The 60948-nt window shown below is 35.9% G+C and overlaps 3 protein-coding genes across 9 annotated transcripts; 2 read left to right on the forward strand and 1 right to left on the reverse strand.

Moving 5' to 3' along the window:
• Positions 1-26989: 26989 nt before the first annotated feature.
• Positions 26990-44603, forward strand: LOC128859627 (cytochrome b5). Of its 4 annotated transcripts, none has more exons than XM_054096581.1 (4): positions 38224-39299; positions 39379-39541; positions 41414-41545; positions 44286-44603. In XM_054096581.1, exons 2-4 carry the CDS (start codon positions 39470-39472, stop codon positions 44403-44405), a joined length of 324 nt encoding a protein of 107 aa, XP_053952556.1. In that variant the 5' UTR covers positions 38224-39299; positions 39379-39469; the 3' UTR covers positions 44406-44603. The 4 variants fall into 4 exon arrangements, with proteins under 4 accessions (XP_053952557.1, XP_053952554.1, XP_053952556.1 ...); XM_054096580.1 differs by having other exon boundaries at positions 39422-39541; XM_054096582.1 differs by lacking the exons at positions 38224-39299; positions 39379-39541 and adding an exon at positions 26990-27216.
• On the reverse strand, positions 44586-54786 carry LOC128859626 (enhanced level of genomic instability 1). Of its 4 annotated transcripts, none has more exons than XM_054096577.1 (5): positions 54550-54786; positions 53471-54141; positions 51695-53414; positions 48913-50204; positions 44586-45215 (listed from the first exon to the last, which is right to left on the reverse strand). In XM_054096577.1, the coding sequence occupies exons 2-5, from the start codon at positions 54043-54045 to the stop codon at positions 44954-44956; spliced, it is 3849 nt and encodes a 1282-aa protein (XP_053952552.1). In that variant the 5' UTR covers positions 54046-54141; positions 54550-54786; the 3' UTR covers positions 44586-44953. The 4 variants fall into 4 exon arrangements, with proteins under 4 accessions (XP_053952552.1, XP_053952550.1, XP_053952553.1 ...); XM_054096575.1 differs by having other exon boundaries at positions 53471-54133; positions 54515-54786; XM_054096578.1 differs by having other exon boundaries at positions 54515-54786.
• A 2328-nt stretch (positions 54787-57114) lies between these two features.
• LOC128859628 (signal recognition particle subunit SRP54) lies at positions 57115-60496 on the forward strand. The gene is made up of 2 exons (XM_054096583.1): positions 57115-58193; positions 59376-60496. Exons 1-2 carry the CDS (start codon positions 57276-57278, stop codon positions 59982-59984), a joined length of 1527 nt encoding a protein of 508 aa, XP_053952558.1. The 5' UTR covers positions 57115-57275; the 3' UTR covers positions 59985-60496.
• The last annotated feature ends 452 nt before the right edge of the window (positions 60497-60948 follow it).

Below are 60948 nucleotides of genomic sequence, written 5' to 3' on the forward strand. Positions count from 1 at the left end.
TTTTTTTTTAATATGAAACCCTCAACAGCGATTTTGCTTTGCTATTGCAACTCCTGCAACTCCAAATTCTTTTTAAAAAGGCAACGGGGGCATTGTTGTTGTATCAGCATAAACATTCCCCATATATGTATATGTGGGGAAATGCTGCTGAAGTGACAGTCCTTGGCCGGATATAAATCCGGGTCGTTCCGGTAACGTAGAACCGATTGTCGTGGCAACGGGGTCTCACCCTTTGGTCGGATACGAACCGTATTGTTTCCTTAGCTCAGTACCGACAGTCGTACGAACATCGCTTGTTACGTATTTTCAATTCGATTAACTTGAAATATACATAACCTTGTATTTTAAGATCTTTAGTTTAAGTAGTTAAGCGTAATTTGTGTACAATAATTTAATTAGTAAAAGACATAATACGAGAAAACTCTTTCTTCCACATGTCCCATTAATTGACTTTAAATAAATATCTATGGGCGTTAAATGTGCATATTTAAATATTTGCATTCACACGCACATGAACGGAAAATGTATGCGCATTAATATTTAATTTAAACATTTTTATAAAAATGCTTAGCAGTGTTAAAACGTATAACGAATATGAGAAAGATTTTATACAAAATTTGTTAATATCAAAAACAAAAAAGAAAAAAAAACGTTAAATTAAAGAAGTAATGGGGCTGAATGAACTCCTCAAAAAATAAACTTTTGTCAGAAAAAAATTGCACGCTAATAAATGTAAAGTAATTTCATTGTTGTACAGGTTTTTCACATACATCTATTCCATTAACTTTCACTATCGTGTCTATTTACAGCTCTAACGGCTGCTTTTTTATATAGAGAAAAACATAAAAAGAAAAAGAAAAATTTCATAACATAAATTAGGAATATGCGGATAAGTAAGCATAAACAAAATTAATAAATTAATAAATAGTTAATATACATATGTACATATATATATATATATCTACATACATATAGAAAAAAGTGTTTCACAGTTTGAAATTTGAATGCCCCTTCTTTTTATACAATAGTATTAAGGACCTCGAACCTGTAAGCGCATTTAAAGTGCCACCAGAAAAACAAAAACCAATACAGAGCAGATAAAACTACGGAACAAAATATGTATAAAGAAGATATTGCAAATGGAATTTAGCAATGGGCGTCTGAGCTAAATAGATAATACCGTGAAAAATAAATAACACGAACTGTTTATAATTAATTAAGCTGACTTCTTTTTCCTATTGCATAAAAATTATAATCATACGTATGCATGCATGTAATATATAATATAATATAATATATATGTACTAAGTATACCATATGTGTATATACCCGCATACATACATACATGCATATATCTGCCACGAATTAGTATACATAGGCAGTCTTACACATTCGACTCTTATTATTAAATATTGATGTATGTATAAATAAAATCTTTGTAATATTCAAACGAACGAGAAATATGTGAAATATGCGAGAAAAAAGCTCCATTCGAAAATCACTTCCTCAACGTTAATAACAATCAAAAAACTAAAATCGTTCATAATATCCACAAATGTCTATTGTAATATAATGCATATTTACTACATACACATGCATACATTCATACATAAGTATATATTTAAAACAAAAAACAAATCAGCATTTGTAAAAAGTACACCATTTCTTTCCTTTTTTTGTTTTTTGTAATTTCTTGTTCTAGCGTTTAGTGAAATCATATATATTAATGTATGTGTGTATATTTTATATTTAAAAGTGATTGCAAGACGTAAAAACATAAATATGTATTTGATATTTGCTAAGCCTTTTATATACGCGTGTACCTATGTACAAGAGTGTATTATATACATAACATACCTAAACTTTGCCTACATACATATATGATATATGAAATATATGAAATGCCAATAATACATACTACATACATACATAAATACATAAAAATTTACCCACGATCCTACGAATTGAATATTTGAACGTAAAAAGCTGCTTATAAAATAAAACGAAACGTTTTTTGTGTTATTTTAATTCAGCGAAATGCGAAATAAAATTAATCCTTAAAAACAAAAAAACCGAACACTATTATTTTTATTTGTTTTATTTCTCTTCATTTAAGAAACTTTTGCAAGTAAAAGTATCAACTTGAACTAGAAAATGTTACAAAATTATTTGTTGTAAATTCCAACTACGTTTAGAAATTCCTTTTGATTTGCGCATTTCAATGATTTCGTTAAATATTTAAGTTTGCCACAAATCCAAAAAAAAACCTGAATTTTTATTTACACCATAACTCCGCCTAGAAAGTGCCCTGGAATGCCAAGGAACTAGTAGCTGAAGTAGTAAAAAAAACATGCAAAGCATACGCTGCTCAACACTTCCATCTGGCACCTACATGCATGATGCTCGCAACATCGGTCGTCTTCCTCTGCAGAGGAAATGTAAAAATGTACCTCAACACTTGCATCTAACACCTACGCCCATGTTGCACAACATTGTTGCTGTCATCTGCTGGCTACTCTTGTGCGCCTGGTAAAATCGGGCAGGTGGACTGTTTGTAATTTTCGTGCCGCCGCACAGGGTGTCGCAGAATCTAAAATGGGAAACTATTACTGCTTGCCTGCTTTTAGGCGCACAATGTGATAAATGCCTTGATAAAGCTGTCGGTGCTGAGTTAATTGAGTCGTTTTCTTTGAAAGTGATGTGTAAGTGTATTTTATTTTATAGAGAGACATTTAAGGTTTTGCATTTGAATAAGTCAGCGAAAAGTAAAAATCTTACACTTACAAAATTTTAACTATGGGATCTCAATTGAAACAAACCAATTTTTTGTATGAATTTGTTTTAAGTACTTCACCAACAAAAAAAAAAAATTAAAAAAAAAACAATATAAAACGGCTTTATTTCAACATTTACTATTCAACCACAATTATTCATATTCCTTCTATTAATATAGCAGGTGGCGCAAAAGTAACCTTGCGATGTTCTTTGGCTGTAATTTAAAAAAAAAAAAAGAAAACCTTTGATTCTTCTTGTGGACTATTTTTATTTGGTATTTTAATTCTTTTTACATCAAGTCGAGAATATGATGTCATGTAAATGTCATGTCATGTTTTCCAATCCCAATTCATCAAGTTGCGGCAAAAAGAACTCGTTGATCATTCCTCTGTAGCGCTCACCATTCACAGTAACCGTTTGGCCCGCGACGTCTTCGAAGAAAAAAGGTCCGATGACTCCTCCAGCGAAAACAGCACACCATACAGTGACTTTGAGCGGGTGTAATGACTCTTCGTGGGTTACACGCGGATTTTCAGTGCCCCGGAAGCGTAAATTTTGCTAATTTACGTATCTGCTAAGATGGAAATGGGCCTCATCACTCATGATTATTTTTGATGAAAAATTGGTGGTGATTAAGAATGGCTTGGTCAGCAGCTAACAGCTGATACACCGTCTGGACTTTGTGCGGAAGCATCTTCAAATCTTGTCCCAAAATTCGCTGTAAAGACCGTCTATTGGTACCCATTTGCGTGGCACGTCGTCTAGTCGATGTCGACGGCGCTTCCATGACATCCTCGGCTACAGCAGCAATATTCTCTGCAGAACGGCTACTCTGGGGTCTGCCACGCCTGGCAGCATCTCGTGTTGTGCCAGTCTCTTCGAGGCGAGCGGCTAAACGTCGCAGTGTTTCACCAGTAGGCGTTGGGCGGCGAGGAAATCTGCGACGAAATTCACGTTGTGCCAAAGTCACCGACCGATTATTGGTCAAATAAATAGTCAGCAATATTCCGCGTTCTGGAGCAGTGTAGCGTAACAATGTTTATTAACGTGTATTTCCCATGTGTTTACTAAACAAATGTCAAAACTGCCATTGGGGGCCAATCGCAAAATTTATAGCATTTTCTGATAGGAGGATTATTTTAGCACCACCTGTTATTTTAACTTGTTGAAAATAGTCATGAGGTATTGGAGGGATGTATGGTAATAAATCAATCATATCTGTTAGTTTTTCGAATGTGATGGGTCTGGAAAGATGAAATAAACATGCTATATTATATTTCCAAAGTTTTGTGGACTTCCGCGTGAAAGCAATAAGTTTAGGGATTTAAAATCCCTATTCTCACGAAATGAAGTTCTATAGAACATCGTATATGGTTTGCCTTTTTAAAGCAAAAATATAGTAGTGCAGCAACCTCACAACATTCATATTCATTTTTCTATATGTTAAACATTACAAATTAATCGGGTTTTTATATATTTCTAAGAATAGCGTACAAAGAAGAGAATAGTGAAAAGATACCGTTAGTTTTCCATTGCTTTATGTAGTTTTTTGACGACTTTTGCGAAGTGCACCGAAAAGTGGGTGTTCATAATTAAAGTAGTGGTTACATTAAAGGAAAAACAAAACTGAATAACATTATTCAAAAAAGGATTTTTGAGTTCTTCATACTCACTACAGTCTAATATTTAGTTGCATAGCCTTAATTTTTAATGACGGCTTCGCATCGGCGGAGCATGGAAACGATAAGGTCTCGCTTCCTGACCCACTTGCCAAAGCTAAGCTTTGTTTGAAGCATTTGCAGTTGCCACAACCCGCTTAACATCTCCCCATAAGTTTTCGATCGGATTAAGATCTGTGGACTGAGGTGGCCATAGCATACGATCGATCTTTTCGGATGTAAACCAATCTTTTACAAGCTTGCTCGTATGTTTCGGATCATTGTCCTGTTAAAATGTCCATTTTATAGGCATTTCCCAACTGGCATGTAGCATTATATTTTGTAATATGTCTAAATAAACATGTCTATCCATAATGCCATTTATCATATGGATAGAGCGAACGCCATTGTAAGAAAAGCAAGCCTATATCATTATACTTAGGCCACTATGCTTACCTTTGTGTAGCTAGGATTATATTCGGTGTATGGTGGACGTCGTACATACCACCTAGAGCCTGTTCCACCAAATAAAACAATTTTGCTTTCATCTGTCCACAATATGTTTCGCCACTTTTCTGCAGGCCAGACCAGATGAGCATTTGCAAATCTGAGTCGTCCTTCAACGTGCTTCCCAGTCAAAAGGGGTACTTTTCTAGGACTTCTGGCATTTAGATTTTTCCCAATTAGACGATGACAGACTGTAAACGTCACTGACCGAGAGATTCTATTCATTTTTGATAACTTTAGATGATGCTGACTTCCTTATCTTGCTAAAGCACACAATACATCTATCTTCGACAGCGGTTGTTTGGTGTTTTCTACCCCGATTTTCTGGCTTTTTTGATAATGAATCGCATTAAATATCATTGTAGGTGTGCAGTCAACAATATTTTCAATTTCCTTTTGATCTTAAGCTAACTATCAAATCTCTTTTCTCAGCCGTGCAATTCTTTCCCCTGCCCACTAGAATAAAAATTGTTATATACCCAATGAAAATCATTCACCAAAACATTAACTACTACATTACACTTACTATTGAAGTTTTTTGTTGCACTAATAAATTATTATAATTGATTTGCAACCACTCACACCAAGCACTACTATAATTATGAACAGCCACTTTTCGGTGCATTACGCATAAGTCATCAAAAGCTTACACAAACCAATGCAAAACTAACGGGACTTAATCACTATTCTCTTCTTTGCATCCTATTCTTAGAACACAAATGAACACGTGTTCATTTAACACTGTTTAACATGTCGAAAAATGAATATGAATGTTGTGAGGCGCTGCACTACTATATTTTTGAACACAACTGTACATATCTTCAACCAATTAACTTCTTCACCATTGAAAATTTTTCGCCTTCTTAGCATCGCACCTCCTAAGGGTTTTTTAGAAACAAAGAAACAAGCTGATTTCATTTCAAGTAAAATAAATTTTTTATATTTTCGGCATTGTTTCATGATGGTATAATAATATTTAAGGACATGCAATAAATCTTTTTTCCTCATAATACTCTCGATAGTTAGTTCCAAGATCGGTATCATTTGGCAGATAAGAGTGTCCAGAATATAAGAATATATGGTGTAAACTTTCTACGCCGTTCTTGCGGGACTGATCAACTTTAAGCCACATTAAAGCCAATTTCAAATTCATATTTTTTCAGAGCACAAATCGCTGTAGGCTATTCCATGTTGTAGCGAGGTTACATTTTCTAAATACTTCAAGCAACAACAATCAATTTCTTGGGCGCCCCCGGATGCCTTTATATTCTATAATAAACGGGGAAAACCCGAAAGTCCGGGAAGCTATACAAGTTTTTATGTCATTTACAATGACACAATTTACTTAAAAAATGAACTGAAATGTCTTTGAGGAGAGCGGACTTACACCATTTTCAAAGTAACTATATTTGTAACTACGAAAATTTGAAATGATAAAAACAATGAACATTTTAACATATTTTTTTGGAAAAGTTTATAAATACAGCGCACGCTCGATAACGTGAACTAATTCAAACCAAGGCAGTTCACGTTAACAAAAGTGTTCACGTATTGGAATGCCCAAAAAGGCTAAGTAAATATATTTTTTCACATTAATACTCACAGTTTATTCTTGTTTTCGTTACATATTAATTGAAAATTAAGTCATACGATGGCTTTATTTAAAAAAATCAGTCATATTTTTTTGTATGTATCTTCTCTTTTTCTAAAATTTGAAGCACAGCTTTCTCCCTTAACCGCCTTAGCATACTCATACCATTTTGATCGACGTCTTCATGACCAGCCCATATTCACGCCTTGTCGAAAATTTCAACAGCTTCAGTCGGCTTAATTTTCTCCAGTTGCTCTGATACGCTGTCATCATCGGATTCGTCCTCTTGTTGATGATCGTCATCTGCATTGCCCTTTTCGATATCTTCGTTCCATTCATGAATAGCTGGTAACGTGAATTCAATCTGAAATTTTTAATAAAAAAAAAAGGTTTTTTCAATAACCCACATAAATATTTTTGAGCATGTCTGCGAATACGAACGAACCTCAGGGTTTAAACTAGTGATATACGGAAAAACCCAACACAACCTACGCTCATGTTGCTTCGGTGCCATCTAAACAACGATTGATTGGACGAATGAAATTATCATGCAGAATTCGACTGCCAAATCTTCCAAGTAACGTGACAGCCGAAGTTCCCCTAACAGTTTTCTTTTGCACCGAACATTGTAAATCTATCACGCTTGAATAAATGCACGACGGTGTTGCTCATCAAGGTGCGAAGTTCAGCTTCCCATTTTTCTTTTAAAACCGCCAACGGAACATTAACTTCAGGATCATCATTGTTTACCGCAAAACTTAAAATACTGTTCTAGCACTTAGCTAATGTCGCTTCACCAACACGAAACCAAGGCGCATCCAAAAGATTTATAGCTGTCTTTAAGTAAATTTTTTTCAACGACTCGAGCAAATCAGACTTTGTCGCTGCTATTGAAGCTAGAAGGCTGTTTCTGTAATGCAACTTAGTGATTTTTATTGCATTCTGATCCATTGGTTGAATTAGGGGAGTAACGTTTGGTGGCATAAACATTGCCGAAATTTGCCCAATCTCCGTTGTCAGTTCAGCTTCATTTGGGTGAGAAGGAGCGTTGACGATTAGGAGGAGAGCTTTAATTGGTAAGGCTTTCTCCTTTAAAAACGATGTAACCTTAAAAAAGAACCAGTTAACCTTAAAAATCGTACAAAACTTAAAAGGAATATTCACCTGTGGAACAAATGACTTATGATGACAATGATTTGCTTGAAAATAGCCGACGTCATCCAGGCGGATTTCGAGCTCTTATAGTCGGTGGGGCACTGAAAGTTTTTAAAGCAGCGTGGATTCTTCGCCTATCCAAAGCTTAAACTTGTGGGATCCAGTGGCGTTTGAGCAGCATAAAAACGTGATTCCCTGCTTCTCGGACTTTACCCTTGGGGCTCTCTTCTCCAAACTTGACGCGTACGTTTTATTTGGCAAAAGTCTCCAGAATAACCCCGACTCATCAGCATTATATGTATAACTGATAATTGCACAACTCCAATTCGGCCATTTTAGCTTTAAGTTTTTCTTTAAACGGATCCACTAGCTGAGGTTGCGAAGGTAGTTTTTCGCCTGATATTTTAAAAAGACGAATACCGTACCTCTTCTTGAATCCTTGGAGCCATCCATCACTAGCGAAGAAGTTTGCTTCATTTTCTTTAAATTTTGCATGCATTGTTTTTGCCTTTTCTTTCAACATTAGAGAACTTACTGGCCAGTTTTTATCTCGCATTCGGATAAGCCAACGATAAAGAGCGCTCTCCATTTTGGGCAACTCTAAAGAACGCAGTGTTTTCTACTTCCAGGACCACAATACGTGTTGTTTACGCATTTACGTAAATCACTTGCTTTTTCGCTTTAATGTTACAAATTGTTGATTTAGCAACATTATTTCCTTTGCTAAAATCGACACAGAAGAGCCTTTTTTTAAAAAGCCAAGAATTTTAGCCTTTTGTTTTTATGTCAAGCACACGGGTTTTTTAGAACTCATTTTCACCAGAAAACATAAGACGAAACACTCTTTGCAAAACCAAAACGGCGACTGAAATATTTTACTCCTTACATGCAATTACGAATAAAATGCCTATTTTATAATTAGGGGATTCCCCAATTTCAGAATTACTTGAGATCGATGTAAATTACATACATTAAAATAATTGTAACGTTTATTGTTCATGTTATAGAGCTTTTTTGGGTTTGTTCACGTTTTAGAGTAGTCAATGCACAAAAATGTCTGTTCACGTTGCGTGCGCTGTATAAAATTTATAGTAAATTGTACAATATTCATTTTTATCGTTAGCTAATTTTTTGTGAAAATGGGCATACACCACTTCAAAGAAAACGGCTCAATTAAAGAATAACACGAGTGAACTCGACTGTTTTTATTAATGCGAAATGTTTATGAACAGCATACAATAATTTGATTTATAAATTTTTATTAATCCAACAAGCAATCTGTAACGGTTAAATTTTTTCACATACATCAGCATAATTTACTTTGCCCAATATGTTCAATGAGTATTTCAATTCAAACTCACCTTAAAACCTGGAAGATCGATAACTATACGCAAGCAATTTGATGATAAGGCAGCAATGTTGTGCTTTTCAATAAAAACTTTAGTACATTGAACAAAAACCATAAAATTCCATAATTGCTTCAAACCTCGAGTGGTTGTGGTCGTGTTGAAAATACTTTTGAAATTTTAATCAGGTGTCTGCCGAAAGAAACAAACTGTTTGTATAAATATTGCTTTATTTTGTTAAATCTTTATTATCCACTTCAAATTAATTGCTTGAAAAGTATCATAAATATGGTTTAATGATGCAAAGAGTGCTAGACATCAACTAGACATCAAATGATTTTTTAAGAGCTATAGGAAAGTTTTTCAAAAAACCACTCGTAAAATTCAGAAAAATGCATGAAATTTTTATTTAAATCGATAGTACAGTCCATATAATTTTGTGTTTGAAGATTATATCATGCAAATGTTGGCCGCGACTGCGCTTCAAATGGTCCATCCGCTTAGTCCAATTTTGGCATACTCTTTCCAATGTTTCGGCCGGTATCTCACATATAAATGCTTTAATAAATTATCGAAAGGCGTTATATCGCACGATCTGGGTGGCCACTTAACAGGCCCGAACGTGAAATAAAATGTTCACCGAACTCGCCTCACAACAAGTCCATTGTTACGCGTGCTGTGTGGCATATGGCACCGTCTTGCTGAAACCACATGTCATGCAAGTCAAGCTATTGCATTTTGGGCAAAAAAAGTTGGATATCATTCATCTTTGAAGAAGTACGGTCCAATGATACCTCCAGCCCATAAACCGCACCAAACTGTGACCTTTTCTGGACACATTGATAGCTCTTGCAATTCTTCTGGCTGATCTTCACTCCAAAATCGTCAATTCTGCTTATTTACGTACCCATTGATCCAAAAATGAGCTTCGTCGCTGAACACAATTTTTCGATAAAAAGTGGGTCTTAAACTTTCTTAACAGAACACGCATTTTTATAATAAAATTCAATGATTTGCAAGCGTTGTTCGTTTGTAAGACAATTCATGGTTAAATTATAGACCAAACTGACGACGTTTGACAGTGAAAACAAAACACGAAACGTGCGTCAGCTGTTTAAACCAACTATTTAAAAAGATAATAGTTAAAAAATCACCCATTAGTTCGATGTATGCACGTTTGAAGTTTGCTTATTTTCAGTTTTTCTAGAAAATGTTTGCCGTGCCAAAATATTCAAGTTATTAGCACTTCTTTAGCTAAAACCATAGCTTCATATCGAATTTGGAGATCGTTTCAAAATTATTTCATTAACTGATCACCACCAAACCATACCAATATTTCGTAAAGGTAAAATTTTTAAATCCATCAAAGCAAGAAAAAGCAAATATACAAAAACAAAATGAATATTTCTCTCAGCTGTCAAGAAAGAGTTTTTACATACATACATATCTATAATATTTTCGGCATTATTTGCTAAGCAAATTTGATATACCGATATCTCACTGAGTTGTTACATACGCGTTGGCTATCAATCAGTCATAAATTTATAGTAAAAGTGATTTGTTGATCAAAATATCAAATCGTACGTAAATTATAAAGGAAGCAAAAATGTCTGGAAAACAGATATCGTTTGAGGTGACTCAGTCAATCTGTTATAATTATACGAGTACAATAGGAAAAAGTGTGCGACAGTTATCAGCAATGTTTTATTCAACCCGGCAAGGTATTTATGGTATAACATTATAAATCGTGCAAAAAATGAAAAAAGGTTGCAAGTGCTAGACCCCGAAAAATTCTGACAGCGCCGAGCCTATTTTGGTGAGAAAAGTAGCCGCAAGCACTCAGATTTCAACGAGAAATCTTGCTAGTGAGCTTAGAGATGAGTGTGGGGTCGAAGTTTCCCATCAAACAGTCCGCCAAGTTTTGCAAAATCACAATTACACTTCACTAGCTGCTCAATAGAAGCCTTTGCTCTCTGCACAGTATACTGCAAAGCGGTTATATTTTGCTAGAATGTACCTAACTCAAACAAGTAGCTTCTGGGATGATGTGATATTCTGCGATGAGACTAAAACCGTGCCGTTCTACAACGATGGACACAATAGCGCGTGGAGGCAACCATTAAAAGCACAGGAAAGGCGAAATATTATGCCCACAGTAAATTACGACAAACTTTCAGTCATGGTGTGGAGATGCAAATCCAAAAAGAGAATGAGTGGCTTGTGTTTAGAAGGTAAAATCGATGCACGACAATATGTGAATATTCTGCAATGCCATTTGACAAATAGTGCAACAAAAATTTGGCTTCATTGTAGACAACAAACCTCAGTTTAAATTCTACCAGAACAGATGGTCAGAATGTGACCTATTTTTAATTGCAAGTATAGCGAACACCAGCGCAAAACGCGAATATTAATTCAGTAGAATATTTTGGGCATATTTAATGAATAAAAGTTGCAAAAACAAAATACTCAAGAGATCAGTCAGAGCTCAAAAACGCTATTTTCGAGGAATGGCAAAAGTACCCGAGGACTATTCCCTCTTTCACAATTCTATAATTCGGGTTATCTTGCTAATAACGCGACGAATAGTGACTTTCGAGGCGTCAATTGGAACTGATTTATCAGCATAAGCTTTAAGTCCCACCACAAAAACGACATCGGCTTCATTGGAAAAATCTAAGTAAGGCGGCCGCCATAGCCGAATGGGTTGGTGATTGACTACCATTCGGAATTCACAGAGAGAACGTATGTTCGAGTCTCGGTGAAAAACCAAAATTGAGAAAAACATTGTTATAATAGTGGTCGCCCCTCGGCAGGCAATGGCAAACCTCCGATTGCATTTCTACCATGAGAAAGCTCCTCATAAAAAAATCTGCCGCTCGGAGTCGGCTTGAAACTGTAGGTCCCTCCATTTGTGGAACAACTTCAAGATGCACGCTCGGCTAAACACCCAAAAACTGTGTACGCGTCAATTATATATACATATGTATATAGATATATAATCACCCCTACCCGCTCCTTATTTCTAATCGATTCTGATTTTTTAATTATTTTAAAATTACTAAATGAAAATTGCATTTCTCATCTGGTCATTTAGAGTTCCTTTTGATTTTTTAAATTTTTAATTGAATTTATTTTAACACCACTGCAGTATGCAGCCGCAATAGTGTGAGAAAATATTAAAGGTAAAATAAAAGTAACAACTTGGCACAAAAATACATATGTATGTACATATACATAAGTAAACTGAAAGATACAAATGATGGCATTTGAAAGTGTTGCGCACTTAATAAAAGCAAAAGTAAATCAAATACTAAATCGAAAAATTTGTGGTTGTGTAAATACAAAGTGTTGGCGCCTACTGTTGCTCGGCAGCGCGGGTTAAATATGAAATATACTTATACATATGCATACAGATATGTGTATATTTATGTCCAAAAGTGTGTTGAAAGCTGTAAACGTGTGTATGTAAATGAAATTAATAAATAATTGTTACTGCAAGTGGTGCATGGAGTGGGGTTGGCATTTTCGATGAAACAAATGCAATACTAGTTAAAAAATAAAATGGAAATTAAAAAAGTGGAAATTTTGCACTTGAAGGGAATTAAATCACATAAATGAATAAATGTTTTAAGTACTTGTCCGCTCTAGGCTTCAATACCAATATGAAGAGGTTGATTAATAAACACAAAATGTAAAAAGAAAAAACAACAATAAAATAACGCTGTCCAATCGCATTCGGGAACATATTTATAATTTCGACTATAGACCACAGACTGTATGTGTCAGAAAAAAGGAGCCGCTATTATTCCTGCAGTATAAAAGATATATATGTATTTAAAATTTGTCTTACATGAAAGTACATATGTACAAAACTACGAGTCGCAATTACTCAATAAGCCGTGTAGTCGCCATCGTTCTCGAGTATGGCCTGGTATCTTCTTTATGATTTGAACCAGCTTACGCTTTCTGCGTAACTTGTCGACAAACAGGACAAGATTTTGCGAACTTGACGCACGAGTTGCTTTAAATCATGGACTGGCCTTCCGGCAAGATGCGTTTTCATAGTTCCCAACACATTTTCAATGCGGTTAGCGTCTGGGGACTAGGAAGGCCAGCCCATTGCCGTGACGCCATTTTCTTGTTTTGTTGCTTCCCAATGTGTTTTTCTGAGAGCAGTGGTTTTGACTATGTGGGACGGTAGGATATGTTCGGCGCCTTCAGTCGACGTGCGATGGTGTTGATACTCACATCTATTCCCTTTTTAGCAAGAATTGTGTGTGCTTGGCGTGGTCGCAAAGAAGGGTCCCGCTTAAAAAGTTGGACGATCACTTTATCCTGCTTTTTTGTCATCACTCGCTTCAAGCCGCGCTCGGAAAAGTCATCAAAAATTTTGTACAATTTATACCGCTGATTTCACATCACAACAAACTTTTGGGATTTTTTAATAACTTTTGCAGCTGCGGCGTAAGATAATTTCGGCCCTTTCGAATGCGTGCATAGTAATACCGCCTCAAAACGCCGCGCGTACTTCTCACTCATTTTTGTTTGGTTACGTTTACGGGAAAGTTTCAAACGACAATAACCTTGAGTGGGCCCATTACGCAGCAAAAAGCAGAACGAAATATATCTTGAAGGTGCAAGAAAAACACCGGTTCTTTTCTTCTGACATAGACTGTAACTCTGAAAGCGATGATACAATTCTGAGAGTACAGCAATTCATGTGGACCATTTTTGTGAAACAAAATTAAAGCGTAGTCCAGCACGTCTTAGTTTGTTTATTTCAGTTTTACCAGTTTGTGAAAATTTCTAAATTTTGATTACAGTATTTTTTTTTATTACGTGTGATAAGTATATTTCTAATACAAGTGGCGCAAAATTAATCACCCAGTTTTATTTTCGAATAACTTTTTTATTAAGTAAAACAAAAAGATTTTGGTAGAAGGAATCTTTGTTTTGACCTTTACGCGCTCCATTGCTTGGCTGTTTGTAAAATACTGCAGCTGTCTAGTTCACAGTTATCAAATATGACTGACGCACGACGCCATTTGTAAACATTATAAATCTCCAATGAGGTGATTAATTTTGCGCCACCTTGTACTTTCAAGAATATATGGTGGCTTTTTTGTAGCAAAAATTAAATTTCACTAAATGGTCCGGACCTCATTCAGATCTTCCCTATTTACTATAACAGCTACTTACTTATACATCTACTTTTATGGCAGTTAAAAAAATTACTTGATTGAAAAAAAGTAAAAAATTTCTAGACCTACATATTTGTTTTACGGTTTTTCTTAATTGATTAGTCAATTCATCATTTATACTGGTTTCCTGCTTCTACTTCGTGTAACAAAAAAAGTTCAATCGTGAAATATTCACGTGATCAAGATAAGTAAATGGATTTTTCAAGTGCCAAAATTTACCTACGATTACGGAACGACAATTATAAAAATTATATGACCATAATTCAAATACATATAGTACATACATACATACAATAGAAACAATTTTTAGCATACTCAAAAACCATACGCATGCATTGATTAATCGATCTAGAAGCAACAAAATTTCAACCAAAATTACACACCTACATACATATACGAGTACATACTATGATAATACCCTTTGAAAATTACGCATTTTATAAATAAATATCAAAATATTTGCTTACTTCCTTCGTATCTACTCGTCAAACTAAATCATTACATCACCTCCTCCTATCACTCATCCATATGACTAACTAGCAACTACATACATACATACATACAAACGTACCATAAATGATTTAAACATTAACTATTCATCATCAACTAAAATAACAACAACGGAGAACAAAGAAAATAACATCAAAATCGATATGGTAAAATAAAAAAAACCAAGATTTTTTGACATTTTATACGATTTATAGTAATTAAAAGCGAAGAGCAACTTTTTTTGTCCTAGATAAGTCAAAATAATTTAAAAATGTATGCATATTAACTATGGCAATACGATTTGGTTTATATAATATAATAATAATTAAATAGCGTAAATGTATTTAACTGAGTGCACATACATATGCACATTCATATGTATATATGAATGCCTGAAATGAACACCAGGACGCTTCACACGGATTAGTTTATAGTTGTTTGTGGCGATTTTCTTACAAAGGCACACCGACTTTTTTCACAGATAGTGAAGCATCCTGATGTAGGCGTTGCATTAATACATATACAAACGTACATAAATCCATACATGCGTCTAAGGTCCAGTTTTTCAGTGCGCGCTCAACTCTGAAGAATTTTTAAACTGAGTCTGCAAAGAATGACGATTTTACGAGCCATTTTCTCGACGACGCGTTGGCAAACAGCTATAAAGCTTTGTTGTAAACATCTTTTCCTGAGATTCGTGAAAAATTTGCCCTATTAATTGAACCTTTCAACAGGATGTTGCAGCTGCACACACATCAAATATGGTCAAAACTTAGCTTGCATCCCAAAAAACGTTGAAACTTTAGCATGACCACCGTATTTCCCAGTTCTGAACAATTTTGAAAATCTATGGGAATGGTTTGCTGGTAAGGTTTATGAGAAGAAAAAAAAAGCTTTAATTCGAATCATTTAAACGGCCTGGTCTGTAATTTTATTAGGCTATCTGGAGAATTCGTACAAATCCAATCATCAACGTACTCTCGAAGTAAATTGTAAACAATTAAGCTACAAATAGCAAATGCAAAAAAGAAATTCTATATTTATCACTATTTCCTCTTATTTGGTTATTGCCAATAAAAACAAGAGTATTATCTTCAAATGAAGTCTTCACATACTCGGACAGTCAAGCGGCAATAAAAGCGCTAGAATCTAAAACACACTCGTCAAAAACAGTCATAGAATGTTTTAAACTTCTAAATGACGTATCTAAAAATACACCTTATTTGGGTGCCAGACCACAGGAATATAGCAGGGAACTGAAAAACAGATGAACTTGCTCGAACCGGTACAACGCTCAATCTCCAATCGAATAAGATGCTGATAGCTATGCTTATAGCCACTTGTAAATTACTTATTGATGGGTAAACCATCAAAAAGGTAAATACAAGTTGGCAAAATCTCACAACATGCGAACTAAGCAAATACTATATACGTGGCCGAAACGGTACAGCGGTCGATCGAAAATCTTGTTAAGATTTAACAGAGAAGCTGTAAGAAAAATGATAGGGGTATTAACAGGTCATTGTTTAATAGTTAGCCATGCTAGAAGGTTAGGACTCCCGTACTCCGATTTCTGTAGAAGCTGTCTTAATACAGAAGAAGAGGAAACAGTCACACACCTTTTATGTGAGTGTGAAAGCTTAGCTAAGAGGAGGCTGCGCACTCTTCATACGGCATTTTTAACTGATGTAGCGGACATAGCGCATCTAAAACTAACGAAGCTTTGCTTGTTTATTAAATCTACCGGATGGTTTGAAAAGGAAGCCATAGGGTAAGGGTAACCTCTAGTGGTATTACAGCAGACCTGCGAAACTGTTAGGTGGAATAATATTATGATACATGTTTATTTTCAAGCAAAGTACAGCCTTCACATCAGAAACCCTTGTGTTACTAGATCAAATAGTAAGTGTACAAAGTACAATGAAAAAAAAAGTTATCCGCGGTCTGCATCATTTCTCCTTGAAATGTTGATGGATCAGTAAAAAGTAAAAAACTTCTTGTAAAATAAAGTTGTAGTTGTCTGGCTCGACAACTGCCTATTTTTGAATTTCGAAAAGTTTTGCGATTTACGGCATTTAAAAAAAAAGTATACGTTTTACGTCATAAATGTCAAAAATCCTTCTCGATAGATTAAAGAGAAAACACTTTTCCGTGCCAGAAAAAGTAGTTTCGAGAAAAACGAGTTTAAAGTTTGGGGTGCAGGAGCGTGCGGACCGCTCTCTATCTAGCTAATGGACTGTAGAAGCTATAATATTGGGAACTTCTGCATGAAAATTTCACAGTATATTCTTAAGATTCTGTACTTTTGAAATATCGAATAAAAATCGATTTTTGGAAAATTCTGGACGTATATAACCCCTTAGCCGTCAAACACTTTCCGGGTTACGTTCTTTTTGCGGATAGAGCTCGATCTGTCGCTTTGACCGCTAATTGCCAGGTTTAAATTAAAAGCGTTGAAGGTATAATAAATTACCTTGGAAAATAAATGTGTTTTAAATATTCATGCGCTTGAGAAAAGGTCTATTAGGAGGACAATTTATTTTCAATCATCTCTTTGTGTTCTTCCAACAAATCTAGAAGTAGTACCTCTTCTTCTGTGGTGAGTTTTTTGCATTTTTTTTCTTTTATTAGGGATCCATTTTCGCTGTTAATGATATTGTTAAAATCTTTTAATCTCAATATTTACCACAATATTTGCTGAATAAATATTTAACCGATTGTTGAGAAAATGAAATCGAATTTAGCTGTCTGTTTCATGCTACTCACATCAATTGGCGGTCGCGAAAATGGCCCGAAACTTACATTAGCTGACAATCAGAGGGAAAATTGTGCCGTGAAAAACTGACCTTAAAAAAATTTCTAAATTTGTGCAATATTTGATGGAACTTTAAATGAATAAAAATGCTATATGTGAATTGAATTTGGTGGAGTGACACTCTAAGGGTTAATTGCAATTTGTAAATATTTGCAATAGTTATATAAGATCTCATTATTAACTAATTACATAAATAAATAGTATATATATAAATAAAAATTATTAAATAAATTGAAAAGATATTAATGGTACAACTAAATGGCTATTGAGTTTTATTTATGAAGACATTAATGGTTGGAATACAGGGACTAACAAATTCGAGTTTACTTAAGGGGTTATACGCAGTTATGACTTTCAAAAAAAACGATTTTTTTATTGCATTTTTGTAATGTACATATATTCAAAAGTATACGCACGAAATTTGAAGTAGATCTAAGCAATACTTTCGGAGTTATACCTAAATATGTAGAGATGCCTCGGCACGTTTTAAGGTAGGTATTGAAACTTTAAACGTGTTTTTTTCAAAACGGCATTTTTCAAGTCGGTGTACACGATATCTCGAAAACGGCTTGTTTGATCGGTCAACCGTTTTAACTCAATCTTTAAAGATACATTTTCTAGTAATTAATCGTTCCTTTTGTAAATCTGATACTTATTTTCCATTTTATAATCAATTTACGGCCAAATTTTAATTTAAAAATCGAAATCATTTCTTTTAAAAGCTGCCATTTTGTGAAAATTCATTATTTTGATTAGCCGAACGATTAATTACTAGATAATCTAATATATTAACAAAATTTGTTTGGTTTTTTGATTTCAGATAATCCAATCCTGAGTTACGATGTACACCGTAAATCGTCTTTTTTTAAAGGAGGTTCCAGAAATAGCCTGCAGCGCGCTCTATAATCAGCATTTTCATAAATAAAAAATTTTGTTACGTTCTTGAAGGATGCTTTTATAACCGCCAAAAATTTTCAAATTAAAATATTCTGAAGTTTCTTCAGGATAAATCCTTGACAACCCGTCTTTTATTTGCTTCATAACTGCGTATAACCCCTTAAATAGTCGCACGCATTATATTATATTATAATTTTGTTCACTTAATAGTTTTATGTAACAGCATAAAGGAATCGAGATAGATATAGGATATATAGCCTCATATTACTCAGTCAGTAACCACGCTTACCTCCCATATAACGGTAATTCTCATAAAAGGAAAACCCCGGATATCTCTTTTAGGGGTAGTCAGAAGCACAAAAAAATTATGATTTTCAATCATTTTTGTTTGCTAGTCAATTGCTTTATTTTACAAAAATAAAAACATAGCATTAATATATCATGTTGCGACTTGACTTTAGCAAAATTTCAAAAAAAAAAATTAATAATTGTAAAAGTGATCGCAGTTTGTGTGGGGTCCGGGTCCACGCTTTTAACTCTAATTTGAATTATTCTATTTGTATCTTAATTTTTGTTATAGGTAATTCTGTTCTGAGGTAGTTGACTATGACTGATCCTTCGATTTGCTATTACTTCATTATAGGTCTCTTTGTCATTAAAATTTATTTTCTACTTTTTAGTTCGATTAGCAAAAAAATCTATTTTTTATTATGAATGAAAATTATTGTTATCATTGCAGTCAGTGAATTAATGATTCGATATATTCGTGTTACATTTAATTCCTTTCTTATCGACTGTGAGTCTAAAGCTATGCAGTTATCGGCCGTGATAAAGAAGTAATCGGGATGAAGAACTTATTTCGTGGAGGGAGCCTGAGAAACGGCTACCCCACTCCTGAAACGAAGAGGGAACAACAAAATATACTGACATAATCAATATGTTACATACTTTTTCCCATATAGATCATTGATTGAAGGTCGAGCCTTGTTTTTCTGAATGAAAATTATTGTTTTCATTTAGTCAGTGATTTATAGTCCGATTTAATTGTGTTATATTTAACTCCTCCTTAGCGACTATATGTCCAAAGATGGGCCAGCATTGGCCTTGACACAGAATAGATACTCTCAGCACAGAAAAAGGAAGCCGTGGATTATATTGACACAATCAAAACGAGATGTAAAGTTCCAGTTTGGTTTTTTTTAGTTCATTTTTGTTGTGAATTGTACTTTAATCGATAAAATTTTATAAATGAAATTATGGTCATGATAAATTCCTTCTTTATTTGCCAAAATTTTGTTCCGTAAAATAATTTCAAAATTTATGTTTTGATTATTTTATTGTAATTAACAAAATTACATCTTATATGAAAATTATTTCATCTTATATTGAATAGAGTAAATTTGCGTGTATGAGACTTGTATTATCTACGCACCTGTAAAGACTATACAAAGAGAGAATGCAACTACCCTGAAAACGTTTTAGCCTTCTATTCGTACTGCAGTACCGCTTGTCCGAGAAAGTTCGAATTCGAAAGAGTAAGTCGTAGACTCCGGAAATCAGTAAGAGTAACTCGGAGAGCGCAGGCACGCGCAGACCGCGCGTTAGCTCTGTCTTTCTTACTCTTCTACAGAAGATCTTCTACTGTGGGCAAAAAGTAAGGTGAATTTATTTGTCAAAGTTCGCGGGATTAAAATTTCGCTCTAGTTATTTTTTTTATGAGTTGGCAGCACTGTTTATAACATCTGGGTCAACTTTCATGTGAATGTCATTATCAGTAATATATTATATTTACGCTTGTCATTTTTCGATTTTTACAATGTCTGATTTGATTGAGCAGAGAAGTCCCATCGAATTTTGTTTGCGGAATGAAATTTCGGCTGCGAAAACGTTTAGCATGCAGAAGGCATTTGGTAATTCGACCATGTCGCAGAAAAATGTTTATAAGTGGTACAAAGACTTCAAAGAGGGTCGAGAACGTTTTGATGACTTGGAGCGCTCCGGACGACCATCGACGTCAACAGATGACCAACACGTCAATAAAGTGAAGGAGTTAGTGCTCAAAAATCGTCGGTTGACTGTTAAAGACCTTACTGATATGATCGGAATATCATAAGGATCTGTGAAAACCATTTTGAAAGACCATTTATGCCTACGAAAAGTCAAATCTCGTTTGGTACAGAAAACTCTCAATTTCTTGGAAAAAAGTCGTCGCGTTGATGTGTATGAAACAATGCTTTTTGATTATCAGGACAAGCTCAAATGCATCATTACGAGAGATGAGACTTGGAGTTATGCTTACGACCCTGAAACAACCGATCAATCAAGCGAATATCGTGCTAAAGGCGATTCCAGACCGAAAAGAGCACGTCAAAGTCGTTCAAAAATAAAGGTCATGATGACATTTTTTTTCGATTTTCCTGGTGTGGTGCACTATGAATTCCTTCCACCTGGCCAAACTGTTAATAAGGAATATTATTTGAGCGTTATGCGTCGTTTACGTGAAGCAATGCGTCTAAAAAGACCAGAATTATGGACCAACAACTCTTGGTTTTTGCATCACGATAATGCACCGTCTCACACTGCACTCGTTCTACGTGACCATTTCGCCAAAAATTCCACGCATATCGTTCCGCAACCACCGTATTCGCCTGATTTGGCTAAGTGTGACTTCTGGCTATTCCCCAAAACTCCATTTCCAAATGGGTTGGTGTGTGACTAACATTCAAAATTCAGAGAGAACGTAGGTGCGAATCTCAGTGAAACATTAAAATGAAGAAAAAAAAAGCTTTTTCTCATAGCGGCAGCCCCTCGGCTGGCAATGGCAAAACTCCGAGTGTATTTCAAAAAGCTCCTCATAAAAATATCTGCCGTTCGGAGTCGGCTTGAAACTGTGGGTCTCTCCATTTGTGGAACAACTTCAAGACGCACGCTACAAATAGGAGGAGGAGCTCGGCCAAATACCCGAATACGGAAAAAAAATACGCGCCAATCATATAAGATATATATATAACAACCCAAAACACTTTTTAATGTTAACACGTCAGTCACCCGACCTAAACTCCAGCGAATCGAGAAGAAAACATTCAAAAATAAGAAGGATTTATGGCAAAAAATAAAGAACTATGGTATTTCACTCGCACAGAAATCTACCGTAAGATTATCAATTCTATGCCAAGTTGAATACAAAAAGTCATTGGCAATCATGGTGGGCACAGTGGTTATTGATTAAACTTCGATATTTTAAACAGCACTTAAAATCACTAATTTCTTTTTGTATCGCATCTATTCCTATTTCAGGCCTATTTTAATGGTCACATGAATATTTGTTTTTGGTTCATATTGTCACTAGTTTAGGTTTCAAAAAATTCTTATTATTGTTATTTATATTTCTTATACTAATCTATGAAATAAAACCCACAGACAATTGAGTATCTATTATTATTAATTTTAAACACTTGGATTTTCTTTATAAATGTGGGGGTACCTATTTTCATGACCATATGTGTATGTGCAAACTTTTTCTACTCACAATAAATATAAACACTTTGCGAAGCCTCAAAACTACTTATAATATTACGTTATCAGTTAAATTAAGCTATTCAAGGCATTATTCCAAGCAACGACTACATATTTTTGAGAATTAAAGTGCATATGGCCACCACCAACCACCGCGATAGCTTGAGGCCGAGTTTCTCTACCAATTTATGGCATACCATTTAACTTTTGCTACAAATGGTAGCCTTTGGCAAGGATATGGCTTTATAGGAGAAGCTTTTCATTCCGGAAATATATTCAAATGTTTAGCATTCCCTGTCGGAAAAAGCCAGCAATTAGCAAAAAAGCAAAAGCGCACTGACGTGCTTCGGACTAACAGTCGATACGCCACGCACAACCCCATCCCACTACATTGACCACCTTACGAATATTATTCATTTAATATTGCGGTCTGTATTTGTGGTCGTCACTCGAAATATTGCACTCGAATTGTCACGTAACGCATATCAGAATTCCTTATTAACAAAAGTTAATATAATTGATCGCAAGCTCACGAGTAAGTATTGATGAAGCATGCAAACGTAATAATTTTGTTTTTCCAATTTAATACTCGTACACTTGCGCCCGCGTGTTCTTTAGCTGCTGTAGATTCAAGCAAAGTAGTGGGAATTGATTAAGACTTCTTTGATTTCATATAATTTTGTTGAGATAATGGGTTTTGCTAACGCTTTAACGCCATCGAGATCGATGTAGATATATGTAGTATTGTAGTATTGTGCATAACTTAGGCAACTTTGTTATAAAGCTAAAGAAGTATGTACTATATATACTTGGAGTATATATATATAATCGGCACTTAAACTCTTTTTGGGTGTTTGGAGCTTTTTTATGGCAGAAATGCTCTCGGAGATCTGCCATTGGCTGCCGAGGGGTACCCGCTATTCGAAAAAACTTTTACTACATATTATTTTAGTGTTTCATGCACGGGCGCACTACGCACTTCCAAATGGTAGTCACGCACCAAACTTTCCTGCTACGGCGGACGCTGTTTTATATAGGCTCTCTAATTTTATGCCACAAGAAGAGCACTCTTCTGAGCGACAGTGTCTATTTAGTAATTCCAGTTCACGATCAGGCGATTTGGAATCATGCAGTGAGTGCATTGTTTTTCAATGAAATTAGTTCACAGCAACCTCTGGTGGAGCATAACAAGCTTTCTTTTCCTTTAAGTTATTTTATGTACCTGAATACTTTGTATTATAATCAAGTGAGTAAGCAAGAATTGGTTCTAGATACGAGCTTATTCTTATATGTGCTTTTTTCCATTTGGGTTCATTAACACGGGAGATATAATTCCTTTGGAATTGGGACAAAATTAAAAGGAATTCTTAAACAAAAGGTCCATGGTCAATACCAGCTAAAAAAAAGAAGTTTGCCGATATGCAGGCATCATAGGTCGATGTACGCAATGTATGTATAGTAGGTCAATGAAAATGGAAAAATTCACGTTATTTTTATTTGCTCAATGTGCAAAGAGTATTTGTGTTTTGAAAGTTTTGACAAATAACCCAATGGGACATATTGTCACAGGGCATGGCTTTCTTTTGAATGTTTGTAATATAAAAAGTAACAAAGTAAAATAAAAAATTTTTTTTGTGCTTTTGAATTTAATATCTGCCCGAAAAAATTACCTAAACTTTTGTAAACCAACTGCTTATAGTACGGTAGTGAAAAGGTTAATCAAAGTAGAGAGCTCCGGTGGGGTTCAGAATTATCAAGCGTTTTCACCTCTAAAAAGTTAACTCAAAAAAGCGATTTTTGTGTACATTTTTGGTTTGCCGACAACTGGGCTGCCTGGTGTTTTATGTGAAGGGGGTTATAATGGCTAGTTTCAGGCTTATGGTTTCTGTTTTTAGCATTTGTTATTTTCAAATAATGGATACTTTTATTTCGGTTATTTAAGAAAATGTATATTTATGTTAAAAATAAAGAAACATTGCACAAAATTCAGTTAATGTTGCCTCCTCAATTTGTATAGCTCCGGCTATATCAGCGCTTGAAAGTACAACATGTTTCAAAAAAAGGGTTTATGCGAAAAATGTTTTGATATTAAGATGTATGTATGTATAAGTATATGTATGTGTCAATAAACTTTTTTCTATTACTTAAAAACTTTTCTTACCGCTTGCATTTTTCAGTTGATAATTTATTTCAATAAATATTGAGTTAATATTTCTTGAAGAGTGATATCAAATGTTTTTACAGATTATAGCAATTGTCGATTTTGTTGTTTTTTTATTTGCGCGTAAACAACAAGGCTTTCCCGCACCTGTCGAACGCGACCTACAACAAATTTTGACTTAACGAAGGAAATTTAAAACTTCCTAAAGCAGAATTTGCAACTTTGCCCGCCTTTTTTCGGCAGCATTGGTGCCTAGTCGAAAAATCAGACCTAAAATATTTTGCAACAATACGTAGACAGACGGTAGCGTTAATTTGCATTAACAGTCTTAGTGCGCATTGGCGCGTGCATTACCACCCCCTTACTAATTTCCTAAATTTAGGAAATCTTTGTGCAAACGAAGTGAATTTACCAATCACGATTTTCAGACTCCGTCAATAATTTGCATATTTTTCCGATATTTTTATTGCTTATTTGACCTATATATGTACATATATTTTAACAATTCTTTTTCAATATCGCGCCTAATTTGGCGATTAAAATCAAAGAGCTTAAAACACTGCAGTAAAGCAGTAACGAATGAAAACAAATCAACTGTTCAACGACTATAATATAGGCTCGTCTTCTTGTGTCTCTGTCTGGGGGCTTCGCTTTGTTGCACTGTTTCGTGATCTCTCTTTTTTTCATAGGACGTCCTCGATGTTGCTTTTACAACGTTTCAGCTGTCCTCGCGTTCGAGCACTTTGCTGACTATGTTGCTCGGCGCGATGTTCCCAATCTGCTTCCTCAGTGCATCTATTTCCGCAATCCATCTGTCACAACTAAAAAACATCGCTCGGCACGTCGTAGTATAAGCACTTGGGACCGTTGACCTTGCGCATACGATATAGATATCTTCGGAAGTATCCGTGGCCTGAGAGGAACTGAGTTAAGAAGTAATTCACCTCTCCGAAGCTCCTTTGGACTCGGTTACCTATTGATGGAATGAGTTTCACTCGGTTCAGTGTCTCCTCGGCTTTGCCACTCCGCAAAGACTGCAACACCAGAGATATTGCGGTACGCCGAGGCAACTCTGAGTGTTCGTGCTGTTCGTTGCACAGCCTCCAGTGCTTTGCGCTCATCTCCACATATTTCGTTGCGGTACAGGAGAATTGAGTTTGTAGCCGCCATGATTAGCCATCTTTTGCTCTGTGTTGGTCTACCGATGTTTGCAATTAATCTGCTTAGCATTCCCATGATTTTTGCTGCGTTGGTCGCCGCATACCGTATCTGAACCCAGAGAGTAAGTCAGCAGTCAAGTTGAACACCTAAGTGTTTCACTACCTCTTGGGTCACTGAACTTGAGTGGCATGTGATCTCGACTCATCAGGATAATTTCGGCCTTATGATTGGCGAATTCTAGGCCATATTTGCGTCCTCAACATAACTTAGTTCAGCTCCCTCCTACCGCCTTCAGTGTCCCGGACTATATCGTCCGCGGAAGAGAAATAAGTTACAAGACCAACACACGAATACATTGCACTTGTGTGACGTCACAAGATAAAGACTTGTATCTAATGCGATAATAATTGGTAGAATCACTGGGAGTTACGCAAAAATCCATTTCAAAGTGTCTGAAAGCCATGGTAATGGAGCGTACCCATTGCACGAGTTGAAGTCGATAGATAATGAAATAAATCAAAATTCCGAAATTCTGTCATAAACTGTAGGAATTATTTTTTCAAAGTAATGTGAAAGAAAATGGCTACTCTACAGTTTTTTTCAAGGAAGCCTCGAGCGACTGGGCAAAGTACACCTGCAATTACTTCCATGCACTACGTAATTGTGAATATATGGGCATACAGTTAAATTGAATCGGTAAAGATTTGTTGAAGTTAGGAGTTCGGGCGTTTTGGAAAACGCGTTTAAAGCTTTCCCCACTCTTGCGGTACACATCGAACTGAGAGGGATTATGCTAAACTTCAAAATAGTAAAATGGAAGTATTTAAATATTTTTCCCACCTTCATTTTCTGTGTATATAATATTTATGGCATTAGATCATCAATCCCACGATTTTAATTTGTTGTTTAATTTTTTTTAAATTGCCTAAGTTATGCACAATACTACAATACTACATATATCTACATCGATCTCGATGGCGTTAAAGCGTTAGCAAAACCCATTATCTCAACAAAATTATATGAAATCAAAGAAGTCTTAATCAATTCCCACTACTTTGCTTGAATCTACAGCAGCTAAAGAACACGCGGGCGCAAGTGTACGAGTATTAAATTGGAAAAACAAAATTATTACGTTTGCATGCTCAGTCAATACTTACTTGTGAGCTTGCGATCAATTCTATTAACATTTGTTAATAAGGAATTCTGATAAACGTTACGTGACAATTCGAGTGCAATATTTCGAGTGACGACCACAAATACAGACCGCACATATTAGATGAATACAATTCATAAGGTGGTCAATGTAGTGGGATGGGGTTGTGCGTGGCGTATCGACCGTTAGTCCGAAGCACGTCAGTGCGCTTTTGGTTTTTTGCTAATTGCTGGCTTTTCCGACAGGGAATGCTAAACATTTGAATATATTTCGGGAATGAAAAGCTTCTCTTATAAAGCCATCTCAATGCCAAATGCAACCATTTGTTGAAAAAGTTAAATGGTATGCCATAAATTGGTAGAGAAACTCGGCCTCAAGCTATCGCGGTGGTTGGTGGTAGCCGTTGTTTGGAAAAATGCCTTTTATATCTCAGTTTAACTGATCGTAATATTATAAGTAGTTTTGTGGCTTCGCGAAATGTTTATTAGTGAGCAGAAGAGGTTTACACATATTTTAATATTATACAATATAATATTGAAAAATCAGTGCAAAAAAGTTATCACGGACAACAATAAAATATAAAATGAACGACAAACAATTGATGCATACAATTTACCTTATGTCACAGAGTTTAAAGATCTTTCTTCTGTCATTACTTGAGTGTACAATGAGTGTTAAAGTGCAAAAATACCAAACCATAAAAAATTAGCAAATCCTATAAAGCTATGATTTTAACTTTGTGTCGCGAAAACTACAATTTCGTGAAATTAGTGTTCAAGTTAGATTTTGTAAGATTATAGTTTTTCCTCAAACTAATTGCAGCTTCCAAACAACAAAAGTGCTACCTTAAAAATATTCTAGTTGAAGGCTGTTAAAAGCTTTAAAAATTCGTTTAGCAAACAATTAGTAAACAAATTCCACCAACCGCTGGATATATTTATTTAATTTTCATATTAAAACATCTTAGGCATATATAAATACATATACAAGGTGGCACAAAATTAACTACCCTATAGTAAGACTTATAACTTTTGCAAATGACGTAGTACATCAATCATATTTAACACTTTTGAACAAGACAGCTAATGTTACGGTAATGAAAAGTTGCGGGGAGAATCCTGTATGCGGCTACAAATCTGTTGCGGGAAGAACCAATAATGTTGCAGGAAGAAATTGATGCGGGAAGAATCTTGTGTGCAGCTGTAAATCCGTTGCGGTAATGAAAAGTTACGTGGGTAATCCTGTATGTTGCTACAAATCTATTGAGGGGAGAATCCTGTATGCGGCTGTAAATCCGTTGCGGGGAGAGTCCTGTATCCTTAGTGGCGACTAATGAAACTCGTTGCTTCAAAATTCCAATTTTTCTCAGAATTTATTTTACAAAATATTCCCGTCGCATTCACACACAAAATGATGCCAAGAAATCTATATTTTTGATAGAATTCCATCTTGCTTTGCCATTTTTCATTGGCACTCATGTCGAGATTTACCCACTGAGAACTCAATCGTGATTGTAGTGATACCAATATGTCTTTTAGTACACAGCTAAAAAAAATGTTAACTGCCCCATTGGCACGTCGAAATCTTTGCCAACTCCATGCTGATAGCCTCCCTCCGCAAAAAACCGTAAAACAGAGGATAGTCGGAGAACTGGAGTTATGGACGTCGACCTCGTTGAGCTTGCACTGTCTTCAATAAAACTCGAAATGTATGTAAATGTAGCTTTATTTAACCGGCCATTTTTGATAAACCTGTTTTAAACCGTATTTAAGGGGTTACAGGGGTTTTGTTGGTTCAAAAAATCGATTTATTTTTTTTTTGGCTTATTAATTTCTACAACATCTCAGGAATATTATCCTAAATTTTCAAGTCGATCCGAATAATAAATTCGGAGATACAGCCGTTGGAATGTGTGCGCTCCAAGCCACTTTTATTGTTACTGAAAACTTTAAACGCGTTTTTCTCGGAACCGTGTTTTCAAAGTCGGTTGTCAAATGTTCTCGAAAACTACTCAACCAATCTTGATAAAATTTTACACAGGTGTTCGAAATACAATTTACTCGTGCTTGAACGAAGGATTTCTTTTTTTTTTCAATTACAACTATTTAAAAAAAAACAAAATGTCAAGCAAATTTGACCGAAATTTTCATTATTTTGGAGAAATGTCTCCCAAAATTCCAATTTTTACTTGTTTTTTCTTTCCTTCGTTCAAGCACGAGTTTATGGTCTTAACTAAAACACTTATTTTTGTTTTTTCATTTTTGATGAGCCTGTCAGGAGTTATGCTGACAACGCAGACGCACCTTTTTTTCGAGGGGTCACCGGTAATGACGTCACAATGGAGGAGTTTTAATTTTGTTTTTTGAAAATTTCAGAAATTTTTCTTCAAATATGTATCTATAAGGCAGAAAAAAGTTTGAATTAAATAAATAATTTTTTACATAGAAAAAAAAATATTGAAAATAGGCCTTGTCTTAAACGCCGAAACCCGTGTAACCCCTTAAGTAAACTGTTCCTTTAACAAAAAGGCGAGCACTTACGTTGGTTCGTCCATATCGAGAGGGTTGCTAGCATCTCTCAATATTTTTCGCTCAATTCTGAGACTCCATTTGCTTCTCTCACTTTCCTTTTCCATTAACATAGACGCACATGTCAACGAATACATTTTAATTTGAAATTTCAACTAACTTGATAAAAAACTTAAAGATTATTTGCTAGATTGGCTTGTTTACATTGAAGTAAGCTGTTGTCGAATTCTCAAAATTTGACATTTGAGTTTGGCAGTACTTTTTTCGTGTTCACATGGAACCCACGTTACAATTTTTTCGTATTCGTAGTAGAAATTCGTATTCGAAGGTTGTCTACGACGGATTCTTTGATAGGGCTGATTATTTTACTTTAAAAATCTCACATTTGTGTACGTTACACAATTTTTGCTAAGAAATGTGTACATTATGAACGAGTTTAGATTAGAGTTAACCATTTGACGCTAGGGGTTTTTTCACAAAAATGTGACAAAAAACATCACCAATTTCATTTTTTATCTAAGAAGTTTATATTATTTAAAAATAACGAATGACAAGTAGCGATTGGCAAGCACGATTAGAACATGAGTCGTATATATGTATATAATATAATATAAATACTTATGTCGAAACCCGCGAGCAGTACTCAGGTTGGTGCGTTAGAGTATGTCCAACACACACGAGTGCTGTTCGTTTAAAATCGTCAAGCGGTTAATAGTCGGTCATCAATAGCTGGGGCGCATTACTGCTAGAACTCCACACGAAATCTTCCGACTTGGACTTCCGAGTTCTAATTTACGGGGCATTATAATTTATCAGCCTTATCAACCAAAAAGCAGCAACCTGATAGTTATCTGAAGCAATTCTTACATGCAGGTCAGTTTTCAATATGAATTCGTATGAGGAATTGCTTAGAATGAACTCAAACATAACCTAATGTGGGAAATATGTACAGGACTCATTTTTCATAGCAAAAGTTTATAGCTATAAAAATAGGGTATTTAATGCGAAAAATAAATACGTGCAAAAGTATAATGAGCTAAATATTGTAAATGTAGCTTGACAAATATAAAACAGGTGTATAAAAATTAGGTCTCTTTTACTAACCACCAGTAAAATACTTTTTTTACGTGTAGTATAAAAATAGTGCATAACGTAGTGTCTAGACGCAGCACTTAATATTAAATTAATTAAATAAAATCGTACCATTCAAATCCTTACCTATATTTAAAATAAGACTAGTATATTTGTACACCAACGTTGAAAATCGTATAGAAACGCATGAGTACACTTGTATATTCATTAGGAAGACCCACAAAATTGTATTTCTTGATGCTACCCCCTAAATTTGTGTTATGGCCAAAAGAGAATAGTCAACTGTATTTTGTGATGTTTTTTATTTAGTATTTCTTCGTGTTGCCAACGCTTTGAAAATTACCATTGAATTTGCTTTTGAAATTTTCTATTAATTTATCTTTAAATTTTCCTTCACAAATGCCCAAAAAATTAATTAAAAATAAAAAAAGATATTAATATTTTTGTTTTTTCAATATTTCAAATTTTTAGAGGGTTTTCAGGGTCGCTATAAAAATTAGTTAATGTTTTTTTAATAAAGCTAGGGTAGCATTGTTATTTTTGCTTGAGAAGAGAGAGAGAGGAAAGAGGAGATACATAATATCGATCTGTAAACATTTTACGCCAAACTTAGGGAAAATTCCCTATGCAACTACAATGGTAATTTAGTGTTAGGGGCACGGCAAATATCAAATAAAAAAAAAAAAAATTAATACAGGAGACTTGTATAGGGGTTTTCAGTAAGAGCGCTTCAACTTTTGAACTTTTTTGAATAGAACACAAACGGTTTGACTTTTTTAACTAATTTTTTTTTTATTATCGAGTTTGAACATATACATTTAAGTATGAAATTCGATTTATTTTGCTTGACCATCGCGTGCACGTTTTACGAAGTCCAATCGTTGAACCCAATTTTCGACCACTCTTTTGCATAAATCGGCCGAAATTCTAGCAATTTCGCGTTCAATATTGGCTCTGAGCTCACAAATCGTCGCCGGCTTGTTACTGTAGACCAATGACTTCACATAACCCCAAAACGGGACGGCTTGTTAAATGGACCGTAAAATGGCCGTAATGCTCTTAAAATAGCAGCAACAGAACGATTATTTTCATAAAAAATTTGCACGATTTGCAATCGTTGCTCAAGTGTGTAGCGTTCCATGATGAAATGTATACTAATGAAGCTTACAAATGACAAGCGAAAAATAAAAAATATTGCGTCGTTCGCCCTCCGTATCGGAAAAAAGTTGAAGCGCACCTATTGAATAACCCTATACTTATATATTTGGCCATAAAAAAATTTAGTGGGTAGCATCAAGAAAAAACTTTTTTGTGTCATCCTAATATACATATGTACATACATACGAGTACATTCATACTTATAAACAAGTTTAAGATAATGAATCTGAAACGCATACGTAACATTTATTTATGCAGTCAGATATCAATGCAACTTATTTATGTATGCATGCCGGGTGTTCTTTTAGATTTTTTCTTTATTAACCACGGCCGCCATAGCCAAATGGGTTGGTGTGTGACTACCACTCGGAATTCAGAGAGAACGTAGGTTCTAATCTCGGTGAAACACCAACATCAAGAAAAAGTTTTTCCTAATAGCGGTCGCCCCTCGGCAGGCAATGGCAAACCTCCGAGTGTATTTCTGCTATGAAAGAGCTCCTTATAAAAAAAATATCTGGAACAACATCAAGACGCACACCATAAATAGGAGGAGGAGCTTCGGCCAAACACCCAGAAGGGTGTACGCGCCAATTATACATATACCTATTTATTTATTTTAGTCTACAGAGAGATGTCTTACAGAGGGTCAATATGTTGACTTCATTTGCTTCCAAATTTTGTGGTATTAAGTTTTTTTGAACAAATTGCTATCTCGAAAACATTCGTTCATAATTCGGTCGGTCCAAGTTAATATAGATCGCCAATACTATTGCTAACTTAGAAATCAACATTTCAGCTCATATTGGACCAATATATTAATAATATATGCACCTATATGAAGTTATTGGATTATACTCATAAACCAGCTGTGATTGACGGCGTACATTGCATAAGTCCGATATGTTCTTGGGTGGAAATCCCATACCTCAGATTTACCATCAGAAAAGGTTTTTTCAAAAGACTCACTTTGCCTGGCTTAGCTGACCAATTGGCGTGCTCAACAGCATAAAACATTCTTAATAACTTTTTGGTAAATGGTGCTGAAGTGACTTATGCTGAACGGATACAAATCTAGATTGGATACAAATCACGCGCTGTCTGGCATGTTAAACCGTCTTGTTGTAACCCTTTTATTTTAGATTGCTATTGACGTGAGGAACCACACAGTCATGGTTCATTTACACTTGCAGGTAGAACTTGAAATTCACGGTAACGCTGACTCCGGCTCACAAATTGTAACAATAAGTATGGTTGAGAGAATACATAAAGTTGCGCACAACGCGATAGCGTTAATTGATTCTCAGTAAATTTGTTTATGTTTACAAACAAATATTTTCTTTCTCATCTCTTTCAGTATTGACAATAAACTAAACTAACTTTTTTTTTTGTATTTAAAAAGGTTTGCTATTTCAACACTTTACTCTCAGAGCTCCTCTATAATTACACATACACTTATACATATTTATGTACATATGTGACGCTTACATTCTTTACTGAATGTTTGGCCGAGTTCCTCCTCCTATTTGTGGTGTACGTCTTGATGTTGTTCCACAAATACCACACGTCAAAATTACACTCAAAATTTCACTTCAACCTGCATAATCTTGTAATCCATCATAGTTGAGCAAGCAGAAATTTAAATGGACACAACTTCGTTTATTCATATTCAGGCAGACATTGACCAACATTTAAACACTTTTTATTGAAAATGAATGTCGAAAATAAATTGTTCATAGTTCTGGTATACTGCACAGAAATGTCACAAACATGTGTTCACTTGGCTGGTCAGTTGACAGAATTTTATAATTGGCGGGTATACACTTTTTAGGTGTTTTGGCCGAGCTCCTCCTCCTATTTGTGGCGTGCGTTTTGATGTTGTTTCACAAATGTAGGGACCTACAACTCCTAACGGCAGATATTTTTTGCGAGGAGCTTTTTCATGGCAGAAATACACTCGTAGGTTTGCCATTGCCTGCCGAGGGGCGACCGCTATTAGAAAAAACTTTTTCTTCTTTTTGGTCTTTCACCGAGATTCGAAACTACGTTCTCTCTGTGAATTCCGAATGGTAGTCACGCACCAACCCATCGGCTACGGTGGCCGTGAGTTGACAGATAAGAGCATTTTAAGTAAAAGCTTTGCACTTAAAAAAAAACACCCGTAGTATCACACACAATGTATCATAAATATAAAATATAAAGATAAAATACGAAATATTAAATAAACAAAAACAGCAATGTACTAGGAAGAAATTAAGAAGCAATAACTTTCCGGAGGAAGAAACGACTGTTGCAACCATTCAACGTTTGTTTAAAAAAGTGTAACATTTTATTACAGCACCGTAGTGAATTACATCCTGCTCTTGTATGCGCGTGTAAGTAATTCTTAATTGCAGATAACAGAGGGAACTGACTAAATTCAAGTACATATCATATATACTTATAAATTTAGTCATCATATAAGGCTTTGATGATAAATTCGAGGAAGAATACTCGCTACATTATCGCTTTGATATGCACAACGCGCCGTATAATATAATAAGTATATGGCATTAATGTGTGTGTGTAAGTATCGACATCAAGTTGATTGGCCAAGCCCAACTATAGCTGAAGAATGTAGGTACATAAAAGACTTAGCATTGAAAGGAGGCGTAAAACAGTTGGTGTAAGAACACGATCGCGTCAAGACGTTGATCGTTAAAGGAAGTGCTTCGCGTATTAGAATTTGAAAGCATAATTCTAATTGTTGGTGCAGACCGAAATCAAACGGTGTTACTTAGTTAAGCGCATATAGTCACATGATGACGCAGGAGTACAGTGTTTGTGAGGTGGCACAGAACAATGGACGCGACGGCAAACCAGTGTGGATTATTATCAAGAATGGAGTGTACGATGTGACGAAGTTCTTAAAAGATGTACGTAAATATGTACATAAAGATATTCGATGTGTAAAAAGTGAAATAACAAACAAAAACAAAATTTACACAAAAAGTCATTCAATGCCTGTAAAATAGACAAATTCAAATGAGATAAACGATTACTTGAAAGGGTTTACACTCAGGATATACAAATTTTGTTTTTAAATGCAAATAGAACCTTTAAAGTGGTTTAAAAATTTGACATTGTTAAAATATAAGTCAAGATTAATATTTGCATATTGGTGAAGTTGTCGAATAAGCAACGTTCGGAAAATATTAAGGAAACAAATTCTGACTTAGTAGCCGAAACTTTAAGAGCGCTTACTTCAATTGTCGCGGTGGTAATAATCGTCACATAAGATATATTGCGTGTGGTATTCTTACACAAGATGGCTTAAAATTAAACACTGTTTTACGAGTCATTAATTAATTTTACTCCAGTGTTGTCAAATATTTTTTTATTACACTTTCATTGCAATTAGTTACAAAATATTTAAAACTAAAGTGCAATTTGTAGTGAGTTTGCATAAAAGAAAATATAATGGGGATACTCTACTTAAATATTATGGAAATAAATAACCGATTTTTTTTCTCATTGGCCAAGTCTTCTGCCTTTAGCGTTTCAGCCGTTTTTTTCTTTTATTTGTGTCAACAAGGATGGGGGCCTCTGCGTTTATGTATTTATTCAGTCTTTATGAGAATTGGACATCTTCTTTATTATGTCTGGAACTCAATCAAGAGCGAGGTCACGTTCGAGATCAGAGCTTCAGATATATCAAGCAGCACCAACGGCATATTTTAGCACGTAATTCTGAAACTTTTGAATAAGTTGAATATTGCTTTGGCTGGAATAACTCCATATCTGAGCGCCGTAAATCCACGCAGGTTTTACAATAGTATTTGCTGGTACAAAGTTTTCTTGTTTCGGGTTAATAGTGGTGATTACTTACGCATAAGCCAATACATATTTTTATTTTTAAATTCAAGCTCCTCTCTCCTTCTGTATATTTTCCCTGAGGTTAGCATCCAATGTCCTGCCTCAGTACTTTGCTGTATTTGAGTACGGAATTTGTGTCCATTTTTGTATAAGGTTATACAATAACAGGTGTTATTGGTGAATGGATTGCGCTATCGAGAGATGATTATCGATTTTTTATGGCCGGAACTGTATGGTATTGATCTGCACAACGTTTATTTTCAACAAGACGGGGCTACGTGCCACACAAGCAACAAACCCATTGATCTTTTACGGGAAAAGTTTCCGGACAGTAATATCTCTCGAAGAGGTGATCACAATTGGCCACCGAGATCTTGTGATTTAACACCTTGTAATTTTTTTCTTTGGGGCCACGTGAAAGAGAAGGTCGATTCAAGATCTCAATGATGGAATTCGGAATTCGTGAGGCTATCGAGGACATAGGGCAGCCACTTTGCAATTCGGTTATGGAAGGTTTCATGAAAAGGATATTGTCCTGTAAGCGTGGTCGGGATGGTCATTTGCCTGATGTTATTTTCCACTATTAACGGCATACCTTTCTCTTCTCTTTATAATGAAATAAACATCCGATCATTTTTATTAAAAATAGCATTTTTCTCTGAATATCAAAATAACACCTCTGCTTTAAAACCCCTTTATATAGGAGGGTATTGTATTTTGCTGTATGTAAAGTTTGCATGCACAGACTTTGTTTCATTAAGTCGAAAATGTCATTTCTTTGTCCAACCGTAAATGTTGTTTATGGTGATTTGCAATATAATTGACGACGACATCATTTGCAAAAATTAGAAACCTTCCGATAGGGTGATTAATTTTACGCCACCTTGTATATAAATATCATGGTTTTGTTGGTTTGTTTGTTTATATTAGGTTTATTTCGAAATATGGTTTAATTTATTGAAGAAATATTTTGTTTTGCGAAAAGTATATCTATAAGAGGCAGCTTTGGCCGAGATTTAGGGGAAACAATTTATTGACCGATTTTTTTCAGACCAAGATACATATGTACATCTTAACTATATTACATACTTAAAAATAAATGTTTCTGAAAAATCTGTACCCGTTGGGGAGCAGGTGTAGTCAAGATATCTATAGAAATCTTATTCATGGTCCGGATTTTAGTTTTCCTATAGACTCACAAAAAACTGCAGCACTTTGGGATTTCGTTTTCTCTTAGACATGAAAGCAATTTGATGGCATATATCTACCTAGTCCTGCCATAAGTTCTGTTGCAAGTTAAGTCTGTTACAGATTTAATGAAGTTAGTTTTATATATTCATGTAAACATCAAAAAAAAAATTACATTTTCATTCGAAATGATCACCATCTGGTTTTACACAAGCTTTCAAACGATTAGGCCATTCAGCCATTGCAGTACAGCATGCACGGTTTCCATGGATATTGACGTCGCTGCCGAACCAAAAGACTCTCCAAATTTCTGTGAGATCTTCGACAGGCCATGTTCTCCAATTCCGATTCAATGATTTCATATCTGGAACTCCAGACGATCAATCTTCTGCGGCTATGACTCCGGGAATATTGTATTTTAGTCATTGCTATGTGATTTGTGGGTTGGAGGGGAATCTTGCTGGAAGATCCAACGCTCTCCATTGAAGAGAGTACTGCTTAACTGCTTCATTACGCCTTGTAAGACATCCTCTTTGTACACTTTTGGCCCGATCTTAACCGCAGAAATGAAGAGAAGTAACGCCGTTACAAGACACACCCCCCAAACCATTACAGAGGCTGGATGGTGGCCACGTTGAACCCTTGACAACAATTTTTACGTTTTGCTTATTCAAAACTTCTTCAACAGTGAAAACTTTCTCAGCTGTGAAAATAATATTTGCATGGCCATTGACCGCGTGCCACCGAAGAAGCTGCTTGCATCTGTCGAGTCTAATTTACTTCACCCGTGTTGTCAAAAGATAAGTAGTTTAGCGACGAAAGGCGTTCATACAAAAAACATTCATACTGGTTGATACATTCATTTCACTGGACATGACTTTCAAGGGGATTTTCCGCGAATTTTTTCTCAGACGTGAGGACGATCACTTCTTTTCCTGTCTGTCCCTTCAGTCGTTGGGGAAAAACGTTTGATCGCGCGGTAAACAAACGTTCACGAAATTATAAGTTTTTTCAGCAATTCGTAAATCTCACTTGGACTTTTATAAAACTTTTGAAATCGTTAACAAGCGAAATTTGCCTCGAAACTGAGTATAATTTATGAGTACACAATGCATACGAACAAAACCAAAAATAACGGAACTTTTTTCTGCGAAATCATCTAAATCTTTTAAATTTGATTTTCCTTTTAATCGGATATTCACGTACTATATAGATATCGGGTTTTGTTTAACAAACTTTTCCAATTTTTCTTGAGGGAACCATTTTGTAAATTATTTCTTTGCAGATTAGTAATGGTTGATAAATCCGTTTCTATGTGTAGTGTATTGTACTGTCTATCTATGCCAATTACAGACGAACAAGTCGAGTTACCCATCCATTTCACAGCTTATGAAACTGCTTTTCAGAGTAATCAGAAGTCTTAATAAGCGAATTTTATTGTTTGTAGGTCAAAGCGAATGTAAATAGAAAACACGAGACAACTCCCTTAGCAACTATGCCTCTTAGTCTATGCTAGTAAATAATAGGTGTCAATTTAAGATCGCCTAATTTGAAGTTTAGGAGTATGGTTCGAAAATCATGTTATTTCATGGCGCGGCGTTAAGAATTGGTCACCAAGATTATGAGATTTTTGATACGGAAGGTGAGTGCTAATAGCTGTGTGCAACAATTTGAGGATCATTGGCAGGGGGCGGGATGTTTCCAACCCTGGATAAAAGGTCTAAGCCCACGTAGTAAAAAAAAAAAAAGTTGCAATAAATATCGGAGAGAAGTATTTAAGAAGTTAAGGTGCATATAGTAAAATTTTACGAGCAATAATTTTGTAGAGCATTTTAATTCATGAGGTCTTTTACTACTAGGTTAAGTCCAAAACAAACAAGACTGGCGTCATAAAAAGGTTGTTTGATGGCGCCATCCTTTTAATGAGTTTGTGCGTTGGAAGTTACATCCCTTCAGTAGAAGCGAAGTTATTGCATCTAAAGTGTCAGTATATTTGTGTCATCGATACAAAAATGAGTTTCCAACAAAGAGCTAATATCAAATTTTGTTCTATAATCGGTAAACCGAAACATTTGAATTGATGAAAAACGTTTATGGCGATGACTGTCTATCTCGTGCCAGCGTTTATGAGTGGTTTACAAGTTTCAGAGATGGTTACGAGGACATAAATGACAATGAACATACGCGCCGCCCAAAATCAGTAATCACCGAAAATTTCATCGAAATTGTTGGTAAATTTATCAAAAATGAACGGAAATCATCATTGAAATTTATGGCATAGAAGTTGAATGTCTCCAAAACATCGATTTATCGCATTTTAACCAGTGGCGGATTTACACTAAGTGCCAACGGTGCCAGCGCACAGGGCGGCAGATTCTACAAGGGCGGCAAAATTTGGAGAAGAAAATTAAAAAAAACAAAAAAAAAAATTATACTCGAGGAGCGGCGGGTATTAGGGCCCACCTCAGGGAAAACGTTTATGGAGAAAATAAGAAGCTGATCTCGGATTAGTTTCTAACTGTTCATATCACAACATATGATAAAATTATCTCCGCTGAACGAGATGTTGTAAAATGTGAACGAGGTTTAATATTGAACCGCAGCTAACTTATGTTATCTAAAATAAACTGATTCATTTTTAAACATAGTTACGCTCAGTTTTAAATTAGGCCCGGCGCTAAAGTTTCAATTCAATTCAAACGCAGTTTGCAACCCCCTCTCATTCTATAGCAAGCTATTGTCAGCTGTGACCAGCTGTGCTGTTTATTCGCTATTAAGTCAACATACCATCTTGATAAATTTAACGTTTTTCCAATTAATCTGGATTGTTTTTGATTCTTCCGGAGATAATAATTCTATATGTACGGAAAATATGAGTGACGGGCGCCAAAGGCTGAGTGGGCACGCATATAAAAAGCGTGCTCTCGAGAAAAATAATAAGGAGAAGGAAGTTTTGAACAAGACTCCAAAATTACATAATTATTTCACGAAAAAACATGGTACAGAAGAGAAAGCTGGTCCGGAAAAATATTGTTTAGTCTTAGAGAACAAAGGTACGTCTCATAAGGATTAATATTATGTCCATGTCCAGAATAAAATACATATGTATGCATTTTCACAACTCGCGTACAGCGAGTACAGCTGTTGAATGATTGCTTTAATTCTTCGTTTGCAGATGACAACGATGTGACTGTTAAATTTTTAAGTAACATTTAACAACATAATGATTGCTTTTATGAGATCAAGTTTTACACATCACCTTTCTGAATCAACGTTGCCTAGTATGATATTGAAGGTATTTACTCGAAAATTGTCGCTTCCTGTCAACTGAACTTCCCCATCTCTTGATTCGACAGCTTGTAACTTTCTTCTTCTTCTTCTCGAAACAGTCGCCTGGTATTCTTGACTCTCTGATATGTTCAACGCTTCTTTTTCAGAAACTTTAAATTGCATTCGTGTATCTGCTACTACTTTTATCAACCCACGATTGTCATTAATTACATCAGTAATGTTGATTTCAACTTTCTGTAATCTTTTACTAACAGTGTGGAATCGTGAAAGTAAAAAATGCCAAAGAATGTGCATGAATCTTATCTCAAATCTATCTAGTTTTGCTCATCTAATAAAGATTGATAATATGTTTAAGTAAGTATGCTGTTCTATAGGTTCAATTGGATTCTATTTTTTAAGATGTGCTACTATATTTTATGCTATTTATTACATTTTCTTAGCACTTAATTTATAATTAAACAATACAAATTTTGCTCAACAATAAATTTGTTTGTTACACCTGTTTATTGTGTAGTCGACGATTTTCTGTACTACAATACAAACACGCACACACAAATTTAAAAAATTAGGGCGGCATTTTGCATGGTGCACAGGGCGGCATTTTGTGTAAATCCGGCACTGATTTTAACTGATCATTTGGGCTTACGAAAGGTCTGTGCATAAGTTAACTGCGATCAAAAAATTGCTCAGAATTCAACATTCGAAAGACCTTAATAAAGAGGCGAGATAAGACGAGAGCTTCCTTTACAACATTCTAACTGGTGATGAAACGTGGTGTTTCCAACATTAACCTGAAACTAAGCGTCAAAGTGCTGAATGGAACGCCGCAGACGAGCCACCACCCAAAAAATCGCGTTTGAAGAAGCTAAAAATCAAGTCGATGCTCATTTGTTTGTACATTTACAAGAGAATCATCCACAAAGAGTTCGTGCCAATGGGCCAAACAGTCAATGCAATTTTCTATCTTGGCATTTTGCCCTGAATATCGCGAAGGAGGAAGCTAGGGCTTATTCCATGATGATACACCATCTCACCGATCCACTCGTGTGACTGATTTTTTGACTAGAAATCGCATTTTAATTACCGTCGCCATCAATCACTCACCGTATTCACCTGATATGGCACCCTGTGACTTCTACCTATTCGGAAAATTGCACATGGCCATCAAAGGAAAACACTTTGCGTCCGTAGAGACAATCCAAAAGACTTGTACCGACATCTTGAAGGACATTCCGGTCAATGACCTGAAACACTCTTTCGAAAAGCTTTAGATCGCGCAAAACAGTGTATCGAGGCCAGAGGGGACTATTTTGAATAAATAAATTCGAAGCTATTAGAACAAAGCTCTGTCGTTTCTATTTTAGCTCAGTCTTGTTTATTTTGAACTTCACCTTGTATATGGGTCTAGGGTCTTCATCCTGCGTTGGATTTATTGCGCGCCCAAAAATGGTGTGCAAGTACTGAAATGAAGGCCGATATTCGGCTAGCCATTGATCAAATTCAGCTAATTCTAAAATGTATCAGAAAGCCGAGGTTATTATTTATCCATAATTGTATTCAATGCTATACAAATGTTATTCACACTGACTTTTTATTATATTCAACAATTTTACCCAAAAATTGATGTGGAATGTTTTATTGGGTTATAACAACAACAAACAGTATTCAAATTAGGGGCATTGATCTATTAATCAAATATACATAATCCTATACATAACGTCCATATCCGCAATCTTCGTTGGACACATTCTTGTGCCATTTAATTTATTATTCATTCAGCGTTTTATAGAACTGCTATACAAATTTTTATAACAAAATACAATTACAATTATTACAATAAAACAAATACTTATCAATTAATCGTGATTATTTGTAGCATCCTGGTGGTGAAGATTCAATACTCGAATATGCTGGTAAAGATGCCACTAAAGCCTTCAATGAAGTTGGCCATTCAACCGATGCCGTCAAGGAAATGAAATCATACAAAATTGGCACTATCAGAGCGGAGGTAAGATAAACAAATTGGAATATACACATACATATGTGCATATCTGTATTTACTTATGTGCACACAATTTGTGTACCATTGATTCACGGAAACCCCTTTAAGATAGGTAAATGTTAGCACAACTTGGTCATGGACATAGCAGTAATTAAACTTTGCTACAATACTATCGTCTAGTGACAACGATATTTGATTTTTGTGTATACAGTAGCAGAACTCCGTCTATTATACAGTTATCTAACAACTGCATGTGGTGTAATACAGTGAAACCTGGATAGCATAGAGAAAATTACTCTGAAACTGAGAAAAATCACCCGGCCCAGTAGTATTAACATAGCCTAGAAGTATTTGCTTTGTTGAAAGTCCCTTACGGTTGGCAGAAGGCCTTGGGAACTCACTTCTAACATCTCAGAAACATCGGTCGGCGAATTATGGGAATGATTACCACTCATCAGTGGGGGTTCGAGAATAAAATTCAGAAGCAAAAGTATTAAAAAAAGTGTAAATTATAAATTATTCAGTGCCAATTTGAACGACGCGGACGAGTGGGAGGAAATGAACGAAGCTGTGGAGCTATCGTGGCATGGCACCGAATGTCTTTTGCCAATGAATATTCATTTGTACCTACTTATTAACCACTACTAACTCGAACCCCTACGATTTCTTCTCATATTTTAGGCATTTTAATTAAATGATGTCTCTCTAATTAAAAAAAAAAAATATATATAGGGTTATTCAATAGGTGCGCTTCAACTTTTTTCCGATAGGGAGGGCGAACGACGCAATATTTTTTATTTTTCGCTTGTCATTTGTAAGCTTCATTAGTATACATTTCATCATGGAACGCTACACACTTGAGCAACGATTGCAAATCGTGCAAATTTTTTATGAAAATAATCGTTCTGTTGCTGCTACTTTAAGAGCATTACGGCCATTTTACGGTCCATTTAACAAGCCGTCCCGTTTTGGGGTTATATGAAGTCATTGGTCTACAGTAACAAGCCGGCGACGATTTGTGAGCTCAGAGCCAATATTGAACGCGAAATTGGTGGAATTTCGGCCGATTTATGCAAAAGAGTGGTCGAAAATTGGGTTCAACGATTGGACTTCGTAAAACGTGCACGCGATGGTCAAGCAAAAGGAATCGAATTTCATACTTAAATGTATATGTTCAAACTTGATAATAAAAAAAAAAAATACAATAGTTAAAAAAGCCAAACCGTTTGTGTTTTATTCAAAAAAGTTCAAAAGTTGAAGCGCTCTTACTGAAACACCCTATATATTGGTTAACTTCAACCTCGTGTGAAAAGGTTTGAATTAAGCAGGGTCTACTGCATTACTCAAAAATTTTCTAACAAACAAATTCAGTATGATTATATGGGATATTACTACTGTCAGCATGCTCGACATTTTTTTTTTATATGGAAGAAAACATCCAACACAGTCAAAAAAAAAACAAAAATCGCCAAAAATCAACGCGATCTTTGAGCCATTTGAAACTTACACATTATTGCACCATTGGGTGGGCCATGTAAAATTTGCTTTTTGAATCGTCTATAAAAAAAATTAATCAATATTTTTTCAAACTTTTTTTTTTATTTAGAAGATTGAACATTGTCATTTATGAATAAAAAATAATATCGTTCAAGTGAATGCAACGACTGGCTTTACAGTAGGCCATTCAATCAACCCAATTTTTAAGCACATTTTCGATTGTTTGGGCTCCAATTTCATAAATGGCAACTTCGATTTCGTGTTTTAAAGCATCAATCGTCTTTGGATGGTTCGCATAGCATTTGTCCTTAACGGCTCCCCACAAAAAATAGTCCAACGCGCTTAAATCACAGCTCCGAGGCGGCCAATTGATATCGGAATTTCGGCTGATTATTCGGTTTTCAAAAACGGTGGCCAAAAGTTCGAGTGTAACTTTGGTAGTGTGACAAGTTGCATCGTCCTGTTGAAACTAAATGTCGTCCATGTCATCCTCTTCAATTTTTGGAAACAACTCGTTGAGCATGTCACGGTAACGCTCGCCATTTACTGTAACCGCGGCTTCTCGCTCATTTTCGAAAAAAAAGAATGCCCGATGGGGCCGCCAGACCAAAAACCGCACCAAACAGTGACTCGTTGTGGATGTATTTGCTTCTCTACAGTAACGTGTGGATTTTCTGAGCCCCAAATCCGACAATTTTGCTTATTGACGTAGCCACCGATGTGAAAATCAGAAAAGAAGAAAAAAAACTCACCACTTTGGAAATAGGTTTTCAATATTTCCCAATTTTGTTCAAGCGTATAGCGTCCCATTTCGTAAATGTCAAACCTTTAAGAAAATTATGAACACATTTGGCATGCCATTTGTGTTACCATTCTCAAAAAAAGAGGTGGTTCAAAAAGCAAACGCTATATGGCCCACCCTGTATAACTGTGTATCCGGATTTTATGTAAAGATTCTGAGTAAAAAAATTACAGAATTTCATAAATTTCGTACGAAGTTTGAATCTTGGGGTTATATTGTTTTTCTTATAGTATAAAAAATATTTTTATAAAAAAAAAATAATTGAAATTAAAAAACAAATAAATGGTCAAAACTCGCCACATATTGAGTTCTTTTGACGCTAACAGTAGATACAGATTTAAAAATTATTTTCAGCATCGCTTGAAATTTCCAAATTTAACGATAACAAAAAAGCATTTAAATAGATTTTTATTTCCAAATTATTAATTTAATTTTTTTTATTTCCAGTCCACGCAAATACTTGATACGCAGCCAACATCCGCAGCTAATGGTCCGAGTGAGAAGCAGCCAGCAGAAAATTATTCTCAAACACAAAATAAAAGAAAAAATTTTTTCTTTTGCTGTTAAATCAAAACAGGCCGATAAATTTAGGACAATTTGCCTATCTGTGATTCCTGTTGCCTGTTGCTGATATTTTGTTGAAAATACATATATAATTTGGCGAATATTTTGCCATTTTCATACAAAGTCGTGCTCTATTTCATTAAGCTGTATGCAAAAGCGTGCAAATTAATAACGCAGTGGGAATATTTAATAACTTGTTATTTATTTATTTTACCTACATTATATAGTGTTGCTGAATTCGTTCTTATATACATAACAGTAAAATTTAGTTTACGTTACAATATATAATATAAATAAAATAATTATAGATAAGTGTACTAAGTGTAAGTTGCCAATAAATGCATATTCAAATACACTTGATCAACATTTTTTGTTTAAAATTTATCTCAGTGTCCCTAATTGTTTCCCTCATAATTTACCATTTAACTTGCTAATTTTGCAGAAGGCAAAATACTGCAATAATTCCCTAATTAACAGTGCTACTTAAAAAATACAGTTCAGTTAACGTTATGCGAATGCGGGCTTTACATCTTAAGCCTTCAACATTTAACTTATAGTTCTTCCTCGTCATTTGCCATTTTATTGTCTCGCAATATCGAGCAGGCTTTATCAAAGGGCTCCGTTGAAAAGCTAGAAACATTGACTGCACAATACCGCAAGTAATGATAGAAACGAGTTGAGCGCCGCTCCTGCATGGCGCGCTGTTTCTCACTGCGACAGATGGCACGCAATGCTGGTTCCACATCTAAAGCTCTCATGCGTTGGCTATGCGAACTAATTACGTTGCTGTTCAAGTAGTCGCAAAGTGAAAGCCTATATAATAAAAAAGAAAGAATTATTGTACTTTGTATGGACGCCAAAAAATATTCACATATGTGAATCTTGCTTTCATTTTAATCTTAAATCTATCTAATTATTACATTTTTACACTTATGCTCGTATTACTTACATATGTATGTACGTGCGGAAGTCTACGTGTCTTACATGGAAAAAAATACGAATAGATTTGGTTGAGAACAAGGAAATTGTAATCACGGCATAATAGTAAATATTCAATAGATATTCTCCCTCAATGAATTGATGAACTGAGGGAGAGAACTTCTAAATTGATTTGGACCAGACGGGTGAGATGTAGTTTAGGTCGAGGAATTAAAAAAAAAAAATTTTTTAAATTAAAAAAAAAAAATTTTGTAAAAAAAATTTTTTAATTAAATAAAAAAATGATAAAAAAAAAAATACAACAAAAAACAAAAAAAAAAAATTAAATAAAAAAATGATAAAAAAAAAAATACAACAAAAAACAAAAAAAAAAAATTAAAAATAACAATAAAATAAAAAATATAAAAAAAAAAATATTTATGGTTCGTTTAGGCTTCATTTGGTTAAAGATAAACATTTTTATTTAGTAATATTTGTGGGCTAATTTGGTATACGAGGTCCGTTCAAGAAATAAGGTGAATTTTCAAATTTTGCGGGTTACATACATTCGGCTTTCGATTATTATTTTTTTGTTATGTTGGTACACTCGTCTCGTTAATGGAAAGCTCTAGGGAGAGAGTACAATTTCAAATTACTCGACAGAATACAAAGATCAGCCTGTGCAATAACGATCGGTGCAATCAGATCAATGCCCTGGCACACGTTATTCCAATAGACCTAAATATAAAGAAGACGGCAACCATGAGTGCATTTAGGGTAAATGAAGCGGGTCGCTGGAAAGAAAAAACTTATGGTCACGCTAGTCTATTATTGCGACAAGCTCAGTTAATCTCGGTGAGGACTGACTACATCGTCCCGACGATAACTTTCAATAGGTATTTTACCACTCTCTTTCCATCTAAGGAAGAATGGAATAAGGGATTCTCTCGTAACAACTTCGACACTACAGTCCATACAGATGGCAGTAAAATGGATTGTGCTGTTGGAGCTGGTATATATTCTAATACACTGGGAATTGAAAAATCGGTGCGCCTCCCTAATACCAGCAGTGTCTTCCAGGCGCAAGTACTGGCAATTGGGGAAGCTTGTAAGCTACTAATCACAGATTTCTCTTTTAAGGGCAATATCGCTATTTTTTCGGATAGCCAAGCTGCAATCCAGGCACTGGACTCGACTACAACAACATCTAAAGTGGTGGAGCAAAGTAGGAATAGCCTCACCACCTTAAGTGGTAAAGTACCCTTAATTTGTGTCCCGGGACACCGGAACATAGAAGGTAACGAAAAATCCGATGAACTGGCAAGAGGGGGATCTGCCATGAATAACGTTCTTGCAGTAGCGGTGTTCACACCATTAGGCGCCGTCAAGAATGTAATTTCCCTAAAATACCTTCAAATCGAGCAGGACGTTATGGTCCACCGACAACCTCAAGCAATCGTCGACATTGATAAACATGAAAAGGCGGGACGCCTGGAAACTCGCGGCTTCTGGTCTATCGGAGAACAAGCCGCCAAAATGGGCATCTCTCACAACACATACTGTCATAGTTGTAAACAACCGGATAAAAAAGAAACAATCTTCCATTTCCTCTGTGAATGCCCTGCCCTATGGAAGGGCAGAATGTTAACCCTGGGCCAAGCGCTGTTCGAAAGTCTCGAGCAACTGTCTGGCTTAGACGTCAACAGCCTAATAAGTTTGCTAAACTGCACAGACTGGATATAGTCTTGCTGTAAATAACTGTTAAACAAGTTGGTTACGAGGATATGGCAACAAAATGGGGCGGAAGCGCTAATTAGATTCTGGATGAATCACCACTCTAACCAACCAACCAACACTCGTCTCGAAGATATGTTCACGGTTTTAGCAATATAGCATATTTAGTTTGTTTGTGAGAGGCATAAATAAGACAAGTATTTTGTGTGTTCGGCGATTTTGTGCTATCGAAAAAAATTGATCAAAGAAGTTGCATAAAATTCTGTGTAAAAAATGGAATTAAGTGCTCAAAAACACTTGATATGTTGTCAGTGGTGTACGGTCAGAGTACTCTGAGTAAAAAACAATGTTTACACGTAGTACAAGCTTTTCACAGAAGTTCAAGAAAATGTGAATGACGACGCTTTCTCTGTACGCCCCAGCACATCGACAACCGATGAAAATGTTGAGAAAGTGAAGAAAATTGTTATGGAGAATCGTCAAATCACAATTAGAGAATTTGCTGAGGATGTCGGCATATCGGTTGGCCATGCCATGCAATGTTTTCGGAAATTTTGGGCATGAAGTGTGTGCCAGCGAAGTTCGTTCCAAAATTGCTGAATTTTGACCAAAAACAACGTGCAGGAGTATCGCTCAGGGATTGTTGAATGACGTCAACGATGATCCAGATTTGCTTAAAGGGTTCATAACAGGTGCCGAATCACGGGTATATGGCTATGATATAGAAAACAAAGCCCAATCGTCCCAATGGTAGAGTCCAGGAGAGCCAAGAGTCGATGGCAGAAAATAAATTGTCTTATTTATGCCTCTCACAAAAGAACTAAACACGCTATATTGCTAAAACCGTGAACATATCTTCGAGACGAGTGTACCAACATAAAAAAAAAAAAATAATAATAATAATCGAAACTCGAGTGTACGTAACCCGCGAAATTTGAAAATGCACCTTATTTTTTTAACAGCCCTCGTATATACAATAGAAAAAGTACCGACCGATTTTCCGAATTCTAAATAAAACTACACCATAATGTTCCCTCAACGGATGTAGCAAATAAGGCATACCCACAGCTAACCCCACTTTTAAATTTTGCACGCTTCACTCTAAGAGGGATGGGTTTTTCTGAGGATTATGTATACAAACTAATTTACTAACTTGTTTGAAATGCTGAAAAATTAACCTAGTTTTTGAATATTTCGAAATTATATATATCGTGATATAAAAAACTGTTATACAAGTTTCGGGTTTCGTTGTCATTAGAGCTGAAAATAATTTGGCTTACAAATATTTCGATGTGAACGATTAAAGGACACGATTTTTAAAATAACTGTAATTTCCACAATAAATGTTGCCTGTCATTAAATTTCATATCTCAATAAACGTATTTAATAGTGAGTTGAGCTCTAAGAGAATAAACTATTAAATTTGTACCACAAATAATTGATTCCCCATTGCGGTCGTTAAAAATTAGTTAAACGTGTCTTTATGCTTTCAATAAAGTCTACCCATGTTTATATATGTGTAGTGAGTACCCTAACTACAAGCGTAACAGGAGGTGGCAACATTGATTAGGAACCGTAGCTAAGTTCGCTGAAAATTTAAATCGCAACTGAATATTCAGTCGATGAAAAAACACACGCGTGTACAAAGCAAATATTTGTCTTTTATAATTTGAATAAACAGAATATAGACATCGAGGTTCTATATATGTATATGAATTGCAGATTTTCTCTTCATATTGTGGAAGTGCCAATTTTCATATTATGAACCTGAACAATGACATACTAACGCCTAGCTTTCCTCAGTTGGAAACTTGTCGGAAATATCTTATATATAGTTTTTGAACTCCGTTAAACTTACCGTTCTGTGGGCGTATTGAAAAGATTATACGGGCAAGGTTTCGCCGCCAAATTCACACTTATCGCCCCTTCCACTATCCCGTGTGCAATATGCTCCGACAGATGTGGCAAAAGCCGATCGACGCCAACATCGACACCCCCTCCTGTATGTAAATTCCTACAAACTGCATCTCGACTGCATTCCGTTATATCAGCATTATGTGTGCCTAGTAGCGCAGCAATTGAAAGGTTTTCATAGAAATCACATAGAACATCGAGAGGTTTAGTCGCTTGCTGATAATCTGATTCGATATCAGTTGCGGAACTGTTGATCCCAGTTTTCTTCAGTGTTCGTTTTTTGCGTTTCAATGAGCCATTTTTTTCACTGTCATTCCCAGTGAGATTTTCTATTTTCTCGCTTTCATGAATCGGTTGCACATTCAATCTTTGCGAACACTGTAACATTTCGGTTAAGTTAACGCGCAACAAACTGAAATCAACCGGAAACGGTATGCGCCATTGTTCATTTTGGTTGCAAGTGAAAAATTCGAACAAAGAACGATGTATGTATACATCAGCGTTGGAACCATTTTTATTATTGACATTAGCATTCACTCGATCTTTGCCAAGTTGCTCATCTGGTTCCTGAGATTGCTGTGAATTCCCTTCTTCTGATAAGCGGCGTTTTGTGGGCGATGCAAAGAATCCCAACTCACGTTTTGTGCCATCGGCCTTCTGTGGTGTACGCTGTTGCGGTTCACTTTTAATATTTGTATTTGCTATCAGCTTACGATCGCCACCACTCTGTATGAAAAATTGCAACTCCAACAGTGTGCGACGCAAATCTTTTCCATTGTATAAATACAGAGAAACCAAATCATCCAAATTAATGGGACAATTTTCAATTAGTGATAAAATAGCCATGAAACGCGATATGTTTAGTGCATTCGGCGGCGTGAAATATATTGTATTTTGATTCATCAAACGTTGCAAATGCAAACAATTGGGATTCGTTGCCATTACAATGACCGGGCGTTTAGAACTCGCTGCCAATGTGTAGATGGCATCTGTAAAACCGCAGTCCAATTGATCGAACACCACATCGGCATCTTCGATTAGTATAAGAGACTTTCGCGAATTTTGATTAATATCTGCATTACAACTGCTGCTACTGTCGGCATCCAGGTGACTTTGGGAGTTTTGTCTCTTTGCTTTTTTGTCATTCAGTGACATGCGGAGTAAATTTTTCTGCGCCTTGTTGGCACTTTGTGTAGGCGTAGAGTCTTTACGAATTTGATGTGATTGTGTTGCTTCCTAAGAATTTTTCATAAAGTAGACAAGAGACAAATAATGTTCTTCAAATATTTTGCATTCTTGGAAAGTACACATAATATAAACAAGTAACGAATTCTCAACGTTCGGACGATCCGAACATACCATACCCAAACCATGTATTTGGTGAACTTATCGTACGTAGATATATGTATAATAAATAGCAATAGATTAGGCTCAGATAAAAGCAAATTAAAAAGGCGTGTGAGGAGATTTGTTGAATTTAAGGCAGTACATTGAGAGCCTCATACAATGCCTCAAAAGCAATTTTGTCATTACATAATGAAGTAATCCATTTTTTGATTTTAAATGCCTGAAGAAAAATAGTTAAACAGCCGGGTTGGTTGTAATATCTCAATTTTTTCTAGAACTATCCGTTGCGGCCACCGTAGCCGATTGGATTGGCACGTAACTACCATTCGGAATTCACAGAGAGAACTTAGGTGATACACCAAAATTAAGAAAAACATTTTTCTAATAGCGGTTGCCCCTCGGCAGGCAATGGCATACCTCAGAGTGTATTTCTGCCATGAAAAGTTCCTCATAAAAATATCTGCCGTTCGGAGTCGGCTTGAAACTGTACGGTTCTACGTTACCGGAACGACCCGGATTTATATCCGGCCAAGGACTGTCACTTCAGCAGCAAATATTATATATGTATGGGGGATAGGAGGAGGAGCTCGGCCAAACATTCAAAACCGGTGTACGCGCCAATTATATATATGGGGCATTCTTCGCCAACCGGACACCCCCATCTGCCCAGAACAGTTTTTATAAAAAAAATTTTTCCCTATGCCGAAATAAAAGCTTATGTCATGTACTTTAATTTGTCATGTGCCACTTTTTAAATATTCAAGATGGACGACGAATATTGACATGATGCTCGGGGGTTTCTGGGTTCGCTGCTAAATATAAATATTGAAGGAAATTGCTGAAATTGGAATTTTTTTTTCATAATACAGGATTTTTTTCACAGTAAAACTTTTTTTTCTTCTGGAGAATTGGAAAATCTTTTAATAATCACTTCCTTTTTGTTTGAGATTTGGAAGGAATGGCTTTTTAGTATTTCTGGTACTGGTGCTGCAGACTCGAATCTTTTGTTAAGCTTCCAACATATTTGTCAATATTCGTCGTCCATCTTGAATATTTAAAAAGTGCCACATGACAAATTAAAGTACATGACATAAGCTTTTATTTCGGCATAGGGAAACATTTTTTTTATAAAAACTGTTCTGGGCAGATGGGGGTGTCCGGTTGGCGAAGAATGCCCCATATATATATATATATATCCGTTACACAAAAGGTAGACTATCTGAAAGACTTACAGACATGTCTAAATCGATTTCTTTCATTATTCAGTACATTTTTGTGAGGCTCTTATAAACGAATGTAATGTGAACAAAGTTATAACCTAATTATGCACTGGGTATCGAAATATACCAGAAATGGCATATGTTACTTTTATATCTAACCTGTAATTCTTGTATTAAACGCTTTCCTGTACGCTTCATACCAGCATTTATTTCCAGCACATTGAAATTCATATCGTTTGCAAGCGCGTATACTGCATTCGTTTTGCCACTTGATACTTGCCCCAAAAGCACCACAGCGTTACTTGCCACATTGCTTATACTGGAAGTCGAGTCATTAAACGCATCAAAGGAGTCATCTATTGTTTGTGAATTACGTGCACTTCCGCCATTACTATTGGCCCAAGTCGCAAGAAAGTCACGTAGCTGTATGACTGGTATAAGATTTACAAGCACTTGTTCAACTAGCATCGGCTTATACTTTTCGGTAAATAACAGCTCACCATTCGGTGCTGTTGCTGGTGGCTTTACATCATCCTGCTCAGAGATAGCACCTATTGCTTCCGAATTACGTTTACGCTGGCTTTGACGGGTTACCACAAACGATTCGCTTACTTGTTCCATACTTTGTGCCGAATCCAAGGCACTAAAATACCGATATTTTTCGCGCATTTGATTATAACACTTGAATGTGGGAAAACGGTCAAATTCGGATTTCCAGAATTTTACTACATCCCTTCTGTTATCAAGTATTTGTAATGGGATACTAATTGGGGGTTTCAGTTTCTCCAGACATATATTAGTTTTCGCAACTAACTTCATTTTTCTTGTGCTGCCTGTATTGCTGCGAGAACTACGCCTGCAACCCTTTGAATTTGTTATCTCTGACGAAACAGTATTTATATCAAAGTTAACATCGTCATCAGACGGCTTCAATTTCAAATTAAAATCGCGTTGCATTTGTAAAAATTGCGTGTCATCAACACTTAACTGTTGAACATGGCAAATACGTGGAAAATATTCCAATGCTTCGTCGTAAGTTTGTTCATATTGCTTTTGCTTTTCTATTTCCAAGCGCATTTTTTCTGGAACACCCGACATAAGAAAATCCTGTCGTGCCTTTAGCACAACTGGATCTGGGCTAGGTTTTGGAACAGCACGCACAAAAACTGGCGCCAGTTTTTTTGATATTTGATCCGTGGAAATTGACATATTGCTATCATCTAAATCTATTATTATATCCTGTTCACTAAATGTGTTATTTTTTGTTTTGGTGGCACCTCTTTTAGTCGAAGCTGGAGTCAATTTGGTCGGACTGATTTCCAAATCATAGTCATAACGAGCTTTTCCCACACAGGACCGCTTTGGTCTTGCGCTTGACGAATTTTCAACAGCTCTCTGAAGATCTAAGGGCTGTGGTTTTTCTTCTTTTAATGGTGCAATAGTGGTAGTGGTTGCAACGGCAAGCCCGGTACAGTTTTTTATTGAGCGGCGTGCACGTGATTTCGGCGTTTCTGTTTTGGAGTCGTTTTTATTTAATTCTAATGTTTCTTTAGACTTTTTAACAGCAATTTGTGTTGGCGATTCTTTTCGAGGGAAATAACCCAAGAGACTATCCCGTTTTTTTGTGGGAGAATTGAGTTTAGATAAAAATTCTTCAGTCTCTAGGTCTGGCTGCACTATCTCTGCAATATCATTATTAGATTCCACAGAATCGGATCGCTTTGTAATCCGCTTCTTACGTTTTGATTTTTCGTCACTTTGGTTTGCTACCATACCTATATTATCATTTTTCTTGGCTTTCTTTCTACCAGCCGATGTTCGACTGGTAGGCGTATTATCCTGACTTGGTGATGATCCATGCACGAGCATTTGTTTCAATCTTGAATGAATAAAAAAATGTTATTTTTAATTTATTGATACTTTTTCAAATATTACCGTTTAGCACGATTTTCCAATTGTTGCTCTACAAACATAGCCCGTGTTTCTTCTTCCAATTTGCGTTTTGTTCCACCTTTTTTGTCTGCCCAATCTTGCAGCATTAATCTACGCTTAGTATTCACTGTGGATTCATGACTCGTATTGGGTGAAGTTTCTTTTCCGGGTGTATTCGAACCGATCGTTTTATTTCTAGCATTCATCATTACCTCAAAAGCATTCATGGTTTTAGTCTGATCTCCAGCTGCCAAAGTTCCAGCCGTAATCATTTCATTTGTATTCACAATTGGTTCTGATCTTTTTTCTACATTATCTAAAGCGGTTTCATTCTTCTTAGGTGTGCGTTGAAAATGCCGCAGAATATCGCCATTACCCGAAGAACTTTTTAAAGGACTTTTATTATTTAAAACCGTACTTTTATGGCTGCTTTGTTTAGAAAATTCCTGGTTATTTTTCTGAACAGAATTTTCTTGTAAAGGTTTATTTTTTAGTCGTTTATTATGCGTTTTCTCGTCATCCTCAGATTTTCCGGAGAGACAATCATGGACAACCTTCTGGTTGCCATGTCGATCCATCTTTTCTAATTCTGCAGTAGCCACGGCTAATGCGGCTGCTTCTCTTTGAGCCAGTTTTTTTCGCTCCCTTTTCCTTCTATGCTTTTGCCTATGTTTCTTTTTTACAGAATTTAAAACTTCTTCCATATTTTGCAGTATCAGTTTTGAATTTGGACGTGTAGTCTTAACGATAAATTTGCAAACGTCTTCAGAACAGCTATCCTTCACCGAAGCGGTATCAGCATTTTGTTTAAGATCGTCATGTTGCAATGCTGATCTACTATTGATTTCGATCGCGCTTTTAAGATCTCTTGTCTCATTTGCAAAATGTTTAGATGAATCGGTCATACTAAACACTTGTTTTTACCAAAAAGTACGTATTTTCTAGAGCCTTTTACTTAAAAATATGTAATTTAAAAGCAGTAAGCAAATTTTGTGTAAATTTATTTCCACATCGTTATGAGACTACACGCAAATAAAAAATGCTGACCTAAGAAACGGCCTCATGCGACATTTAGTACAAACCAGAAAGAGACCGGCAACAGTGTACTTGTATGGACTTTTCCAATTTATATATATTAAAATTAAAGTCCTTATTTACGGATTAGGTATTATATTAAACTTATTTAAATATATATGCATTATTTTGAAAAAAAGAAGCATAGAACACTAAAAAAACGCGAATTTATAAAAAATACACTACTGTAGTAATCGCACCGCTGGACATTCGTTGGCAGCTTATGTCAAATGGAGGAAATTGGCGCGAACGATACAAACAAATAGTACTGAACATACACAATGAGCACTAAGTTGCCCTATTTATATTTGAAAACAATTTTGTTCAGCCACTATCTGCTAGAAAACTTTACACTCTATAAGAAATACGATTTGTAATAAATTAACTACTTTTTGATCAGTATAATAAATCAAGATTTAGGTATAAGTATTTTGTAGAGAAAACTTTTTCCACAACCTTTAGTACTAGTGTTGCCAGACTTTCCTCAAGTAAAAATAGAAACTTCGTTAACCTTTTTTTAACGAAACGGCGCGTAATCTTTACTTGTTCCTACAGGGCTGTCTTTCTAGCAATTGGAATTTAATTCGATTACAAATCAAGATGCATGGATATTTAACGATTAATTATTTTTTAAATAATACCTTCAGAAAATTCGAATGATGACAAAGAAACATGATATAAATATAACTAAGGGCGATTTCAACGAAAAGGCAGGAAAATAGGAAATACGAAATGTGACAGGATAATTCTGATTAGGAGATGGAAATGAAAGGGAAATAGGGTAGTGAAATTTTGTCAAGTAGAAGAGTTCATTATTGGTAACATGCATAACGAACTACGAGAGAGACGGTTGTGCACATGGAAATCCCCGCAAGACGGAATGCGAAACATAAAACGTGATCAAATTGACGACGATGATCCTTTACTTAAGATAACACTGTGGAACAAATTCAGGTTAGCAAAAATTAGGTCCATTCTGAGAGTGGCGGGTGAAAATAGAGGCGAAATTAGAAGACCCGTATCGCGCCGTTTTTTTATGTTAGTTCGAATTTTTTTTTAATCGGCCTTCGAAGTTTGCAGTCAAATGCCGATTTTCAGTATATTGTTTCATAAATACCACAAAAATTTTCGAAATCAATTTTTTCAAAAATTGTAATTGTTGCACAGGTCTCTAGCAATAATTTGGCTTTTACAGATTGAAAAATATCAATTAGTCGACGAGTTATAGCCAAAAAACCATATAAACAATTTTGCTCCGATTTCGAACTTCGAAGGCCGATTAAAAAAAAATTCGAACTAACATAAAAAAACGGCGCGATACGGGTCTTCTAATTTCGCCTCTATTTTCACCCGCCACTCTCAGAATGGACCTAACTTTTGCTAACCTGAATTTGTTCCATAGTGTAATTATGCTTGAAATAAAAAATGCGATGAAATCATAAAAATCGGAAAAGCGGTAGGTTGTGACGGAATCTAATGGGAAAAAATGCGATGCCACTAGAAAAATAACACAACTTCCTTTTAAAAAAGATTCAGGGATCAGAGAATCCATATTTTGCCTTCAAATGCTGACACAAAAATCATAGTACACCAATCAAGAGATCTGCATGTGTTTCATAGACAACAAGCAGGTCTTTGAGAAAATACAGCATAACAAGGTAATTAAAATAATGGAAGTATTACACATAAACAAGTATGACATAACATTTATACAAATCTTGTATTGGATTCAGACTGCAGAAAATCAATTCGGAGACAATAATCTAGAGAAAGTGGGACAAGGATGCATACTATCTCCATTATTATAAAAAGGTGCGTACTATCTCCATTATTGTTCGCGTATATTTAAAGACACAATAAATAAGTATTAAAATTAATTCTTCTTCTTAATCGGCGTATCCATGCTGGACGTTCGCGATTACACACAAACGTCATTGTGATTTTAGTCGTACGGTTGTCAGGTCATATTATTAATGATTTCGTTATATTTTTGTCTGTTTTTCGCTCCTGCTGTTAGTTCGCCGATTATTTTGAGGCCTGCCTACTCTTTGATGTTGTCTAGCCATGTCATTTTCTTCCTACCAATTCCTCTTTGTCCTTCAATTTTTCCTTGCATCAGTAGTTTTAAAATATCATACTTGTCACCTCTTGTTATGTGTCCGAAATAAGCGACTTTCCTCCTTTTTATGTCCCTAAGCATGTTCCTAGCGGTTTGCATTCTATTTAGCACTACGTCATTTGATATTTTGTCATTCCAGCTTATTTTCAACATTTTTCTGTAACACCACATTTCGAAAGATTCTAGTCGGTGTATGCTTACGGTTTTCAGTGTCCAGGCCTCGCATCCATATAAGAGAGTTGTTGGGAATTGAAAACTTTCACAAGCTACATATATAAAGAGAAAAGCAAACACCATTAAGGTTCTATCATATATTTCTTGTAGGGTGAGTTCACTGTACGTTCTTTTCTAAAAAACAAACGACACCGGCGCCATCTGGTATTGGCTAGCTACAATGCACTAAGTAGCCTTCCAAACGGTTCCACATGTATGGAATCTGTCAGTGTGAATTTGACAACTAGCAAGCAGTGCACATCAACGTGTCAAAAAGTAAAATTTACTCTAATTTCATCTCCGTTGTTCTGTTTTTTTAGGAAACCATAAACATATAAAAACGATTGTGAAAATATAATAGAATAAAAATTGCAAGGGCGCACGTGCTAGAACGGCAAAAATATGGTTTTGGCAGATTTAGGACGGAAGATTACCTCGGCGATCCAATCGCTGAGTAAGGCGACAGTTATCAATGAAGAGGCTCTCAATTCAATGTTGAAAGAAATTTGTGCAGCCTTGCTTGAGGCTGACGTGAATATTCGATTAGTGAAACAATTGCGAGAGAATGTACGGGCTGTGATTGATTTTGATGAGATGGCAGGTGGATTGAATAAGCGACGCATGATACAATCTGCTGTCTTTAAGGAATTGATCAAATTGGTCGATCCAGGTGTGAAGCCGTATCAGCCTGTGAAGGGTCGACCCAATATTATAATGTTCGTCGGCCTGCAAGGTTCAGGCAAGACTACAACATGTACCAAGCTAGCCTATCACTACCAAAAACGCAACTGGAAATCTTGTCTTGTGTGCGCTGATACTTTCCGTGCTGGTGCTTATGATCAAATCAAGCAGAATGCGACAAAAGCGCGTATACCATTTTACGGCAGTTATACAGAAATCGATCCAGTCGTCATAGCACAAGAAGGTGTAGAAATGTTTAAGCGTGAAGGTTTTGAAATTATCATCGTTGATACTTCCGGTCGTCACAAACAAGAGGAGTCTCTGTTCGAAGAAATGTTGGCTGTGTCTCGAGCTGTTTCTCCAGACAATATAATTTTCGTGATGGATGCCACTATTGGGCAAGCTTGTGAGGTTCAAGCGAAAGCTTTCAAAGAGAAAGTAGATATCGGTTCGGTTATCATTACCAAGCTGGACGGTCACGCGAAGGGTGGTGGTGCACTTTCAGCTGTTGCATCAACTAACTCTCCAATTATTTTCATCGGTACAGGAGAACATATCGACGACCTGGAACCATTTAAGACGAAACCATTCATAAGCAAACTTCTTGGTATGGGTGATATCGAAGGACTTATTGACAAGGTAAATACCTTGAAGATATTACATTTTATATTGACAGGACTTTAAAAAATGGTGTTCTGATTACTTCATTGTACGAATGTTATGTTGTTGTTGTTGTAGCAGCAAAAAAAATTCCCAATACATGCACGGGGAGTGCTGCTGGAGTGACTGTTCTTGGTCAGATATATAGTAAATCCGGGTCGTTCCGTTCCGTTCTACGTTTCGCGACGTTTTTTCGTTGCGGGAACAACCCGGATTTATATCCGGCTAAGGGCTGTAATTCGGAGATCGTAGGATCTAATCTCCGTGAAACACGGAATGAAAAAGTTGTAAAGCTCCTCATAAAAATATCTGGCTTTCGGAGTCGGCTTAAAACTGTAGGTCCCTCCATTTGTGGAACAACTTCAAGACGCATGCCACAAATAGGGGGAGGAGCTCAGCCAAACACCCTAAAAGGGTGCAAGCGCCAATTTCCAACACCTGCATGACGAGGCTCCCTGTTAAGGAGCACAACAAAATGCTCGGCAAGCAGTTTCTGCTAGGGTATCACCGTAGGCCTTACCCATGCAGACACTTGCTCGAGCCTGAGCCACCTCCCAGGCACATCAGGAGACAATTCCTCAACTACGTTGACGAGATCCAGGACAAAACAGACAGACCACTCCAGGATCAGACATTCATCGGGAGACCCTTACACCTTCTTAAGCTTCCGACCTCCGAATGCCGTTATCGGAGTCCAACCACCACCTATTGCAGACGAAGAGCTCCAGCTTCCCCGAGAGTCCCGCGTAAGCTTGGCACAATTACGTTCTAGATATTGTAGCAGGTTAAACTCCTACTTATCCACAATTGACCCGGACATACCAAACATATGTCCGGCATGTGAAGGCACTCCGCACGACACTAACAACCTTTTCACATGCACTTTAAAACCCACTCATCTAACACCTCTCTCCCTCTGGACCCAACCCGTCGAAACAGCCAGTTTCCTGGGCCTACCGTTAGATGAGCTAGACGAAGACGACCGGTAATTACACTACACTGACAGGGCGAAGATACTGCTACAACAACAACAACAACAAGCGCCAATTATATATATATATATAATATATATTATATATACATAAGGACTGTCGCTACAGCCCCTTTCTTCAAACATTTTAATGACTTACAAGATATTTTATTAATTATTTTGTTTTTAAGGTGAACGAACTTAAATTGGACGGCAACGAAGAGCTACTTGAGAAGATCAAACATGGTCAATTTACTATACGTGATATGTACGAACAATTTCAAAATATCATGAAAATGGGCCCTTTCTCCCAAATAATGGGCATGATTCCTGGTTTCTCACAAGACTTTATGACCAAAGGCGGTGAACAAGAATCTATGGCACGAATAAAACGTATGATGACCATGATGGATAGTATGTCTGATGGAGAGCTAGATAATCGTGACGGTGTTAAATTATTCACCAAGCAGCCAACACGTTATGTACGTGTAGCTCAGGGTGCTGGTGTGCTCGAAAAAGAAGTGCGCGATTTAATTTCTCATTACACAAAATTCGCAGCTGTGGTGAAAAAAATGGGCGGCGTTAAGGGTCTCTTCAAGCAAGGCGACATGGCAAAAAATGTGAATCCAACTCAAATGGCGAAGTTAAATCAGCAAATGGCGAAAATGATCGATCCGCGCATGCTGCAGCAAATGGGAGGAGTTGGTGGACTGCAGAATATGATGAGACAACTACAACAGGGTGCAGCTGGTGGTCTCGGTGGTTTAGGAAATTTAATGGGTGGCTTTGGTGGGAAATGAGAGCTGCAAGTGGTAGACGAAAGTTTAGATTGTAGGGTAACTATTTGTTAAGAAAGAGGGTAAGCAAAAAGGCAAAAGCCGATGATGAGGTCAAAAACACATCTGCTTTACTTGTTGCTCCAATAAAAAGTTTTTCTTTTGTTTTCCTAACGAAAAGATTTTTGATTGTACCATATATTGTATAAATTTCATGTTATATAAATCGGAACAAATTAAAAAAGAAACTTAGTTACATATACACAAAGCGGCGTAAAAATCGTCCAAGTTTAAGATATGTTCTTTTTGTATTGATGCCAATAAATCACTAAAAACCACATAAACGAATTCTTTGAAAAACCGGGGAGAACTCCAAACAAATGTAATAGCGGCCTGTTGTATATTTAGTCCTTATCGACAAAGAAATGATTATTTACCATATACCCCTAGATTAAGTTGTATTGGAGAGTCGTTGATGGAATCTAAAAGGTTGCATGATTAATAAAAAAATCCAAATAAATCTTTCGTTTCATGTATATATATTTGCCTTTGTTCAAAAACCCCCCAAAGTATATAAAGGGTGTTTTTTTTAGAGGTTAGGTTTTCAAGTTGGCACTACTTTTTTCGTAGATGGTCTTTTTGACAGCTGTCACTTGATTTATGCTCAGTTTGGTTCATAGATAACTAGATGTGAAACATATTCATTTTGAGAGAGAGCGCGCCCATGAGGACGTTTAAAAACTTGGCAGCACTCACACATTATGGGATTTTGAACAGCTGATAGGCGAAATGGCAGACTGCCAGAAGAAACGCGCCAAAAATAACAGACGAAAACAGTTCGTTTTTGCTTAATGGAGAAATGACGTGTTGAAATGTTTATAATTATTTGTCTTAAAATTAATTCAATTGAAATGTAATAATTTGAATTTAAGTGAGTTCGTAGAATCCAAAGCTCGTTATATCCTTTTCGACTTCTACTTTTAATTAG

The sequence above is a fragment of the Anastrepha ludens genome, chromosome 4, assembly GCF_028408465.1.
Source record: "Anastrepha ludens isolate Willacy chromosome 4, idAnaLude1.1, whole genome shotgun sequence".
Classification (NCBI taxonomy): Eukaryota; Metazoa; Arthropoda; class Insecta; order Diptera; family Tephritidae; genus Anastrepha; species Anastrepha ludens.

Coding starts and splice junctions, on each gene's coding strand:
- LOC128859626 (XM_054096574.1), bottom strand. CDS start 54,372: ATGACCGATTCATCTAAACATTTTGCAAATGAGACAAGAGATCTTAAA. Junction 53,415..53,470: donor TTGGAAAATCGTGCTAAACG/GTAATATTTGAA, acceptor TATTCATTCAAG/ATTGAAACAAATGCTCGTGC. Junction 50,205..51,694: donor GTTTAATACAAGAATTACAG/GTTAGATATAAA, acceptor AAAAATTCTTAG/GAAGCAACACAATCACATCA.
- LOC128859627 (XM_054096579.1), top strand. CDS start 34,002: ATGATGACGCAGGAGTACAGTGTTTGTGAGGTGGCACAGAACAATGGA. Junction 34,119..41,413: donor TGACGAAGTTCTTAAAAGAT/GTACGTAAATAT, acceptor GATTATTTGTAG/CATCCTGGTGGTGAAGATTC. Junction 41,546..44,285: donor TTGGCACTATCAGAGCGGAG/GTAAGATAAACA, acceptor TTTTATTTCCAG/TCCACGCAAATACTTGATAC.
- LOC128859628 (XM_054096583.1), top strand. CDS start 57,276: ATGGTTTTGGCAGATTTAGGACGGAAGATTACCTCGGCGATCCAATCG. Junction 58,194..59,375: donor TCGAAGGACTTATTGACAAG/GTAAATACCTTG, acceptor TTTGTTTTTAAG/GTGAACGAACTTAAATTGGA.